General features: G+C 38.2%; 3 protein-coding genes and 1 non-coding gene across 8 annotated transcripts in view; 3 read left to right on the forward strand and 1 right to left on the reverse strand.

The window, feature by feature from the left end:
* The first annotated feature begins 2,408 nt into the window (after positions 1-2,408).
* On the forward strand, positions 2,409-3,851 carry LOC145632926 (uncharacterized). Its single transcript, XM_081685248.1, has one exon. It carries the CDS (start codon positions 2,460-2,462, stop codon positions 3,849-3,851), a length of 1,392 nt encoding a protein of 463 aa, XP_081541374.1. The 5' UTR covers positions 2,409-2,459.
* Positions 3,852-32,498: 28,647 nt separating this feature from the next.
* Positions 32,499-37,454, forward strand: LOC145630768 (uncharacterized). 3 transcript variants are annotated; one of them, XM_081682938.1, is made up of 9 exons: positions 32,522-32,604; positions 32,726-32,821; positions 32,957-33,263; positions 33,347-33,416; positions 35,837-35,892; positions 36,020-36,095; positions 36,205-36,241; positions 36,881-36,995; positions 37,085-37,454. In XM_081682938.1, the coding sequence occupies exons 3-9, from the start codon at positions 32,980-32,982 to the stop codon at positions 37,320-37,322; spliced, it is 876 nt and encodes a 291-aa protein (XP_081539064.1). In that variant the 5' UTR covers positions 32,522-32,604; positions 32,726-32,821; positions 32,957-32,979; the 3' UTR covers positions 37,323-37,454. The 3 variants fall into 3 exon arrangements, with proteins under 3 accessions (XP_081539063.1, XP_081539064.1, XP_081539066.1); XM_081682937.1 differs by lacking the exon at positions 32,726-32,821 and having other exon boundaries at positions 32,499-32,604; XM_081682940.1 differs by lacking the exon at positions 32,726-32,821 and having other exon boundaries at positions 32,535-32,604; positions 32,903-33,263.
* A 34,394-nt stretch (positions 37,455-71,848) lies between these two features.
* Positions 71,849-72,007, reverse strand: LOC145634089 (U12 minor spliceosomal RNA). Its single transcript, XR_014113372.1, has one exon. It is a non-coding gene; the product is annotated as a U12 minor spliceosomal RNA (small nuclear RNA).
* A 25-nt stretch (positions 72,008-72,032) lies between these two features.
* Positions 72,033-72,089, forward strand: part of LOC145630769 (uncharacterized) — a 4,776-nt gene continuing 4,719 nt past the window's right edge. For 2 of the 3 annotated variants that reach the window (XR_014112239.1, XM_081682941.1), the window contains exon 1: positions 72,034-72,089. This exon is cut by the window's right edge and continues 251 nt beyond it. The gene's annotated coding sequence lies outside the window, so the exon portion shown is untranslated. The other variant, XM_081682942.1, reaches the window with a different exon arrangement.

The raw sequence follows: 72,089 nt of genomic DNA on the forward strand, positions 1-72,089 counted from the left end.
CATAATCTCATGAGGCCCATAAATGGGTCTCTTACTTGTTTAACCCAATACCCTTGTTGTGTCAATTAGTATTATGTGCACCATGGTGCACCTAGAAATAGGTGCACCACTCCTATACTTTTGAACATTTAGTGAAAATTTTTTGAACATTTTACAAAAATATGAACATCTAGTAAAAAAAATATGAACACATCACAAAAAATGAACATAAACATGCAATTTTTATGTTCATATTTTATAAAGAAATGTTCATTTTGTATACAGTAAATGTTCAGTTTATATTACAAAACTATTGAATTATTACGAGTTAGACAAACTTCTTTCAAAATTTGTTTGACTTGCAATAATTCAAAATTTGTGATTGTTCATATTTTTTTTACTAAAGGTTCAAAATTTGTTATTGTTCATATTTTTTTACTAAATGTTCAAAAGTATATGTGTGGTGCATTGCGATTGTTCAGATTTTTTTTACTAAATGTTCAAAATTTGCAATGTTCAGATTTTTTTACTAAATGTTCAAAATTCGTGATTGTTCAGATTTTTTTTACTAAATGTTCAAAAGTATAGGTGTGATGCATTGCGATTGTTCAGTAAAAAGGGTATTTTAGCCCACTCTAGATTTTTTTTTTTTAAAAAAATGAACCTTGTCTCCGATGACTCCATCAACGACGGCCTTTCCTTTGTCCCTCGGTATTGGTGGTGGTGTGGGTGGTAAATGGAGGTGGTGGTTCTGGTGGTTTAGAGAGAGAGAATTTTTTAAGAGAGAAAAAAAGGAGTGAGTGTGGCCTGGGTTTAAAATATGATTATGATGGTAATTTTTTTGTTTATATATGAGGGTAAATTCATAAAACATATTTTCTTTTGCCGGCGTTAACTGGAGATTCGAGGGCGGTGTATAATTTTAAAATCTTACATTGAACAAATATATAAAATCTTATATATATATATATATATATATATATATATATATATATATATATATATATATATATATATATATATATATATATATACATATATATATATATATATATATACATATATATATATACATATATATATATATGTATATATATATATAAGATTTATATATACATATATATATATACATATATATATATATATATATATACATATATATATAGGATGGATATTTGAACGGGAAAGGCAATTGGTGGGAGAGTATATATTAGGTTTCTTTTAATACTTGGTGATTGATGATAGATTGTATTGAGTATTTTGTACATACTAGCCATGAGTAATGGAAGGAATAAAAATAATAAATTCATTTTTTATTGTCTATATATTTTCTATTTCTAGTAAGTGTAATAAATTAAATTATCAAATTAATGCTTATGAAAATGACATCAAACACATAAAAATATAAGTCAATCCATCCATCCACCTAGAGTTTTGTCTAAAACCTATACATTATGAAAAATTCAGTTTAACTTGAAATGTGGTGAGTGAGGTAAATTTTTGGTCGAGTAAGCTAGATGATGGGTGGTCATTCGGTGACATTAAGGAAAATGATAGGGAAAGATAGTTTTGGTTTATATATTAACTATAGGTGATAGGCAAAAAAATTCTATTTTATCATATTGATATTCCAAAAAATTAAAAAAGAACTCACATTATATTTTATTTCTTAGTAATATCAATTAATCAAATCGAATTTTAATGTGGATAAAATTAGTTGGCTACTCAACTTATGTAATACAAGTACATCTTTCTATGGGGTCTATGCTCTAGTAATTGAAATTAATGTCACAAATTTATGAATAATATGTTGATGTAAATTAAAGGAATTTTATTGTTACTCATTAAATTAAAATTATTTTTAGATTTTGATGAGCAAGTTATATAAGATTTTAAACCATGCATATCAACGTGGACTGTAATAGTTTAAGTTCCCTATCGTGAGATATAATCTAATATAGCTCTTTCATCCAAATTTATCTATAGAAAAAACATGTCAACCATGAAAGCTCCCAGTAAATTACATCAATTCTTATTTGAAAAAAAAAAAGATGTCACATAAATATTGTACAAACCAAAATTAGATTTGCACATAAATTAATTGAGTGGGAGAGAAACGAGAGAATTGTTAAATAACTAGGCGCATTCCATTTTTCTCTCTTTCTCCCTCTTCCTTTTCTTATTCTCTCTCTAGCAATTTTTTTCTTTTCTTCTTTGTTCTTTCTCTAAATTTTTACTTTTTTCTCTCTCTCATCTCCTTTGGTTTTTGCTTCAATTTTCTCTTAGATTTATGTCACCCTCCCCTCATCGTCCTTTAGGACGATGATGAGTGGGTTGACCTTTATAATAACTTTTACACACGACCATCTTACAAAAAAAACATTCCTTTGAACATAAGCCTTCTTACAAAAAAAGAAGAAAAAAGCACAAAATAATATAATTTATTGACTACACACAATATAAGAATCATACTTTTAGCAATGGCAGGTTTATCACCCTTCCAACTCTTAGAAATAAATCTAATATCAGCTCAAGATATAGCTAAGGTTGCACGGTCTATGCGAACGTATGCTGTGGCATGGGTTCACCCAGATCGAAAGCTTACCACCCGTGTCGACACACAAGGTGTAACCAACCCAACATGGAACGATAAGTTTGTCTTTCGTGTCGACAACCAATTTCTTCGGTCAGATACATCAGCCATTATGATTGAAATTTATGCATTACATTGGTTCCGTGATGTTCACGTGGGCACGGTACGAGTCCTTGTAGGCAATCTCATTCCCCCACAAACAAGGACCTTTAATCACAACCATCTTGGCATGCGGTTCGTTGCTCTTCAAGTTCGTCGCCCATCTGGTCGACCCCAAGGTATTTTAAATGTTGGTGTTACCGTCTTAGATAGCACCATGCGTAGCATGCCATTATACACTCAACTTAGCACATCAGCTGTTGGGTATCAAAAGTTGATGGGTCAAGATGAGAATCATAATAGCCATCCCCAAGATGGTGAGCCTAATAGTCAGAAGGGTTTGAACCAACTTCGACGTGTGAAAAGCGAAAGAAGCTCTATTCTTGAAAATGAATATGACCAAAGTTACATATTCCCCAAGCCTAATAATTCAATAATCAATGGTTCAGAAAATATTAACGAAGAATATAATAAGAAGGGTAAGCACACGTTTGATAAGCCATTATCTATAGTAGATGGAGTTGAAGCTGGATCAAATCTAAGTTTAGCTATTAAATTAAAAGACCAAGAAGGTAAAAAGGCTGAATCAGTTGTGAGTTATGCAGCAGCTTCATCGATTAAAGGGATATCAAACAACTATAATAATGCAAAAGCAACGCAAGATAAAACAATAATATCTAGCAACAAAAAGCACAATTGGTTACCACATTACTCATCTATCACAAAAGACTTTGCAGCAGGGTCGGTATGGTCTGAATCAGAAATAGGGCCATCGCCATCAGAAGTGGCAGCAGCAATTGCAGAGGATAATAAGTTTAAGCACTTTGAGGAAAGAGGGAGCTCAATAATAATGGATTATGAAAGTGAAGGGGTAAGGACAAAGCTAGAAAGATGGAGATCGGAGATGCCAACAGCTTATGGTTATGGTGGTTCTTACATTGATGGTGGTGGTAGTAGTAGTAGCACCATCTTTCCTAGGACGATACATACTCGTCGACATACCGCTGATGGTGGAGCTGGTAAATTCTCATGTTTTGGAAACATTTGTGGGTACGAATGTTCCATAGTATGTGGTAAAAACGATGAAGATGATGATAATAACAAGAATGGTGGTGGTAAAGCTAAGAATAAGTATGATGCTCGAGCACCTTCTTTAGATTCTGTGTCCACATATTTTTGAGTGAGTAGGAGAGTTTTGAAGACATTGGGTAGGGGAAGAAGACTACACAATTTACTTTCTTTTAATCATAGTAAATTATGAATGTTAAGCAAAAGAAGATTGGATATTGTTGGTGGTGTCATGCCTGATTCAACCCCCTTCTCTAAAATGAGTTCATTTGTGCATTAATTTTGGGAAAAATAATTTGTAATATGGTCTTTTTTTTCCCACCCTATATTGCAATTTCTTTTACATACAAGACATTCGTAATGTTCTTATTAGTGGCTTGATATTTAAACCAAAGAATCAATCTAATCTTCTGTCGTTATTCTTTTTAGCTGTCTTTACACATGAGTACTAGTTAATTTTTCATATTTATTTCAAATGCAACACAATGACATTAGATATAAAATTGAATTACATCAATAGCTACTAATATTTTTAAAAAAAAAAAAAAATCAAGAAAGGTTTAAAGGAACACAAAATTTTGATGAAAACAGTCCCCTTTATAGTAAATGATGATAATAAGTTAAATTTATTGAGAACTTAAAATGTATTGATAGTTTGATACATGAAAGCTGGTGAGTAAAACCAATTCTTTGCTATCACTTATTTTTATCGCCAATACAAAAATTCCAAGAATATAAATGTTTACACCTTAGGTGATTTTGATTTTTTGTTCTTTTTTCTTTTTAGGGGGGGGGGGGGGGGGGGGGAGCGAGAGCAACAAGCATATTTTAATGGACACTATACAGCCTATATTATTTTGCTATGCATGTGTACAATGAAAATTCTTTTTTTTATTTTATTTTAAATGTACACAATAAGTTGGCTGGCTTATTGTATGAACTCCATTAGATTGACAACATAACTAGTTGATGTTAATGCTACTACTCCTTCCATGTTTTAATAAGTACTCCCTCTGTTGTTGTTATTATTATTATTATTATTATTATTATTATTATTATCACTTTCTTTTTAAGGGTGTTTTTTAAAATGAATCTTTTTTAACACGGAAAAGGAAATATATTAAAGCCCTTTAAATTAGGGACCAACTTTTTTAAATGCATCACTTCTGTATTTGGTAACTTTATACTATATTTTATCATTTTTCTTTCTTACTTTAAATCCCACTCAAATTATTTTATCATTTCTCTCTCTTCTATGAAAAAATATATCCTCTCTCACATATTTTCTCTTTCATGATCCCCATCTCAATTTAACTATAATAATTTATTCACACACTTACAAAATTATATTACTCTCCTAAAACTCCGTGCATTCCTAAGTGATGCAAAAAAAAAAAAAAAAAACGAAGGGTGTATTACACTTACCAAATACAGCAGTGTTTTAATAAGTGTTACACTTCATTTTTTTTTGGCAAAAAACTACATTTTAATATTATGTCTTTCTCCTTTCATGGTGAAAAGTGACATTTATGTCACTTTTATGACTATTTTAAGGGTCATTTCTTAGTTTAGTTTCTAATAATTTCCTCTCATTTTAGCCTTTATTTCTCTTATTTTCTTATTCTCTTCTTTTATCCTTTGATTTGGTCATTTTTGCATTTTTATTAGTTTTTACTTTTTAGCTTATTTTGTTATTGTAGGGAATAGTTTCAAGCCTTTAAAAATCCCACTAGCTTGAACCCCACTGTGATCATACACTAAAGTACGGTGGCGTCCAAAAGGGAAGAAGATAGAGCAAAAGAGTCGCCAACAAGTTTTTAAGGAACTTGTAAACCATCACGAGGTGAAGGTTACACCCCTTAACGATCCAAGAGATCGTCAACTCCATAAGGTCATGAACCAAATAAGGGTTCGGGGATGAAGGTACAAATCCAACCTAAAAGAGATTGAATCTGCCCTAATAATAGGCCTCTACTTTATTCTGATCGTATTCATGTGCGCTTTCTAATTAACATGCAATCAATAGATTAACCCTAAACCTGTTTAACCTATGTTGGTTGAATTTAATGCACAAATAAACTATTATTGGCGATCACTTGAATTTATAATCACATTAACCCTAACAAGATTATTAATTATCTTATTAAGCGTGATTGCAAATGCCAATTCCCTTTAAACATGCATAAAAGGTGATCAAGCAATAAAATAATAAGCATCAAGCAACATAATAATCAATATCATGAATAATAAATATAATCATAACAATAATAAATATTAGGAAGAGAATAAAAGGCATCATAGCAATCATATTTAATATTAAAAAATGCCCTAGACATGATACTAGGAATCAAAATAACAATCTAAACATGATATCTATGTCATAAAATCAATAAATCAATAAAAGTACTTACTTGGATGCCTCGTACCTCTTTCTAATAACAAAATACACACGTTAGTAACTTCAAGGAAAATAATAATCAAAATAATTAAATTAAGTAATTGAAATAGAGATTTGGGACCAAACCCTCAGAAATTAAACCTTTCACGTCTAGGGCGAAGGCAACTTCGAATATGGCTAGGTGTTTCTAGATCTCGTGAATGCGGAATTTTGTATGAAAAAGCAAGAAAGAATTGAATGCTAAAGAATACTTGAGAATGAGAGAATTGGTGAATGTAGATGATGAATTCGTAGATGTATCAAAACGGAGTTTTCTGATACGATATTTATAGAGAAAATCAGCCAAAAAAGATAATTTAACAAAACAGAATCTGAAGATCGCAAAACAGGACTAGCGCCAACCCTAGCTAGCTGGCGCCAGGCACTAGTGGCTAGCGCCTGGCGCCAAGCCTGGTTCCAGGCGCCAAGGCCTGGGGTTGGACGCCAAACTGGATTTCAACGCGTTTTCGAAAATCTGATAAATTTACCGTACTGGAAGATAAAATAATATAATTTCTTCGAAAAATGCTATTTGATCTTGATTAAAACTCTGAAAAGTCAACAAAGTCAACTTATCAATGCTAATTGAATTAGGAATGAAAAGAACCTTCTAGAAGATTCTAGAAGACTAAAACCATTCCTAATTGCATTAGGAATGATAAATCATATTAGGCCCTCCCCTAGATCATTGGGTCGTACATAAAGCTCAAACCGGGCCCAGTTCAGTAAATTGGCCATAACTTCCTCAATATTCATCGGAATTGGGCTTATAATATATCGTTGGAAAGGTCTTTGCAAGCCCTATCCAACTACACAATTATTGGACCCATATCATGGACCAACCAAACTGGATTGTCTGTTTTCTTAAAATAAAGTTTTCCAAAACAGGGAGAAGAGAAAAGAAATAAAACTTTCCGCAACACTAGACCTTTCCACACTTTCGTTTCATTCGATTATGATTCGACGTGAAAGGTACTCATCACTGGGTTTGGTTTTGGGGATACACAAATGGGTGTCTACAGAAGCCCCCACTTTGACTGAGTTTGGAGAAACGCAAGTTTCGAAAACGAAAGTCAAAGTAACGATAGGGACGGAGAATGATTCAGAACGTTCTGCGATCCTAAATCACTCTTGTAACGCCGATACCTGCAAAACTAGCATTAGTTAAACAGATAGAAGAGTTAAGAAACGTGTATCTTGCACCGTCGAGCACACGTCTCTGAAAGTAACCGATTGTTGCTGCTTCACTGTTTTGATGACCTCCTGCAAGCTAGAGAATGCCATCCCGCTTGAAAACCGCTACGCCTGTAACTGCTTCCAAAAAATTAGAAGATTGCTTCGCCTGAAACTATCCTCCCCGCTATGATAACATTCCACGTCCAAGGGAACATCATCGAAGATTATTTCTCTCGAAACAATCCCCATCCGCATTGATAATATTCCACGTCCAAGGGAACACTATCGAAAATTATTTCTCTTTAAATAATTCTCATCCGCATTGATAATATCCCACGTCCAAGGGAATACTATCGAAAATTATTTCTCTCGAAATAATTCTCATTCGCATTGATAATATTCCACGTCCAAGGGAATACTATCGAAAATTATTTCTCTCGAAACAATCTTAAGTTGCATTGATACGATAATTTTCCAAAGGAAATTACCGAAGATCCACGCCTGTCGATCTTTAAAAGTTCTCCTGAACTTTGCTTCCGCTATGCCTGTACGTCGGCGTTCTTTTGCTTTGAACCTGTATGTCGGTGCCCTTTGCTCTTGAACCTATATGTCGGTGCCCTTTGCTCTTGAACCTATATGTCGGTGCCCTTTGCTCTTGAACCTATATGTCGGTGCCTTTAAGCTAAGTGAGACGATCTTTTATCAGGTCGATCACTTTACGTAATCAAGCCGATTACTTAATCATGTCAAATTGCTTAGAGGGGCTAACTTGCGTACCAAGGAACCCAAAAATATATTGCAGAAGGCTAGCACAACCCCAAAAAGTGGCTGGCTGCTTTGGCGTCGCTGAAAAACCATCAGCGCCAGCCTAATAGCATTAGCGCCAGGCGCTGACGTTGGCGCCAGGCGCCAAGCCCAGATGGTGACGCCAATGCCTAGGGACTGGCGCCAGCACGGGATTCTCTTTAAATTCCCGTTTTCGGTTCATTTGCTGCTCAGTTCGTCGCGAAAGCTGCTCGAAGAAAACGAAAGCTTCAATTGCTCATTGCTCACTCGTTTCTCAACCGAATTCGCTCAAATTTGTTGCAAATCAAAGCTCTTTTCATCTATTTTCCCGATCTATGTAAATTTTCCTCAAACTCACACCGGTTTTTATGAATTCTTGGCATGTTTATTCACGAATTTTATGGAAATTCGAATTCTATGGTGCTCAATCTGCTTTGTTTATCAAGTTTCATGCCATGAAATTGCTTGTTTATGTTTATATATTGCCTTGGGAGTAATTTGAGACTTGTTTGACTCAATTTGGTGAAGAAATGAGCAATCTGCCATTGTTGGACCTCTTAAGGTCGTGAAGAACAATGTGGTTTGTTCTTGACGTTTTTGCTAGCAATTCTTGTTCAATTTGTCACAATAATCACTATAATGTTGCAAGAAATTGTTTGATTGCTTGAAAAAATACTGTCATGCTTAATTTGAATTTGTGCTCTGTTTTAGTACTACGTACTCTATTTTTGCGAACATAGTATCATGCGGCTAGGCGAACCTTAGATACTATAGAACCTTAATTTATGACGATTCTGCACAATGTAGCATGGCTAGACAACGAGGCTCAGGTTCACGGTCCCAAAACACTAGACGGGAGCATGAGCCCGTGGAGGACGACGCCACGCCGTCCACTTCGCTTGGTCGGCTCCCGGAATGGGATGAGCAGACTTTATTCTTTGCCCCTGTCCACCACATTTCTGAGAGGGTGACACGGGGAACTGAGCCTGGGAGGACACGGCATCACGGCTCTGGCTGTGATGGCCTAGGCGATTTGTACAGGATGCACATCGCCAGAGATCGTGAGACGAGACTCCTATGGGAGTCCTGCGGGCTAGTTACTCTGTTCGAGACCTCCGAGGATATGGTCGCCTCCAGCGGGGGTCACCACGTAGTACGCGCTTTGGTGGAGTTCTTCTGGGACACCACCAACACTTTCCATTTTCCCTGGGGCGAGATGATGGTCACCCCTACAGACTTCAGTCTCATCACAGGACTGGAGTTCACTTCTGTGCCGCTGCCGTTCGACGGTGGGATCGACGTCTTTTCTTCAGAGGTCGAGGAGTTGTTGGGGCTAATTGCTATTCGGGCCCGAGCTGAGGTCGAAGCGACTCAGTTCAGTGCTAGAGGGATTCGGCGCTCGACGCTGGCAGCGGCTCTTGATGATGATGCGACCACCCGAGAGCAGCGGGTGCGCATCTTTGTGCTGATGTTGTTGTCAGGGACATTCTCCCCTGACAAGGGTAGTAGGGCATTGCTTTACTACCTCCCTGCTGTCCGTGATCTCCAGCGGATCAGGACTTATGACTGGGCCAGCTTGGCCTACGCTGATTTCGTTCGTGCGCTGAGGGACTCGTGTCGTCATCGGTCTTTTAGGACGAATGTCGCTTTGTCTGCTTTCTGGAAGGTCGTAGAGGTAAACATTATTCCCTATAAAGTTTAGCCCTATATATTAGTTAGCCTTCATTCATGCTTTTAACTTTTTGTAGATCTGGTTCTACGAGTATTTTCCTTCTGTTGCACCGGCGAGACCATCGCCGAGGGGATATCCGGTGAGCGCCTCTTGGGGCGGCCACCATGTGGACATGTCTACTACACGTGTCCGGAGCCGGATCATCTCGGTACGACTTTTAGCATTTATCTTGCTCTTTTGCGGTGCTTTAGACATATTCTTGCCTGATTGGTACTTTTTATAGGGACCTGATGTAGTATACCGACCGTGGGGCGGTTGGACAGTCCCTGGATTAGCCGCACAGTACTCTGCTGAGCGTCGCTATTTTCTGGGGACCTACGGAGCGGTTGTGTATTTAGGAGAGAGAGTTGCTAGACATCACTCTTCTGATGTTTTCGTCGTTCCTGTTCCTCCGCCACGTCACATGTTCGACGAGAGACAGTTGTCGAGCATGGCCGAGGGATCTGGTTCCCTCTGGCGGTCCCATGTGATCCTTGGGCGGTGTTACGCTGAGGAGCTACTACCTTTATTAGCTCCAGCCCCTGTACCGGCTGAGGATGTGAGGGTAAGAGTCTTAGCTTTTTATTTTTCGCTAAGTAGCCCCCAAGTAATACCTTACTGATTTCTTTCTATTTTATCAGGATGGTCCCACTGAGTTTGTGCCGCCCCGTATGTCCATTCACTACCAGGGGGTATACGGGCCGATCGAGGAGTTGATTTCTCCGGCTCCCGAGGGCGAGCGCTTCGTGGAGCGGTCGATTCCTCGCCACCAGACCAGGGTAAGCCTAGTTTTAATTCAGAATTTTGTATTCATTTATCATGTATTTTCACTGACTTATTTTTCTGACAGTTCTCACGCAAGGTGGTTTCGGCTATGGCACGATGCATAGATGCCTTCCGGAGCCAGCTCGTCCGGATGAGGAACGCGACTATCTGTCGTCGGGACGACGTTGTCCGAGAGGTAACCTTTCTTCACTTATTGTTTCTGCATTATGGCTTCAGTTTTACCTTGTTTCTGATTTAATTCTTTTTGCAGAGTCAGCCCATCGCTTCTCCCACCCGTACGAGACCTGAGGGGCGGAGAGATCCGGCGAGGTCTAGCTCGAGACGTCGTCGTACTTCGTCAGGAGGTAGAGGTGGTCGTTCCGAAGCTGCTCGAGCCGACGTTCCTGCTGCACCGGTAGGAGAGGCTACCTCGGCTTTCAAAGGTGGTGGGATGTACGAGGTTGGCTCGTCATCGCAGCAGCCTCCGCGGTCTCAGCCTCAGGTTGATCTTGGCTGGAGCGGTCCTGTCTTGAGTCTTCCTCCTCCTACGGAGACTGGAGCTGGTGCTGAGACTGGAGCTGATGGAGAGGTGACTCCCCGTACGGCGCAGTTTTATGGCATGATGGGCCTACGTCCTCCGGCACCGTAGTTTGTTTCTGTATATGTATTTTATTTTGACTTATAGAACTTTTGCCTTTAACTCATTATTTAGACACTTTTGTATTTTTATGTTATTGTAAATTCATTTGATTGTTTATTATTATGTTAGTGCATGTTAGTGTGTGCAAGGGAAGTGTGATAACAATTTTGCGCAAAAATTCCGTCATTTTTATTATTGATGGAGGATATTATCCGACTCTCTCCCCCAAAAAGAAAAAATAAAAAGGCAAAGAAAACGGAAAAAATGCTGGGTTTTTTTTTTTGAAAATTATAAAATCCAAAAAAAGAAATAAAATTAATTAAAAATAATTGCTATATTTAATTAATTAATAAAAAAGATAGAAAGGATATTTAGAAAAAATTAAACGGGGCCATAAAGTCATTAACCGACTCAAGTTTAATATCAAAAACACAAACTGAGCACGCGCGGCTGCCCTGATGACTTGGCGCCAGCTGGCGCCATAGTATGGCGCATGGCGCCAGGCGCTATACTTAGCGTGTGGCGCCAGGCTCTGGAGGGTGACGCCAATGTCGGGGTTTTGACGCCAATTGACGCTGACTCCGTATTTCATTCAGATTAAAATTCTTCGCAATTTGTACATAAATAGCCCCCTGCTCAGCCGATTCTTCTCATAATTCCAGTGAAAAAATTATTCTCCTCTTTAGAAAAAATAATAATCATGTCTTTAGCCACTAAAACATTCACCCAATATACTCATGAATGGAGTCGATCTCTTAATGCTAGAGAAAGAAAAGAATTAGATTTATTTCACTTGGGGGGAATTTATGACATCAAAGGGGTAGATTTAGACATAGACTTCATACATACCGCTTTAGAATTTTGGAATATCGATACACATTGTTTTAGAATAGGGTATGATGAAATTAGCCCTTTGCCAGAGGAATTTGGTGCTATCTTAGGCTTCCCTGCAATAGACCTGGTAGTAATCCCTAGAGTAGATGCATACTATTATAAGGATTTTGAGCGCTTCTTTAATTTGAAGGAAAGGGATTTATCAAAAATAGTAGATGGCAACATAGTTAATTTGAAAGAATTTGCGCGCTATTATTTTGATAAACCTCTTTCTGAATCCTTTCATATATATAGAAGAAGGGCATTCTTATTTTGCATGCTTAATCAATTTTTTCTTAGTAGTGGTAAAAATAACCAGGGTCAATCAATTATCGCCACTGTACTAGAACAAATTGAATCAGGGAGAAATCCAATGCCATTGATAGTTGGAGAGACTATGATTAGTCTAGATGAATTGAAAAGGGACTCAAAAGCGCCTCTTCGTGGCTCTCCAATTTTATTACAGGTAGAAAAATAATATTTTTAATTACAGAAATCAAAAAATATATTTTTGTATTGTAATAATAATTTATTTGCATTGCAAATTTTTTTACAGATGTGGCTAATGGAGAGGCTAGGATTAATTAGCCCTCCGGACGACATTGAAAAATATACTCCCAATTGCTTCGTGAGAAGGAAGAAGCGCATCCCTAAAATTGGGCGCCATGGGTGGAGAAAAGTCTTTGAATCACGTGATTTTGCTATCAAGTGGGTCATCCCATGGTGGAAAATAGAAAGGATGGTTGGTGTTAACAAGCAACCTTTCTGCCGTCTCCCAAGCTTGTCTCGTGTAACATACTATTATCCCTGCAGGGTAAAAAGACAATACGGCTTGCTTCAAAATATTCCTTCCGGGGATCTTCGTCCTCCCTATGAGTACCCCGTATCTCAAGAAGTAGATAGATTCGACACTTACTGGAGCGCTAGACCTTTATGGGAAGTGATTACCCAAAAGGTTCCCCCTTCTTTACCTAATGATGTAAAGAAGTGGTTGCTGAAGAAATCTTCAATTGATCAGGGTAGAACCGCTGTGAAGAATCGTCTAGGTGACAGGGTGACACCGGCCAAAGAACGCTTAGGTGCAAGAATTGAATTCAAAACACCTACAATGCCTATGAAGAAGAATACTACTAAAGACAAAGGGAAAAGGAAAGCTAACACCACGGACAAAAAGGCTTGGGTGGAAAAGAAGCACGGGGTGCTAGCTGAAGGGGAAACAATCTATTCCAAAATTGAATGTAGGTCCTCTAAAGGATGCCTACTAGCTAAAGTAATGGATGAAGAGGAGGAAACAGAAAAGAATTGGAAAAGGGCTAAAAAGGAAAAGAAAGATTAAAAACATTGCTTAGCTTTAGATTTATTAGATTGTTAATTTTTATTTAAAGTTAATTTATTTCAGCCTTATTTAAATTCCATTAACAATGTAATTTTATTTTATTAATAAAATTTCAGCTTTCAATTAAATTGTTACTTTAAATTTATTTTATTAAAGCAATGGAAATAAAAAAAAAATTAATTTTCCAGAAATTCTTCGAGTACGGAAGTCGAAAATTTGCCGAAAAAACACCGAAATTCGCCCAGATTTTATTGCTGAACTGGCGCCAGTAATTATAGTTTGGCGCCAGCTATTGAGGTCTGGCGTCAGGCGCCAATACCATCGGTTGGCGCTAATGGCTTCTGGCTGGCGCCAGACTCTGTTCTGCGATGCCAATAATTTGTCGACTTTGTGTCGATTCTGGAACGCGGAGATGTCAAAAAATAAAGTGGCCGCACCCGTAAAGGGTTGCCTACGTATCCTTTCCTAAGGAATCAGGCCGAACGTAGCTCTCTTGAGTATCCTACTCAAGCAATTATGGGTAGTATCTTTTAAGTTGGTCAAGATTGGTCATGTTGGAGAATTCATTGCCATCCATATCAGTTAGTTTTGCTGCACCACCTGACAGGATTGTTTTGACAATGTAGGGGCCAGACCAATTAGGTCTGAACTTTCCCCTTGGATCTAAAACATTTTTCCTTAGTGCTTTTAATACCAAATCTCCTACTTTGATATTTCTTGTCTTGACCTTCTTATTAAAATGTCTAGCCATACGAGTTTGATAGCACTGAGTGTGATGTAGAGCTTCTAATCGTTTTTCGTCGAGTAGGATCAATTCTTCATATCGTGCCCTGGTTCATTCAACTTCATCAAGTTTACTCTCTAGCGCAATGCGTAGAGATGGTATTTATAGTTCGACAGGTTGTACGGCATCCATTCCGTATACCAAAGAAAATGGTGTATTTCCCGTTGATGTACGGATTGACGTGTGATAACCCCACAGTGCAAAGTGGAGCTTGTCAGGTCAATCCTTATAATTTTCTGTCATTTTCTCGATGATAGTCTTTAAATTCTTATTAGCTGCCTCAACTGCTCCGTTTGCTTGAGGTCTATAAGGGGACGAATGATGGTGTTGGATACCATATTTATGTAGCAATTCTTCACATTCGGCTTGAAAGTGAGTTCCATTGTCACTTATCATTTCATGTGGGACTCCATATCAACAAATGATATTTCTCTCGATAAAGAGTGCTACATGTTTTGCAGTGAGTTTAGCGTATGATTGCGCTTCGACCCACTTTGTAAAGTAATCAATTGCTACTAGAATAAATTCGTGGCCTCCTGTCCCTGGGGGAGTGATTTTGCCAATTATGTCAATTCCCCATGTAGAGAATGGCCATAGTGATGTGTAGGTGTAGAGCAAAGATGGAGGAACATGTTGTAAATTGGCATAAATTTGACACTTAGGGCATCTTTTCACGTATTGATGGCAGTCTTTATTCATTGTAGTCCAATAATACCCTTCTCGCATTATTTTCTGGACTAACATTTTGCCATTTACATGAGTTCCACAGATTCCTTCGTGAACTATTCTCATTATTCTTTGTGCATCCACCTTTCCTACGCATAGGAGAGCTCGACCTTTAGTTACCCTTTTATGTAGCTCGTTGTCTATGAGTACATATTGAGAAGACAAAAGTCTCAATGCTCGCTTTGCTCTTTTGTCAGCATGAGGAGGGTATTCTCCATTGGTGACATAGTTGAGAATGTCTGTGTACCATGGTTCTTCTTCTTGTTCTTCTTCTTCGTCTTGAACTGAGTCGTCATCTTCTATAGTCTGTATATATGCTGGTTTGTGCCTTTTTTCGATAGTTAGAGGCATTTGCTCGATTTCCGTGGGAATCCTAACCATTGAGGCTAATCTTGCCAAGGCATCAGCAAATTGGTTTTCTTCTCTAGGTAGATATGTGTATTCTACCTTCTCTAACTGATCGGTAAGAGTTTCCAGATAAGTTTGGTAAGGGGCTAGGCTTTCGCTCCTTACTTTCCACCTTTTAGATATCTGATTGATAATCAAAGAAGAATCTCCGAATATTCTTAGCTTCTTTACTCCCAATGCCAGGGCTGTTTCAAGGCCTACCACGCATGCTTCATATTCAGCAGCGTTGTTGGTAACGTCGAAATCAAGCTTTATTGAGATTGGGACGTGTTCTTCTTTAGGTGATACTAGTAGCACTCCGACGCCACATCCCTTTTGGTTTGAGGCTCCGTCGAAATACAAGGTCCAAGTATCATCTTCAGTGACAATCAAATCTTCATCTGGAAATTCATTGTCCTATATTGGTGTCGAGTCTTCTATTGGAAAGTCTGCCAGAAAGTCTGACACCACAGATCCTTTAATAGCTTTTTGTGGCATAAACCGCACATCAAACTGGGCTAAGTTGACTATCCATCTTGAAATACGTCCATTGAGTGTTGATTTCTCGAACAAATATTTGAGTGGATCCAATCGGGATACTACAAAAACAGTATGTACCAACATGTAATGTCTCAACTTAGTTGTGGCCCACACCAAAGCGAGGCACAATTTCTCGAGCGGTGTATAGCGTGTTTCGTATTCGAGCATCTTCTTACTTAGGTAATAGATTGCATTCTCTTTGCTTTCTACCTCTTGTGCTAGCATGGCTCCCATTGTCTCTTTGGTAACTGTCAAATATAACCTAAGAGGTATTCCGGGAAGTGCTGGCGCTAATACGGGAGGATTTGCGAGATAGGCTTTGATCCTGTCAAAGGCTTTTTGACACTCATCATCCCATATTACTGGTACATTCTTTTTGAGCTTTTTGAAGATTGGTTCACATATCGTTGTCAGTTTTGATATGAACCTACTTATGTATTGCAACCGGCCAATAAATCCTCGAATCTGTTTCTCGGTCTTGGGCGGTGGCATCGACATGATTGCTTTAATCTTGGTTGGATCTATCTCTATTCCTCTAGAGCTTATGACGTATCCCAAGAGCTTGCCCGAGGTGACTCCAAAAGCACATGTTGATGGATTCAACCTCATATTATATTTTCTTAGCCTTTCGAAAAATTTCCTTAAGGCTACTTGATGGCCTGGACGATCCTTTGATTTCACAATCATGTCGTCAACATATACTTCAACTTCTTTGTGCATCATGTCATGGAGTAAGGTAGTTGCTGCACGTTGGTAAGTAGCACCTGCGTTTTTCAACCCAAATGGCATTACCGTGTAACAGTAAGTGCCCCACGGTGTGATAAAGGTCGTTTTCTCCATGTCTTCTTCTGCCATGAGAATCTGATTGTACCCTGCATATCCGTCCATGAATGAGAGAAGCGCGTGATTTGTCGTGTTGTCTACCAGAATATCGATGTGTGGCAAAGGGAAGTCGTCCTTTGGACTTGCCTTATTTAGATCTCGATAGTCGACACACATCCTTACCCTTCCGTCTTTCTTTGGAACTGGGACGACATTGGCGACCCATTCGGGGTGTTTGGATACTTTGATGAAACCTGCAGTTATTTGCTTTTGAACTTCTTCTTTTACTTTAAGTGCTACGTCGGGTTTCATTCGACGCAACTTTTGTTTCACAGGTTTTATTCCTGGGATTAATGGTATAGTGTGTTGAGCTATTTCTCTGTTAATGCACGACATATCTTCATATGACCAAGCAAATACATCGATAAATTCTTTAAGTAAGTTAATTAAATCGGTTCTTTCTTGTTTATTCAACGTTAGTCCGATTTTAACTTCTCTTTTATGAGTTGAGTCATTTGAGATGTCGACTGTTTCAGTCTCTTCAATTACTGGTGTTTTCTTTTCAAGTGTTTCCATTGCTTTAATAATTTATTTATCTTTTTCATCGTTAGCTAAGCAATGTTCGTCATCTTGAGTTAGGGAAGAACACGAGAAATAAGGAGAACGAGAAGTATTATTATACTCTGAGATCATTACATCAAAGAGTGATATGTCCTCAGGGACTGGATCACTAACTATCCTAGGAGAAGAAATAGGAAGGAGAGGCATCATTGCTAAAGACTTAGAAGATTCTAAAGGGAAAGACTCTGACTCGGACTCTGACTCCGACGACTCTTCGAACATCGGCCCTTGCCCTGTCGTGATTGATATCTTCCTTCCACTCGGAGTAGTCACCTTGATAGTCTTGCGCCACCCTTGCAATGATCCTTCGGCTGGAGTAATTAGCTTCGAGGGGTCGAAGTTTTCGCTTTGTAGGACCGTTTGAATGAGTGAGGAGTTATCTTCCTCATAAGCTGGCTCATTCTTTTCTCGCCCAAACAGTAATCCCATGACGTTAAAGTCAAAGAATGGGGGTGCTTTCTCCTTACGGACGGGAGTTGGGATTTCGTCAGTGAAGTAGCAATCCAAGAAAATCTCGAATCCCGGTTGTCCTATGCCATTTACAAAAAATGGCTCGGGAAATTCATAGCATGGATAATCCTCTCCTTCTTTTATAAACTGACCATTAAGCGTAAGAGGGTACTGATCCTTTGGAATTGCTTTCTTTTGAATGCGAGCGTCCCTACGTGCTTTCAACTTGTCCTGGGCTCGCTTGAGATCTTTCCGAGTCGGTTCGAAACCAAGTCCGAAAGTCTCTAGTTTAGGGAGGCCAGGTGACTCCACCAATTTTGATATCCCCTTCTTCTTTCCTAAGGTCATCCCAGGGAAGTGTCCTTGTTTCTTCAGCATGGTGTTGATAATCATGTTGGAATGGGGGTCGTGGCAAAGAGATGTCCTTTCATCCTCTTGGATTAAGGAGACATCTTCGTTAAAGCCCCATAGGTCTTCGTCATCTTCGTCGTGCTCCACATTGATGATTGGATTTTCTATTGATTTGATTCTCATCGGCGAAGCGTCAATAGTGATTGGAATTCCTCCAACTATGGCTTTCACTTGTTGGTGGAGAGATGAAGGGACGGCCTTTAGATCATGGAGCCAAGGGCGTCCTAACAACAGATTGAATGAGGCTTTGATGTCTACCACTTGAAAAGTAGTAGCATGTTCTATTGCTCCTGCCGTCACATTTAGGGTTATTTTGCCAAGAGCTTGACGACGAGTGTTATCGTAAGCTCTTATTCCTTGTGTGGACGGAGTTAAATCCTCATCCCTTATGCCGAGCATCCTCGCAGTCCTAAGTGGACAGACATTGATAGCTGATCCATTGTCTACAAGAGTCATGGGAACGTTCATCCTTTTGCAGACTACCGTGAGGTTTAACGCCTTGTAGTGTTTGTCACCTTCTGGGGGTAAATCTTTATCAGAGAAGGTGATTAGATTAATCGGACTAGGGAGGTCACTTGTGAGGAAGTTAGCTAGTCCCTCAGGAGTGGTGTCAGAATCTATCCCGATTTTATCCAAGGCATTCATTACAGCCAACCTATGTTCTCGAGATGTTATCAGGAGCTTCCATACATTCATCTCAACTTTTGTCTTCTTAAACTGTTTAACGATGTCGTTTTCTTCGATGATAGGTATGAGAACTTGTTGTACAGTAGGTATAGGTTGTGTTGAAACGGGAGGTTGCATTCTCCCGGATCTTGTAAGGACGTCTATTGATGAATCTTCTTCAGCCTAAATGTCGTCTGTGGTGTGTGATACAGAAGGTGAAGGTCCTACTATGTCCTTTAGGTAGACATCTTCTTCATCACTGTCCCATACTCCATTAACAGTTATGTTCTCTTCTTGTTGAACTTGGATTAACTCCTTTTCATCAATCATTTTATGCACCAAATCCTTGAATTTGAAGCAGTTTTCTATGGTGTGCCCCCCTGACTGATGGTACTGACAGTAATATCTATCCGTCCTTTTTAATGATTCAAATGGTCTCGGTTCGAGAGGTTTGACCTTGCCACTCTCGGAGAGCATTTCGAACATTTGTGCATATGGGATCCTAATTGGAGTGTAAACTCTATTGCTCTTCTTGGGTTTTTCGGTGACTTGTAAGGGAAAATACTTTGCCTCATAAGTCGTTTTCACTGGTGTGAATTCTCTTTTAGGTTCTTCCTTTGGACAAGGAAGTTCATCATATTTCTTGTGAAGTTCGTTTACAACTTTGAGAGTTTCACGTAATAGTTGCGATGTCTCCCTCATAAACAGTGTGAGCAATTGTATTTCTTCCTTGTTTGCTGGTTCTGGAAGGTTATCTCTGACATCGAAAAAGATCTCTTCTTCTCCTTCTTCGACATTGGTTGCTTTGACAGGCTTAATGAGAGATGAGGGGTCAACTTCACTTTCTTCATCAGAGATAGCCAAAGTATGAGCTAGAGGTGCATTGTCAATACTTGGCTTCTTACTGGCAGGGGGCAACGGCAGTTTGTTACTGTCAATTAGGTCTTGGATAGCTTCCTTAAGCTTCCAACAGCTTTCAGTAGAATGGCCCCTACCTTGGTGATATTTGCAATGTGCGTTGGGGTTCCAGTTAGCCGACCTCTTCTCGACTGGTGGATCCCCGAATGGTCCAATGGGAGTTATAAGACCTTTTGCATTTAATCTATCAAATGCGGTGTCATAACTCATGCCAATAGGAGTGAAGTTCCTCCTAAATGGTTTCTTTTGTCCTTGATTGTTCATGGAGAGGACTTCTCCTAGATTAAAGGTGCTAACATTATTTGAGTGGGCGGTTTTGGAAGAAGAAGGATTGTCGTTCTTCTTTCCTTTCCATCCACTGTTGGAGCTATTGTTGGCAGCTTTAGATTTAACCAAGTCATCTTCAATATTGATCCCAATATCATAAACAGCCTTAAAGGTATGAAGGTTATTTTGATATTTAAGATGTTTGGAATATTTTTCTTGAAGATTTTTAATGAATAGTCTCACGGACTCTTTTTCACTTGGTACCTCGATCATTTTAGCTGAGGTTTCTCTCCATTTGTTAAAGAAAGCAGTGAAGCCTTCATTCTCTTTCTATTTGAGGATTTCAAGTTCTCTATGGTCAGTTTCGACTTGAATGTTGCATTTGTACCTATCAACGAAAGCGTTTGCTATGGATTCCCAGGTAGAGGTCTTTTCTTTTTCGAGAGAAAAGAACCATTGTTGGCAAACGGTCTCGAGAGATAGTGAGAACAGAGAAGGGAAGACTTTCTTATCGATACCCTTGATACTCATTATTGTTTCAAATGCTCTTAAATGGAAGTAAGGGTTGTCAATTGCCCTAAATTTTGGGATGTCGTTGGCGCTGAACTTCTGCGGAAGAAGATCTTTATCCACCGAGACCCCTTGGGATGTGAGTTCTTGAAACTTGTAGTCACTGGACAACTTGCTTAGGCTCTCTTGCATGAGGTCCATTTGTTGTTGTTTCACGGGATCATCGATCTTAAGTGCGAGAAGCTTCAGTGTCTCAGTTACAGTAGCCAGTTGGTTCTTGAGATCATTGACTTCTTCTTGAGTTGCCATTATAACTCTTGCTTTCCTCTTGCGGGCTATAGATTTGTCGAAAAGTTGGACTTGTACGAAGAGGTTATCTTTGATTAATCGTCCTTCCTTTCTTGACCACGCGCTGTAAATTAAGCCAATTTGCGTTTTAATTATTTGACTCGAATCAACTTGACTTTATGGGTTTTTTTTTTAAAGCGTACATATATTTAGGGAACTAAGTATTATTATTTATTGGAGGATTAATATCCGACTTACCCCCTAAAAAAAATGACGAAAAAACGCGCGCACACAAGACTCTCTTAATCATGGTCAAAACATGTGTATTGGTGTGTGCATTGAGTGTAAGTGACATGTTTGGACTCTTGTGTAAGACCATGGGACTTAGTGCCTAAACTCGAACATTGATTCAATTAAACATTATTGTCAGCAAAATTAACCGAATTAAACAGAAAACTGATTAATTAGACATTAGGTGATGACTCGACAAATAATCCGAACTGTCGGCCAAGCGACAGGACTGGCGTCGCATTATGGTGATTAGCGCTAGACGATTTAGTAAATGTCTGGCGCTACACACTATAACGTGGCGCTACAGCTCAGACTTTGGCGCCAATATTGGAGCTTCGGTCTGGGACTGTTTTCGGTATTATTAGTCAACTGGGGTATGCCTAAAGTCGTACTAGGTCAATTCCGATTAAAAAAAAGACTTTATTGACTCAAATTAATTAATTAATTGATTAATTAGGCAAAGTTCTTTAATTCATTAATTTTAGTCTCAACACAAATCAACAAACGGTTAAGAGAAACATAGAACATATATGCACAACAAATAATGCACAATTAGTCAAGTAGGCACAATATGATGCAATGAGTTTGCAACCTAACCATGGCTCTAGTTCTCTAAAGTTCGGGATATGGTTTAGTCAATAGAGGGTCCATGGTTAATTGTCCGGATGCACCGCGCGGAAGCCTAACCGTGAAGGGTTGGCGCGAGTGGATGGGACACCGCGAGTTTTAGAAAAAAAACTCACTTCCATGGTTTGGTGAATTCAACATCTCGGATGTACCCTTTGTTGCCAAGAGCGTTCAATCGGGTAGATGGAGCATGAATTACCAGAGGGTTATGTCCATATGTAGAACACATATGGGTTTCAGAAAAGTGAGAAAAAATTCAATCAGGAAGTAGGATCGAGCAAACAATACGAAAAACCGGTCGAAATTAGAACGCATATTTCTGGCTCGGTATTGGGGGAAATTGGCGCCAGCAAACAGAGACTGGCGCCAACTTTTAACTGTAGCGCCTGGCGCCAATACTGGCGTCTGGCGCTACGGCTAAAAGTGTGGCGCCAAGCTCTGGCCCCTGACGCTACTTCCCACATGCCTCAGCAGCTTTCTGTGCTCAATAAAATCTTCCAGTTTTGCGCGGTGTTATTTCAGTCCTAGTTGTGAAAGACATTCCTCAAATTTCCTACGTGTAAAATCCTATATTTTTTACTCATTACGGATGGTCTTTCCAATGAGAACCTTTTTATGCATATGACAATAATGTTAATCAAAATTACGCACATGAAATACTTAGAACTTTTCGAGTCTCATCCACTCATTCTAAATCATTGCCGAAACAAATTCAGGAATTAAAATAGAAATCCTCCCCAGTGGAGCCGCCAAAAACTGTAGGGAATAGTTTCAAGCCTTTAAAAATCCCACTAGTTTGAACCCCACTGTGATCATACACTAAAGTACGGTGGCGTCCAAAAGGGAAGAAGATAGAGCAAAAGAGTCGCCAACAAGTTTTTAAGGAACTTGTAAACCATCACGAGGTGAAGGTTACACCCCTTAACGATCCAAGAGATCGTCAACTCCATAAGGTCATGAACCAAATAAGGGTTCGGGGATGAAGGTACAAATCCAACCTAAAAGAGATTGAATCTGCCCTAATAATAGGCCTCTACTTTATTCTGATCGTATTCATGTGCGCTTTCTGATTAACATGCAATCAATAGATTAACCCTAAACCTGTTTAATCTATGTTGGTTGAATTTAATGCACAAATAAACTATTATTGGCGATCACTTGAATTTATAATCACATTAACCCTAACAAGATTATTAATTATCTTATTAAGCGTGATTGCAAATACCAATTCCCTTTAAACATGCATAAAAGGTGATCAAGCAATAAAATAATAAGCATCAAGCAACATAATAATCAATATCATGAATAATAATTATAATCATAACAATAATAATCATAATCATCATAAATTATAACAATTAAAATCACAATCATGTTCATGTTAATATTAAAGCATAATAAAAATAGCAAGATCCTAAGCATGATACTAACAAGATTAATAACAAACCCTAGCATGTCACTAAGCAATAAAAATCAAATCTTTAGCCCTAACATGATACTAACATGAATAAATATTAGGAAGAGAATAAAAGGCATCATAGCAATCATATTTAATATTAAAAAATTCCCTAGACATGATACTAGGAATCAAAATAACAATCTAAACATGATATCTATGTCATAAAATCAATAAATCAATAAATCAATAAAAGTACTTACTTGGATGCCTCGTACCTCTTTCTAATAACAAAATACACACGTTAGTAACTTCAAGGAAAATAATAATCAAAACAATTAAATTAAGTAATTGAAATAGAGATTTGGGACCAAACCCTCAGAAATTAAACCTTTCACGTCTAGGGCGAAGGCAACTTCGAATATGGCTAGGTGTTTCTAGATCTCGTGAATGCGGAATTTTGTATGAAAAAGCAAGAAAGAATTGAATGCTAAAGAATACTTGAGAATGAGAGAATTGGTGAATGTAGATGATGAATTCGTAGATGTATCAAAACGGAGTTTTCTAATACAATATTTATAGAGAAAATCAGCCAAAAAAGATAATTTAACAAAACAGAGTCTGAAGATCGCAAAACGGGACTGGCGCCAACCCTGGCTAGCTGGCGCCAGGCACCAGTGGCTAGCGCCAGGCGCCAATGGCTAGCGCCTGGCGCCAAGCCTGGTTCCAGGCGCCAAGGCCTGGGGTTGGACGCCAAACTGGATTTCAACGCGTTTTCGAAAATCTGATAAATTTACCGTACTGGAAGATAAAATAATATAATTTCTTCGAAAAATGCTATTTGATCTTGATTAAAACTCTGAAAAGTCAACAAAGTCAACTTATCAATGCTAATTGAATTAGGAATGAAAAGAACCTTCTAGAAGATTCTAGAAGACTAAAACCATTCCTAATTGCATTAGGAATGATAAATCATATTAGGCCCTCCCCTAGATCATTGGGCCGTACATAAAGCTCAAACCGAGCCCAGTTCAGTAAATTGGCCATAACTTCCTCAATATTCATCGGAATTGGGCTTATAATATATCGTTGGAAAGGTCTTTGCAAGCCCTATCCAACTACACCATTATTGGACCCATATCATGGACCAACCAAACTGGATTGGCTTTTTTCTTAAAATAAAGTTTTCCAAAACAGGGAGAAGAGAAAAGAAATAAAACTTTCCGCAACACTAGACCTTTCCACACTTTCGTTTCATTCGATTATGATTCGACGTGAAAGGTACTCATCACTGGGTTTGGTTTTGGGGAGACACAAATGGGTGTCTACAATTATTTATTTATATTTCTTAGTTTAAGAATAATTTTCTCACCTTTCTCTTTCCTTTTATTTTCAATTCTAATTTAACATTTCATTTCATTTATTATTTTATTTTACTTTGTATGGTTTGTGTAGGTGTGAATTCGACATTTTTTATTAGAAGCAAGTGTTTCAATTTGAGGTCATGTTCGAGGCACACAATTTGAGCCAAGCAAACATTGCTATGCTGCCACTCTTCTTCCCTCTTAACCTACACTACCTCAAATCATTATCCATCACCATACACACTCCCCTACTCCCTCACCTCACAAAGACAACTCCCCTTTTCCACCAAGTCAACTCACAGCCACCCCGCACAGCTTCATCACCTTACCTTCCAAACCAGTCATACAACCACCGCAACACAGGCCGCATCCCTAATTAACCACTTAAAATTTCCAATCTGTCACCAATTTTCAATCTCAATAGCCATCCCCCGCAAACACAACCACTGTCACCCACCATATCCAACCTAGCAAATATCGGAGCAATCCACCACCGGCAACAAGTTCGACCAATAGCACCGCCGATTAGCAATAAGAACAGTGCAACCGCTTCAATCGTCCACCGAATCAGCCCCAAATCAATGACCCTTTAAAGCGGGCACTCTTTAATATGGCGCGGACGCTCCTCAAGTGGCTATGCTACATTTTTTTATCCCCTTAGTTTTTGTTTTGTTTATTTGGTGTCCGGGGCTCTGCCTCTTGTAGCGCCAAAAAAAAAAGTAGCAGGTAAAAACTAATCTTGTGCTTGGCATCTAACTTTTAATAAGGGGTCAAACCATTTTTTTTTTCATTCTTTTTTTGTTCTTTCTCTTTCTCCTTCACTTACTTTCTTTCATCAAATTCCTCCACCGTCATAGTTAACAATATTTTCTCCTCTATGTCATGCTTCACCTCTCTTCCTCATTTTTTTTAATCTTTCTTTCTCTTTTCCATCTCCCTGCATTTGGAAGCAAAATTTTGTAATTGTAATTGCTTTAAGAATTTTTTTTAAATTATCACCCAAAAATGTACCAATTTTCAAAATAACCACCCGTTATTTTTTTTTTAATTTTTTATTTTACCACCCCTTAAATTCAAAAACTACTTAGATTACCATCCATTTCAAAATTCCGGTGGATTTATCTTATGTGAGCCTCAACCAACGACTCTTAGTGGTGACAAGAAGAAGATGATCAGTAGTAGTGGCAATTCAGACAACAAACTCTTGTTTTTTATTTGTTTTCTTTTGGTTTTAGGTTGTCTTGTACTCAATAAACTGGTTTAAGGGGGAGGTGGAGTGAAGACATGGTTGATTGTAATGCTTAGACATAGCCGTTACTAGCCGTTGGGTGGGTCCACATAATAGAAATCCTACGGAGTTTTAAAATGGGTGGTAATCTGATTAGTTTTTTTAATTTAAAGGGTGGTAAAATATATAAAAATAAAATAAAAAATAAACGAGTAGTTATTTTGAAAATAGATACATTTTTGGGTAGTAATTTAAAATTTTTCCTTAATTTAACACTTAATCTTAGAATAATTATCATAACATTCTTTATTACGGAGTATAATTTTGTAACATTCCATTTTATAATTTTATTTGATATAATCATCGATTTAACATTCTAATATCTGAATCAATAATCAATAATCAATCAATAATAAATAATCAATAATCAATAATATATACTAAAAGACACACTAGCAATGACACGTGTCATCTCCTGGTGTATCTTTTAGATTTGATTTTTTATTTTTTTTTGGTTAAAATTTATTTAATGTAAATTTTTAATAAGGTAAATATAAATTGGCTAAAACGTAAATTGTCTTAATTGTACAAAAACTATATAACAAGAGTTTATTTTATAATAATATGACATATATTGGAACTTTAACAACCGTGCATTATTGCACGGGACCTAACCTAGTTTGAGCTAAAGTTTTGTACATATTAGCAAATACTTCCTCCGTTTCTATTTAGTTGATGCGTTTGATTTAGATACATATATTAAGGAGAGGAGAGAGTGTGAGAGAGAATGAAATCCATATAAACTAAAAAAAAAAATTCTTAAAAAGAAATATGTGACTAAAAAGAAAGGAGGTGGTATTAAATTAGAAAAAAAAAATCGTCGATTACTCTCTCTATTAAGGTGAATAATTCTTTCCTTTTACCAAAAAAAAAAAACAAACTAGTTAATAATTCTTCTTTGATTGAAAAAATCTTGCCTGTTAAATATGGAATAGAAAATAAAGAGAGATGAGGGAAGATTGTTACGTTGTATTTCATATTCCATCTAGTACGGGATATATATAATGTACATTTCCTAGGGTTCCATCAATGGATAAGACCAAATACCCAACTCTAGAATATTCTAGATTGTACATAGGATAATAGTCATCCATATTTAGATATTATCATAACACTCCCCCATGGATGACTATATATTGAATAAAACAATAACTAACATTTACTACAAAACCTGTACAAAATAATACACTATAATGCGCATAAGATGCTGCCTCGTTAAAAACCTTACCAGGAAAACCCAGTGGGAAAAAACCATGGTTAAGGAAAAAAGAGTGCAGCGCGCATTAACTCCCCCTCATGACTACATCACTTGAGATCTTTAAGACGACGCAATCCAATGTCGTAAGCTAACTTTTTGAATGTTGCTGTCGGAAGAGCCTTAGTAAATAAGTCTGCTAAATTCTCACTTGAACGAATTTGCAATACATTTATATCTCCATTCTTCTGAAGATCATGAGTGAAGAAAAATTTGGGTAAGATGTGATTTGTTCTGTCGCCTTTGATGTATCCTTCCTTAAGTTGAGCAATACAAGCAGCGTTATCCTCATATAAAGTTGTTGGTGCCTCTTTCCCAGATGATAAACCACAAACTTCTTTTATATGTTGAACTACCGACCTTAACCATACACATTCACGACTAGCCTCGTGAATTGCTAAAATCTCATAATGATTGGAAGAAGTAGCTGCAATGGTTTTTTTCATGGAACGCCAAGAAATGGCAGTACCACCATATGTGAACACATATCCAGTTTGTGACCGACCATTATGAGGATCAGATAAATAACCTGCATCTGCAAAACTAATCAAATTTTCTTTGGACAACTTTGGGAAAAATAAACCATATCCTTCGTACCTTGAAGGTAACGAAGTAAATGTTTAATCCCATTCCAATGCCTTCGGGTTGGACATGAACTAAACCTTGCTAATAAATTAACTGAAAATGATATATCAGGTCGTGTATGACTTGCAAGGTACATTAGTGCTCCAATTACACTAAGATACGGTACTTCAGGACCAAGAATTTCTTCATCATTTTCCCGAGGTCGGAATGGATCTTTCTCTACTTCAAGTGATCTTACAACCATAGGGTTGCTCAATGGATGTGTTGTATCCAAAGAAAATCTTTTAAGAACCTTTTCTATATATGTTGATTGATGCACAAGGATTCCATTCTCTAGGTGCTCTATTTGTAACCCCAAGCAGAATTTTGTCTTTACTAGATCTTTCATTTCGAACTCTTTCTTTAAATAATTGACAGTCACTGAAATCTCTTCAGGAGTTCCAATGATATTCAAATCATCAACATACACTGCAATTATAACAAATCCTAATCCAAATTTCTTTATAAAAATACATGGACTGATAGGATCATTCTTATAACCTTATTTCAACAAATACTCACTTAGACGGTTATACCACATACGCCCAGATTGTTTCAATCCATAAAGAGATTTGTTCAATTTAATACAGAAATGTTCTCGAGAACTAGATTTTGCTGCTTCCGGCAGCTTGAATCCTTCTGGGAGCTTCATGTAAATGTCATTATCCAGTGGGTCATATAAATAAGCTGTGACTACATCCATCAAACGTAAGTCAAGTCCTTCTCTTATTGCCAGACTAATCAAAAATCTAAAAGTAGTTGCATCCACCACAGGAGAATATGTCTCCTCATAATCAATACCAGGTCTTTGTGAGAATCCTTGTGCAACTAAGCGTGCCTTATATTTTACAACTTCACCCTTTTCATTTCTCTTTCGCACAAAGACCCATTTATATCCCACTGGCTTTACACCTTCAGGTGTACGGACTACTGGTCCGAATACTTCTCTTTTTCCAAGAGATTTTAATTTTGCTTCAATTGCTTCTTTCCATTTTGGCCAATCATTTCTTTGTCTACATTCTTCAATAGATTTTGGTTCATGATCCTCATTATTATCCATAACATCTAATGCTACATTGCATGCAAAAACATCATCAACGTCGATTTGATTTCGGTTCCATGTAATTCCAGACATGATATAATTTATTGAAATTTCTTCATTATCAGGTACCTGAATTTCTTCTTGTATCATGTCTAAAGTCTCTTCTGGAGATCCTTCGGAAATTGTTTCTTCAATTTGACCATCATCAATCAATGCTCCTTTTCTTTTCCGAGGATTCTTATCTTTGGAACCTATTGGTCTTCCACGTTTTTGGCGTGGTTTAGACTCATTAGCAATTTTATTTTGTCCTTCCGGGACATCTATTTTAAATGGAGCATTAACAGCTGGAATATGTGACTTGGTCACTCTTTTTGGGTCAGCAAACGAGTCTGGCAATTGATTCGCTAAACTTTGTAAATGAATTATCTTTTGAACTTCCAGTTCACATTGTTTAGTTCGAGGATCAAGATAGGATAATGATAATTCATTCCATTTAATTTGATTTTCCAGCTCTCTCTTTTCTCCCCCTAATGTTGGGAAAAGTGACTCGTTAAAATGACAATATGCAAAACGAGCCGTAAATAAATCCCCTGTTGTAGGCTCAAGATATTTAATTATTGACGGGGATTCAAACCCAACATATATCCCCATCCTCCTTTGAGGACCCATCTTAGTGCGTTGTGGTGGAGCTATTGGAACATAAACCGCACATCCAAAAATTCTTAGATGGGAAATATTTGGTTCCTGACCATAAACCAATTGTAATGGGGAGAACTTGTGATAACTTGTTGGCCTAATGCGAATTAGTGTTGTTGCATGTAATATAGCATGTCCCCAAGCAGAAATTGGGAGATTGGATTTCATAAGCAATGGTCTAGCAATTAACTGAATACGTTTTATTAATGACTCTGCTAGACCGTTTTGTGTATGAACATGTGCTACAGGATGTTCAACATTTATCCCAATGGACATGCAATAATCATTAAAAACTTGAGATGTAAATTCACCAGCATTGTCAAGCCGAATAGTCTTAATGGGAGTATCTGGAAAATGTGCCCGTAACTTAATCAATTGGGCAAGTAATCTCGCAAACGCCAGGTTACGAGTTGATAACAAAGACACATGTGACCATCTAGTTGATGCATCAATTAAAACCATAAAATATCTAAATGGTCCACATGGGGGATGTATGGGCCCACAAATATCTCCTTGTATACGTTCCAGAAAACTAATTGATTCAAAATTAATTTTAGCTGGTGATGGGCGAATAATCAACTTGCCTTCCGAGCAAGCAGCACATGAAAAATTATTATGAAGAATCTGCTGGCTCTTCAAAGAATGTCCACATGAACTCGTAATTATTTTTCGCATCATTATTGAACCGGGATGGCCTAACCGGTCATGCCAAACAACAAAATCATCAGTAAACTTCTGGTTTACTATAGCATGAGCTTCAATAACATTGATTTTTGTGTAGTACAAACCACTAGAGAATGTAGGTAGTTTCTCCAAAACATGTTTTGAGCCTTGAGTTATATTTGTGATTTGAAGGAATTCGTTATTTTCTTCATTGATTGTCTCAATATGATAACCATTGTTGCGAATATCCTTAAAACTTAATAAATTTCTTTGAGACAGTGGGGAGTATAAAGCGTCAATTATTTTAATTTTAGTTCCCCAAGGCAACTTTATAGTGGCTCTTCCGGAGCCCTCAATGATATTTGTATTACCCGATATGGTACTTACATTAATCCTTTTCATCATCAAATGAGAGAAATATTTTTTATTTTTAAGTATTGTATGTGTAGTTGCACTGTCAGCAAGACATAATTCTTCACCATTCATAGCAAATTGAACTTGAGTAATATCCATGTTCTTCATGAAATAAAATACATATCAAAATATTAAGCATAAAAATAAAGATGATAAAACAAATAAATCAATAAAAACACTCAAATAGTTCATAAATTTATAAAGCAAAAATTCTTATTACAACGAAAGAAATAAACTTAAATAAATTACTAGAATAAGCAAACATAAGTCTAATACTTAAAACTGACATAAAACAATATAATTTTAATTATTCCTTTCTGGGGCAGTGAAGAAATCGGCAACTTCTAAATGAGTTGTACTGTCAAAATCAAAATTATTCCCTTCCAGGGAAGTAAGGAAATCACCAACATCAAATTGATTGGCATTGCCAAAATCAAAATCACCTTCACCATCTTCAAGAACAAGGTTTGCCTCAACTTTCTTTCCTTTCTTCAATGATTCTTGGTAAAGTTCAATAAGATGCTTTGGAGTTCTACAAACCCGAGACCAGTTCAATAAGATGCTTTGGAGTTCTACAAACCCGAGACCAATGACCTTTTCCTCCACAACGGTAACATATATTGTTATCACTTTTCTCTTTTTCATCCCTACGTTCCCACTTCTGGTGGGAATGTGAGTTTGTGAAATGACCTCCACGACCTCTACCATATCCACGTCCACGACCCCGACCGCGCCATTGGCCACGACCACGACCTCTACCTCGACCACTACTGCTGGAATGGTCCCTGTTTTTAGTTTCTTTCCCGTTATGGGTTGTCACATTCGCTTCAGGGAATGGAGTAGAGCCAGTAGGACGTGATTCGTGATTTTTCATTAACAGTTCGTTATTTTGCTCAGCCACAAGAAGACAGGAAATTAATTCAGAATATTTTTTAAAACCTTTTTCTCTATATTGTGTCTGCAGGACAATATTATTAGCATGAAAAGTGGAGTATGTCTTTTCAAGCATTTCCGCATCAGTAATATTTTCTCCACATAATTTCAATTGAGAAGTTATTTTAAACATAACTGAGTTATATTCACTAACAGATTTAAAATCTTGCAATCTCAAATTTAACCATTCATAACGAGCTCTAGGGAGTATCACTGTTTTTTGGTGGTCATACCTTTCCTTTAGATTACTCCAAAGGATTTGTGGGTCTTTCACAGTTAAATATTCATTTTTGAGCCCTTCATGGAGGTGATGGCGAAGAAAAATCATGGCTTTAGCCTTATCTTGAGGTGTTGCCTTATTAGCCTCTTTTATTGTTTCACCAACACCCATGATAAATAATTCTTTCCGGTAATATCAAGGGCCACAAATTCGAGCTTGGCAAGGTTCGACATTTTTCACTATACAAAATAATATTAAAAGATAAGTATATATAAATAGTATTCAAAAATATGTATTAAACGTTATAATCATGCATAAATAAACCTGATACAAATCATGCATAAATAAGAACGAAATAGAAGATGAGAACGTTAGCATGGAGAAAAATAAGAATGGAACCTTAAATTATATATCATGCTCTGTATTCGTTATATATGTTGATATTCCAATAAATAAGCATGCAAAAGTAGATAAATGTTAAATTATAATTGTTATGGGCTGCGATCATAATTACATGATAATAATAATATGGGATTCTAGATAAAAGTTTGGTAATCCTACTCAGTTGACTAGCAATGGTGCTGATAACGTGTTAAATATGGAATAGAAAATAAAGAGAGATGAGGGGAGATTGTTACGTTGTATTTCATATTCCATCTAGTACGGGATATATATAATGTACATTTTCTAGGGTTCCATCAATGGATAAGACCAAATACCCAACTCTAAAATATTCTAGATTGTACATAGGATAATAGTCATCCATATTTACATATTATCATAACATTGCCCTCTTTTTACCCATTTCCTTTAATCCCTTCCCGTTCAATTCCCTTCCCTTTATTATTGTTTTTTTTTTTTTTTTTTTTTTTTTTCTTTAATTGCCCTCAGTCTCCATTGAAGCGCAGTCCACGTTCTCCATTGAAGCAGCTTCTGAGGTAAGTTGTTGTTTCTTTTTGTAATCATCGAATATCAAATTTTACAATCTAGGGTTTATCATTGATCTAATTTATTTATTTTTAATAGTATCATTGATCTAATTTAGTTTAACTGTTTTAGGGTTCGAAATTTTGGACTATTGATTCAAATTACATTACGACCGATTATGTTGCTAGAGAAGAAAACTATTTTCCTAATTTGAAAATTGAATCAAATGTGCGTTTTCTCCCTAAAATTATGCGATTTTTCATGCCTAATTTGATAATTCAATCAAATTTAGTTGCTAATGTGTTGCAGAACCTTTAAATGTTGGGATCAAACTATGAAATTTGGGTGTTTGTTGCTTTGAAGGTTATTACTTCTGACAATACATAATGGATGAGATTGCTAAGGCTGTGGAGGAAGTTAAGAAACAGTGGTCTGAAACAAGTTTTCAGACTCAAGGACATATAAAGGCGATAGAAGATTATGATAGTTCTAGAGACATTAGTGGAGAGAAGAATTCGCTTCCTCGATTAAACGGTTTGGCGCAGGATGGGCTTGCTATGCTTAGCTCATTGCATCTTAAGCTTGATACATTGGCTCCTCAACTTCCAACCTACGACGAGGTTCAGTCTGCCCAAGCTCTTCTCGAGAACTGGAAGGAACAATCTCAAAGGTAAAGGAAAAGGAATATAATACAATTTTTATTTTATTTTAAATGTTGGGGTTTACAATTTGAGCATTGTTTCTATTATGTAGCTTGCGAATTGCTTTGAGGAATGCTAATTTGCAAGCGAAGGTGAACAGCAGGAAAACTGCTCAGAAAGAGGTAATTAAGTCCATCTTAGTTAATTTGTTTATGGTTTTAAAAAAAAGTCCATCTTAGTTAATTTGTTTATGGTTTCTTTATTCATGACCTTCATAATGATACACTTTGGCTTTGCCACGCTGCTTAGTGAATTCTTTAAGTAGAGTGTATGAGAAAAGGTCATCCATTACCTTCATAGCTTATTATAGAGTTGTTGGCTTTGTACTGAATGATAATCTTTTGCTTTTAAACATCTGTTTCTGCTGTTACTCAAAAACCACTATATGTATACCTTCTGCTGTTATCTCCGTCCAAGACAGCTACTGGAATGTGTTCTGTATGTCATAAACTGTATTGTTGACTAGAAATATCCGTTGATCATAGCTTGTTTGTTTGCTCTTTTCGTTAACTTATGTATTGGGCCATACCCTTGGGATTTATTAAATGTTAATTTAATATTTGCAATTCCTTTTGTTTTAAAAAGAGATCTTGGGTTTATTGACTATAAAGGACACCATTGCCCCATATGAACATATGATATGAGCTATCCTAAGGGATTTTTGAATCTTGCTTTGTTGCTTAACTTGTTTTTCAGATAAATGCCTATTATGGAGTTCTATCATATTATCAATATTTCGAGCACTCACTTGTTAAGTTGAAGGCTTAAACACATGATTTAGGGTTAGAAATATTCAGTGTTTCCTAATATTTAGCATAAGTATTGATCTCTTATACTTAGAGAAGGAATTGCATATTGAGAAAAGAATGTAGGAAACAGATAGGACCTTAAACCTGATGAAGTGAGGCTGATGACAAGCATAACTGTGTTGAAATGGGAGATGAATTTATTGAACCAACAACAAAACCCAATATTCTGTTCCTATGGTTTTCATGGCTGGTACTGTGAAGTGGGTAAGATTCTACATAGGTACTATAAAATTTTGAACGTGATTTTTTGAAGTGAAAAGGATGAGTTGATGAATAAGAGGAAATGATTAAACTACCTCTTATGTATTATGAATGGAAAGCTTGTGTAGGTTCATTTTCCATTGATCTTTCAAGTTTCATCCATGGATTTCGTTTCCCCCAGCCCTAGGTCTCCATTATATTCTTCTATTTTTACACCCTACAAGTTGGCAATAATTTTTATTTGTTTCCATAACTACATAGCTGTCGTGCTAATGAACTGATTATTATTATCTTTGAAATTCATACTTGAGTGAATCATAAAACAATAAAAGGGAAGAATTTTGTAACTGTATTACTAGGATTTAGGAACTTCATGATTACTGGAATGAGATTCTTCTTTAAGGAATGTAGAATATCATTTCTTGTCATTATTTTGTAATTATTAATGATATGTTTAGGGGTATATATAGAGGATAAATAAGAATATTAACTCTTTACAATCAGGAATAAACAATTTTGGGCTTTATTAGGATGATATCGTTTTGGTGGATGAGACTAAGGATGGGGTTAATGTCAAGTTGGAGCAATGGAGGCAAAGGTTGGAATCTAGAGGGTTTAAGATAAGTCGGAGTAAGACTGAATATTTGGTATGTCGTTTTGGCACTCAGAGGGGGACACGCAATGAAGTGGTGAGTTTGGATGGAAAGGATTTGACCATGAGTGAATGTTTTAAGTACCTAGGGTCGATCATCCAGAAGAATGGTGACATTGATCAAGACGTGACCCACAGGATTAAGTCAGGGTGGCTTAAATGGAGAGCGGCCACGGGAGTGTTATGCGACCGCAGCATTCCCTTAAAGTTGAAGGGAAAATTCTACAGGACTGCCATACGACCAGTGTTGCTCTATGGTACAGAATGTTGGGCTTCTAAGAAAGAGCATATTAAAAAGATGGAGGTTACGGAAATGCGCATGTTAAGGTGGATGTGTGGAAACACTTTAAGAGATAGAATCAGAAATGAGGTTATTCGCAAGAAAGTAGGTGTGGCGGGCATTGTAGATAAACTAAGGGAAAATCGTCTGCGTTGGTTTGGACATGTAAGACGGAGACCCGAGGGTGCACCGGTGCGAAGAGTGGAAGAGTGGGACCATGGAGGGATTAAACGAGGAAGAGGGAGACCAAAGATGACTTGGTTGGAAGGAGTGAGGAAGGATATGAAGTGCATGGATTTACGTGAGGATGAAGTTTTGGATCGTAAGGGATGGAGGAGAAAGATTTATGTTGATGACTACACGGAATAATCAAATTTGGTTCATGTTAGCCGACCCCACTTTTGGGATTAAGGCTTTGATTGATTGATTGATTGATTGATTGGGCTTTATTAGGATCCTAGGTTTTTTCATGCTCTCTACTGTTCAGACTTTAAAATACCCCAGATATCCATTGTTAGTTTTAAAGAATCTTCCATCACTGCTTTTGAAAATTTTTATGTATAAGATTTTGTCTCACTGTAGCCAATCTGTTGATTTCAGAGGGAACTTCTTCTAGGCGGTGGTAGCGAGTCTACTGCGCGTAGACGCAATTTACAGTATGTGCTATGCTTCGTTAGTTTGTTACTGTGAATAGGACAGTGAGATATTGCTGTACATTCTTTTTTAATCATACCATAGTATGGAAATTTAGCTAAGTAATGATTGCATTCTATTGTATATAAGGACAAAGGCCGGGATGACGTCTACAGCTGAAAGCATTACTGAGAGCCTTCGTCGTAGTCGCCAGATTATGGCTCAGGTCTGTACTAGTATTTGGATAATGTTTGGTTATTATACATTTTATGTCAAGGTAATATTAATTGAAGAACTCACATTGTTCCTTTACTCTTGTCTTTCTCTAAGCATAGGAGTTGGACAGAAGTACAAGTACATTAATGACTTTTGGTATGTTGATTCATCCCTATTTTTCTCCCCTTTACTTTCCCCTGGACTACAGTTTTCTGCTTTTGTTGTTTCTTGTTTGCAACGTCTCTTATACTTCCTTCTAACTTTGCCAATTTCTAGATGCCCAGCATATCTTGGTCACCTGTGCCCTGTAAAGGAGGTGTAAAAAGTCTTGAGATGTTTTATGTTATTGATTTGGATTTTCTGGATGTCATTGACTTATTTCCCTATAATACTCTTCTGTTTGGTTAGCTGTTTTAAACGATCTGATTTTAATGAACAAAACCCAAAGGTTATTATTAGATCACTTGTGCCCTTGTTAAGGAAAAGAGCAAGCAGTCCTAAAATTAAGTTCCACTTTGGTTTATTGGAAATTGTTTCCCATGGAATGATAACTTGCTGATCTACTACCAAATGGGTTTGCAGTATTTCGATTTCCTGCTGAGTTTTCAACGGAGCCCATGAGTTTTGCTAGCAGATTGCAATATGATATTGGTCTATGAGATTAAACATGACTGTGAAATTGCTGGACTAGGATAATGATATGTAGCTTGTTTGAGGTTAATTAGATGTTCTTTTTATAGACTAGGATATGGGTAAGCTGCTAATTTGAGGCTAATTAGATGTCTTAACCTGTAGAGGAATCGACTGGAACATTGAAGAAAGCTGAAACTGAATACAAAGGACATCGATCATTGTTGATGCGAACACGTAACCTACTTTCCACGATGCAGCGCCAAGACCTTATAGACCGGTATACAAGTTTTTTCTGCCCTTTACTTTCTTTGCCATTTATATTGAACTATCTGGAATTTGAAAAGAACACTCTTTTTCTCTTTGCAGAATCCTAATTTTTGCAGGGTTCCTCGTCTTCTCTCTAGTTGTTCTTTATGTTGTTTCAAAGCGTATTGGAATATTGAAACTGCAGAGAGTAGTTGTTGCATCCTTAAAAGCAGGTATGTATCGAGGAGCTGGTGCTGGACAACCAGCGGCAGATGGACTCAATGTTGTACAGCATGATAATGTACCTCCAACAATTGGAGCAAACCCCGCTCAAAATGTCTTGCGTGATGAACTTTGAATATGTTGTTATTTTGTTCTTTTAAATATTCCTAGTTGTGGCTCTGCGCGCGCGGTCCCCAAAGGCGATGATAATTGTCCGTAAATTATGTATACTGTGACATAGTTGCATGTTAATTATGTTTGCGAAGTATTCAAATTTTGTATGCATGTAAAAATACATATTAAGGAAAAATATGAAAAGTAGAAATATTAGAAATTAATATTTAATATATTAATTGGGTAATAATAGCATATGTGGAAAAATGATCTTGTTATATAATAAGTGGATACAATCATACAAACTTGTTTAAAATAAATAAATAAATAAATTGGTATGGGCCTAATATTTTTTATTTTTTAAACTTGATACTGTGTATGTTGTAAAATTATTAGCCAATCCAAAATTACTACGTAAAGGTACATATTGTTTAGTGATTTTTCTCAAGTAGTCTTTTTTCTCTCCGAAGCTAATTTCTCTAATTTTCTTCCAACTGGTCTCTCTCTATCTCAAGTGGTCTCTCTTGCTCTCTCTCTCTCCCTCTCTCCCTCCCTCCTAAGCTAATTGCCATGTTTTTTCTTTTTCTCGCATTTTAGCAAGCCTTGTTCCCAAGCTAATTTTCATGATTTTCTTTAGTGATTTTTCGTAAGTGGGGTCTATCTGTCTTTCCTAAGCTAATTGCATTGATTTTCTTCTTAAGAGATATTTCTTAATTGGTATAACTCTTCTAAGCTATTTGCCCTGATATTCTTAAGTGATCTCTGTTAAGTGGACCCTTTTTCTATTTCTCTATCTCCCTAAGCTAACTACTCTGTTTCTTTTAAGTGATCTTTTAAAAATGGTTTTTGAATTAATTTCGTAAATAATCTTTCTTAATTGGTTTCTTGATTTTCTTAAGTGATATTTCTTAATTGGTTTCTTGATTTTCTTAAGCTATTTGTTGTGATTTTCATAAGTGATCTTTCGTTTTCTAATTAATTGATCTTTTTTAAATTCTCTCTCTCTCTAGTGATCTTTCTTCAAAAATTAGCTCCTAAGGTTCTCTCTCTTTCTCTCTCTCTCTCAATAATAATATAACCACAATAATAATAGTAAAGAACGTAAAAAATAACCACAAGATTATAGATATATAAGTTTGTCATAGAACACTTCCTTTTTATTTACAATGTAATTTTACATGATACTTAAAAATAACTTTTTTATCACTATACACGGATAACGTTGTCAAGCTCATCAAAGAGCCAGACACAAAGAAACGATTTACGAGCCATGTCAAAAAATCTTCTAACATTTGTCTCACTTTCTCCAAACTTTTGAGCATGATTTCTTCCTTTTTGAGCTTAACTTGAAATGCAACATCAAAAACCAAAAATGAGCTACAATTTCAATAGTATCAAGGTAATTTTTAAACCTTGTAGTAAAAATTTCTTATCTATTTTTAACTTTCTAATACAAATTAAATCATCTCAACCAAGTCAAAAAAAAAAAAAAAAAAAAAAATTACAATCACACATAACATTTCAATCCCTGAATTTAAACTCCCAAGTCAGTATTCACCTCAACTTCATTACACTGTTGTATTCGTTTCTCTAGTTGCTTTTCCTAGGATTCCTTGTTCTCTTTCAAGAGCTTTTCCTGAAATGACTGCTCACTTCCTATAGCAGCAGCAAGCTCCAACTTGGCATACTGATTTTGATCTCGATATATGTTCCCTTCCTCTTCTAAAATAATATGAACATAGAAAAGCAAAAAAAAAAATGATATTCTCTCTGATGACAAGAATGCCGTAAAATGGAAGAAAGGTTAAGGAAATCAATTACTTAATTTTCCGCTAGCCACGGGATTCTAGAATTATAAAGGTAAAAACCAAGTAAACAAAGGCAACACTACTTATTTCAGCATGGCGGATAGAAAGCACCTAAAAAGGAAGAAAGGTTGAAGGAAAAATTGTACTCTGTAATTCTGTATAACCTTTACTTCTTTATTGACTAAGATCATATAGCATTGTCATTCTCTCATTCAAGTCAGATGATATATCACCATGTAGCTATGCTGCATGCTCAAGCTCAAACTACCATCCTACTTCTGTTGATCTACTATAAACCTAAAGCCAACAGCTTATCCACACCAGAAACCACAAACACTGCCATCAGTGCCCCTTGATGACTATAACCTATGGCAGAGTTTAAAACGACAGTGCTATCTAAAGTTCAAACAAATTTTAAAGTACTAGTGAGCCAATGATGAAATCTACAAGTTTATATGCTATTGAGAACTCAAAGGACCTGCTTGAACAAATTGTATAGAGAAGTAGCCTAAAAAACAGCAACCATTGCTTCAGCTCTTGTAATCGCATAGCTCACTTATTGTTGAACAATTGGACATCGAACCAAATTATTAATCCTTGTCTAATTCATACTCGTAAGACTAATGCTCAATTGCTCAAGAGAATAATGGGATTCCCTAATTTCACTGATTGTTCTAATTAAACTTACTAATCCTATCAATTTCAACAAGCAATTTCTAAGGTTTAGCTTATTCATACCTTAACATACCAATCCTATCATTATAGATGCACCCATTATACAAATACAAAACAATACAAACTAACTACCACCATTCACCGAGAATCATCAACTTGACTAATAATAAACAAAAACAGAGTCAGTTAATATGGTTTTGTATTAGTAATTTAGTATAATTGCTGCAAATAAAAAGCATTAATATCATAAGCAAGCAGCATTTTGTCAAAAGGTGTGATGAAACGAACAAATTTATCTACAAATCCGCTTGTTTAATCTTCCATAATTTGGTAAATATGACTAATATTTCAATACTTTTCCAAAGAAGAGTCCTAAATTGGATACAAAAATAAAATAAAATGTGTGATAATGTGAAATTAAACCCTAGATTGTGAAACAGATATTTAAATTAGCAACCACATTTGACTCAATTATTAAAATTATCAAATTAGACTCCAAAAATCACAAGTTCTTCTTGCTTGAAAGTTGAAAATATCAACATAAATAGCACATGGAAAATTCAAGCAACAAATCCGCTTGTTAAATCTCTCATAAGTCATAACTTCAGTCAATATGACAAATATTTCAATAATAATATGTCATTAAGCTCTTATATATCAATCAATAATTTTGAACCAAAAAACCAAATAAAAAGCAAATTGGAGATGTCTTATATTTTGGATATTGTTTCATGATTGTTGAATCCTTGTCTCCAATGTTTAGGTGAGTCCCCTCTGGTACAAATTTATGACATTAACATGTGAAATCAAACTTAGATATGTACCCAAACATAGCCGTTGCTAGAGCTGTCAATTCGGGTAAACGGGTTGGGTTTGACTCGGGTTAGTGTGAGTTGGGTCATCTCGGGTCGGGTCAATACGGGTTAATGTCATAACATATGCGGGTCGGATTCGGGTTGGATCATGCTTGAGACGGGTCATACATCTTATCGGGTTTGAGTCGGGTTAGTAAAAGGTCGGGTAACATTCGGGTCGAGTGAAAAATAGGTCGGGTTAAATTCGGGTCTTTACGGGTTTAAACGAGTTAGGGTCGTTCTCGGGTTCGAATTGGGTTCGGTTCAAGTCAATTATTTACGGGTTGTAATCATGTAGGGCCATTCTCGGGTTTAAGTCGGGTTCAGTTCAAGTCAATAATTTGCGGGTTATAATCAAGTCGGGTCATTTGGTTAAAACGGGTTTGGGTCAATTTCGATTCCAGTCGGGTTCGGTTCAGGTTAATAATTTATGGGTTACATTGGGGTCGGGTTGAATTCGGGTTTTGATGGGTTAAAACGGGTTTGGGTCAATTTCGATTCAAGTCGAGTTCGGTTGATTTGAATTTGATGAAGTGAAGACACTTCAGGTTAATAATTTACGAGTTACATTCGGGTCGGGTTGTCTCTAGGTCGGTTAATGTTCGGGTTCGGGTCTCAAATACTCGGGCCAACTCGGGTCTAGGGTTGTTTTCAGGTTGGGTTCGGGTCACCATTTTTTCCGGGTTTAGACGGGTCGGTTAATAGGTCGGGTTATAGTCGGTATTTCAGGTCGGGTCAGCTTTTGACAGCTCTAGTTGTTGCATGTAGGTTATAAAAGTAGAATAGGCATGCAGAACATGATATTAGAGATTGGTGTTCAGAGTCTCAAATTTCATAAAAAGGTCGAGGCAGCAAAAGAACAGTGAAGAGCCACAAGGGTCAATAATGATGCATTTCTACTATTAGGCATAGGACAAATAGGCAAAAACATCAAATGTGCAACACGCATAATCTGCGTTACCACGTATGCTGACCGGACGAAAGCAAGAGCGAGCTCATATTAGAAATCACTACTAACTTAATAACAAGAGCATACTTAGATAATGTGAAAAAATAAACTTGGAAGGACATCATCTACTAACTTATTAACAAGAGCATACCTTAAAAATAATTGTTTCACATAATTAAGCAATCAAATTGGAAGGACACATTGTAGACACCCATTTGTGTCTCCCCAAAACCAAACCCAGTGATGAGTACCTTTCACGTTGAATCATAATCGAATGAAACGAAAGTGTGGAAAGGTCTAGTGTTGCGGAAAGTTTTATTTCTTTTCTTTTCTCTTCTCCCTGTTTTTGAAAACTTTATTTTTAAGAAAACAGCCAATCCAGTTTGGTTGGTCCATAATATGGGTCCAATAGTGGTGTAGTTGGATGGGGCTTGCAAAGAACTTTCCAACGATATATTATAAGCCCAATTCCGATGAATATTGAGGAATTTATGGCCAATTTACTAAACTGGGCCCGGTTTGAGTTTTAAGTACGGCCTAATGATCTAGGGGAGGGCCTAATATGATTTATCATTCCTAATGTAATTAGGAATGGTTTTGGTCTTCTAGAACATTCTAGAAGGTCTTATCATTCTTAATTCAATTAGGATTCTTTAGAGTTTTAATTAGATCAAATAGCATTTTCGACTGAAGTTATATTATTTTATCTTCCAGTACGGTAAAATTATCATAGTTTCGAAAACGTGTTAAAAGCCGGTTTGGCGTCCAACCCCAGGCCTTGGCGCCTGGAACCAGGATTGGCGCCAGACGCCAGCCATTGGCGCCTGGCGCTAGCCACTGGTCCTGGCGCCAATGAGCCAGGGCTGGCGCCAAGTTGTTTCTGTGATCTTCAGACTCTGTTTTGATAAATATCGTATCAAAAACTCCGTTTTCATTCACGAATTCTTCTTATTCTTAAGTCTTCATCAACTATCTTCATCATCTACATCTATCATTCACCAATTCTCTCTATTCTTAAGTCTTAACCAACTCTCATCAAGATTTTCTTGATTATTCTCTCTCTCTCTCTCTCTTTTTCTAAAACTAGCCTTTTCTCAAATACAAAATTCCGCATTCATTAGATCTAGAAACACCTAGCCATATTCGAAGTTGCCTTCGCCCTAGACGCGAAAGGTTTTAATTTCTGAGGGTTTGGTCCCAAATATCTCTTTCAATTATTTAATTTAATTGTTTGATTATTATTTTCCTTGAAGTTACTAACGTGTGTATTTTGTAATTAGAAAGAGGTACGAGGCATCCAAGTAAGTACTTTAATTGATTTTATTGATATTATGATGTAGAAATCATGTTTATATCGTTATTATGATATTCCTAGTATCATGTCTAGGGTAACTTTAATATTAAATATGATTCATGCGATGCTTCCTATTCTCTTCCTAATATTAATTCATGTTAGTATCATGTTAGGGATAAAGCTTTGATATTTATTGCTTGGTGACATGCTAGGGTTTGTTATTAATCTTGTTAGTATCATGCCTAGGATCTTGCTATTTTTATTATGCTTTAATATTAACATGAATATGATTATGATTATAATTGTTATAATGATTATGAATATTATTATTTTGATGATTATTTTATTTATGATAATTATTTCAATTATTATTAATATGATGATTATTTTCTTTTATGATTATTATCATGATTATTTCAATTATAATTTATTTTTATGATGATGATATTCATTATTATGTTGCTTGATGTTTATTGTTATTGCTTGATCACCTTTATTGTATGTTAAAGGGAATTGGTATTTGCAATCACGCTTAATAAGATAATTAATAATCTTGTTAGGTTAATTGTGATTATAATTCAAGTGATCGCCAATAATAGTTTATTTGTGCATTAAATTCAACCAACATAGATTAAACAGGTTTAGGGTTAATCCTATTGATTGTATGTTAGTCAGAAAGCGCACATGAATACGAGCAGAATAAAGTAGAGGCCTATTATTAGGGCAGATTCAATCTCTTTTAGGTTGGATTTGTACCATCATCCCCGAACCCTTATTTGGTTCATGACCTTATGGAGTTGACGATCTCTTGGATCGTTAAGGGGTGTAACCTTCACCTCGTGAACGGTTTACAAGTTCCTTAAAAACTTGTTGGCGACTCTTTTGCTCTATCTTCTTCCCTTTTGGACGCCACCGTACTTTAGTGTATGATTACAGTGGGGTTCAAGCTAGTGGGATTTTAAAGGCTTGAAACTATTCCCTACACACATAAACAACTTTTAACAAAAATGTACAAATAAATCATCTTTAACTTCTAGTTAATCAAAAACTCTAATATTCTAAAACGATAATAACGACCTTTACCAAAGGCCTAAATCAATAACCATAAACTCTTTTGCAAAAAAAAAAAAAATAAAAAAAAAATAAAAAAAAAAATAAAAAAAATAAATAAATAAATAAATAAATAAATAAATACAAAAACAGCATGCATAGACTACAATGCAACACTTTATTACATTTATAAATCATAGAGATAATCCAAAAAAGATACACAAAATACACTCACATACTATATTATAATGGAATTGTATGGGGAGATATTTACATTAGACCGATATTGCTTGTATGGTAGGCCGATATATTACTCGAATCCGGTTCATCAGCAATTCTGGCTCATATCGGCATTTATGGAGAAAGTATACATATCGGCTTGTCGGCAGCTGACACGTGTCGTCCTCACATTTGACACGTGGCAAAAACTAATTTGCATATTACGCGGCCACTTGTCACTTAATCAAGCTATAAATAATCCGGTTTTACCTCATAAGAAAGGTAGCATTTATTACAATCTCTCTTTCTCTTCTTTCTCTCTCTAAATTCTCTCTCTTCTTTTTCTAAACACTTACTGACTTAGTCATTGGAGTGGTTATCCCCGGATTCACCCGGGGCTAGCTAATCTCTTTTCTGTGTGTAGGTTCTTGTCTGGCCAATAGGAGCATAGCGGGTTATATACTTGAGCTTTGAATCTTGGAGTTGGATCATCGGATCCCTACAGAAACAATTGGCGCTAGAAGGAGGGGAAGCTACATAATAGCTTTTATTGCCTAAAGAGCCTTACATCTTCCGATCCTAAAAAAAAATAAAAAAAAAAAAATAAATAAATAAAAAAGAGCCTGAAAATCAGAATACACCGATAGCTGAAAAAGTAGTAAACCCAAGAATAAGAATAGGGGATGGAATGCCTAATCCAGAAGTTCAGATTGAAGACGAAAAACTCATACTCTGGAGGGTAATTAGTTTCATACGTCGCTAACCCCAGAAGGGCAGGCAGGGGCAGATACATATCCTATGGCTGGGTTTACATTAGAAGAACTAGAGACGGCGGCGAGAGTAATGACCGCCATGAGTAGAAAAAGGAAGGAAGTAGGGGCAACCCAAGATGCAGAAGGGGTGTCGATTATAACTCATAATAATCAGTTTAACTAGGCTGGAGGATCACAAAGACGTCGGCATGAAAGGTCACCGATAAGATCACATCAGACTCCCAGAGAATCAGAAGTTCAATCTTCAAGTCCAGATGAAACTACAAGGACTTACCAGCAAGGAACGATGCGCACAATAGTCCAGTTGAGGGCATCGCCGTTTTCACAGAGCATCCTTGATCAACCGATGGAAAAAATCAAAATGCCGACATGTCGGTATGATGGAAGGGGAGATCCTGGTAGATATATAACCTCATATGAAGGGCACGCGATTTTGTATACCAATTCTGATGTCGTTTGGTGTAAAGTATTCCCAACCACTCTGGTTGGGGCAGCGGCAGATTGGTTCAATAATCTTGAAAATGGAGCGATTAATAGCTTCCAACAGTTAGCTGAAGTGTTTGTTGGACAATATGTCAGTAATAGTGTTCGACAGAGAACTTCAGGGGAGTTGATGGTTGTTAGTCAAAAAGCAGATGAGTCTCTAAGGGACTACATAAGAAGATTTAATAATGAAGCCAATACAATCCCAAGATTACAGCAGGAGATAGCAGTCATGGCGCTAATGAACGGCTTGAATGATTCGGAATTTAAAAGGTACTTAACCAGAAATAATCAGCCAACATTAGCTGCAGCGTTCAACAAAGCTCATGACTATATAAAGAGCGAAGAATTGATGAAAACAAGCAGTCGGGTTAGTTCTACCGATAGGGTTCACCAAATGTCGGAAGGAGGATCTTCAGGAGGTGGAAGACCGAGGAATCCAGCCCCAGCAAGGGGAGGAAGCCGTCAAGAGGTTAGAGGAACCAAAGCACAATGCCGTATAATTCATATACACCACTGAATGCACCGAGAGCTGCAATATATTCTGTAAACCAGAATCGAGAAGGATGGGTAAGACCCATGGCGATGAAAGCAAAAGGAAGGGATACCAAGAAGTATTGTATGTTTCACCGAGATGTAGGGCATTATACTAAAGATTGTGTGCAGCTGAAAGATAATATTGAAGAATTAATAAGAAGGGGGCATCTCGCTCAATATGGGCTGCATTCAGGGGGAAGCCAACAACAACCGTATCGACAGCCAGAGCGTCAACAGATAGAGGCAAGATCAGAAAGGCAAGGGAAAATAAGTCGGAAAGGGGATAGCGGGCAACCACCATCGTCCACTGGAAAAAAAGTTGATGTAATAACTGGTGGACCGGTTCACGGAGGAACGATAAGTGGAGCACGGAAACACCTATCGGAACATCAGCACATTGTTAATGCATTAGATGTTAGTGATCTCCCGCAACCATCTGAGATTCCAGATGTAATGTTTACAAAAGAAGATGCAAAGGGAATAGTTTTTCCCCATGATGATCCCCTAGTGTTGATAGCAAAAATCAACGGGGCCGATGTGAAGAGAATTTTAGTTGATGGGGGAAGTTCAGCAAATGTTTTGTTCATACAGGCGTTTAATGAGTTGATGATAGGCCGACAATTCCTAACGCTGGTGTCTTACCAAGTGATCGGGTTTAATGGCTCGACAGTAAGGCCAGAAGGGAGTATAATTCTCCCCGTTAGGTTCGGAGATGGAGTAATGGCAAGAGATACAATGGCTGAATTTCTGGTGGTGGATGTGTCGTCGACATATAATGGAATTGTTGGAAGACCGATAATTCACGACATACAGGCAGTGGTATCAACTTACCATTTAACTATTGCTTATGTGTCGAATAAGGGGGTTGTAGAAAAGGTACATGGTGGGAAAGTGATGGCAAAATCGTGCTATGTCACGGCATTAAAAACCAGGGCAAAAAGGACCAGTGCCAAGCAATCTAAAGCGAGAAAGAGAGCTAACGGTACAAGACTTATCTATGGAGAATTTTGATTCTAGGCCAGATTTTGTGCTGAGGCCGTCACTGGGAGGTGAGACAGTGCAGGTAGAACTCCAACCAGGAAATCCAAACCGAACGGTAAGAGTTGGAGCTGATATGGATGTCGAAATGAGATGCAACTTGATTGACTTGCTAAGGGAGAATGTGGATGTATTCGCGTTCTCAACAAATGATATGCCTGGCATACATCTGGATGTAATGGAGCATAAGCTTAATGTAGACCGAAGGTTTAGACCGGTAAGGCAGAAGAAGCGCAACTTCTCAACAGAAAAAATCGAAGCCATTCAAGCATAAGTCAACAAGCTTTTAACGGCAGGATTTATAGAACCATGTACTTACCCAGAATGGTTAGCAAATGTCGTAATGGTCAAGAAGCCGACTGAAAAATGGCGGATGTGTGTAGATTTTACAGATTTGAATAAAGCTTGTCCAAAAGATTTCTATCCATTGCCTCGGATAGACAGGTTGGTGGATTCAACTTCTGGCCATGAAATGTTGATGCGTTCTCAGGATATCATCAAGTTAGCCTTCATGAATCAGATAGGCCTAAAACAACGTTCATAACAGATGTTGGGGTATACTGCTACAGAGCAATGTTGTTTGGGTTAAAAAATGCCGGAGCAACATATCAAAAATTGGTTGACAAGGTTTTTGCAAACCAAAAAGGCCGCAATGTGGAAGTATATGTAGATGATACGATAGTGAAGAGCAAGGCGAAGAGAGATCATATAGATGATTTAAAAGAAACTTTTGCTACTTTGCGGCAATATCAAATGAAACTCAATTCGGAAAAGTGTGTTTTTGGAATTCGCTCTGGAAAGTTCTTGGGTTTTATGGTCAGTGATCGGGGCATTGAAGCAAATCCCGATAAAGTCAACGCCCTCCTTGAAATGAAGCAACCCAAAACAATTCGAGATTGTAACCTGAAATTATATTATCAACCAAAAAAAAAACAAAAAATTATAATACCATAGCTAAATGTAAATTTATCATCTTACCTGAAAAGCACAAGAAGCTACCGCGATTGTAACCTCGAATACCCACTAACTAAGGTATCCAAAGCTTAAGTAAAACCTGTAAACATAATCAAATGGTGCAGCCATCAAGCTCTAAAATAATAATTTAACTAGAGTGTACCCGTGTAAAATGCACGGGATATATAACAAAAAATGTATTTAAAATGTGGAAAGTTGATTTTGATGTTGTAATTTAGACTTGAGTTGTAATAGTCGGTTTTGGACGTCGGTTCTGTTGAACCCTAATTAGCTCTGTTGTACTGAGTATTAATAATAATCGTATTAATAATGTGCTGACACCTGATGTGCTATGCTGAAATATGATATTCTAAGCAAAGCTTAGAAGCTCAAAAAACAGGGTCTTACTCTTTTATGTCGGTGGCCACACAATACTATTATGGGATTTACTTTTTCAACGTTATAGAGGTTACCCGTTCAGTGTTATAGGGGTTACTTGTGTTACTCAGTTCGTGTCATATGGGTTAGCGTCTTGCTGTAGGAGGTACATAATTTCTATTGTACTGAGTATTAATAATAATCGTATTAATAATGTGCTGACACCTGATATGCTATGCTGAAATATGATATTCTAAGCAAAGCTTAGAAGCTCAAAAAACAGGGTCTTACTGTAGGGAATAATTTCAAGCCTTTAAAATCCCACTAGCTTGAACCCCACTGTGATCATACACTAAAGTACGGTGGCGTCCAAAAGGGAAAAAGATAGAGCAAAAGAGTCGCCAACAAGTTTTTAAGGAACTTGTAAACCGTTCACGAGGTGAAGGTTACACCCCTTAACGATCCAAGAGATCGTCAACTCCATAAGGTCATGAACCAAATAAGGGTTCGGGGATGATGGTACAAATCCAACCTAAAAGAGATTGAACCTGCCCTAATAATAGGCCTCTACTTTATTCTGCTCGTATTCATGTGCGCTTTCTGACTAACATACAATCAATAGGATTAACCCTAAACCTGTTTAATCTATGTTGGTTGAACATTAATGCACAAATAAACTATTATTGGCGATCACTTGAATTATAATCACAATTAACCTAACAAGATTATTAATTATCTTATTAAGCGTGATTGCAAATACCAATTCCCTTTAAACATACATAAAAGGTGATCAAGCAATAACAATATATAATATATATCAAGCAACATAATAAATAATCAATATCATTAATAATAATATTACTAATCATAATCATAATCATCATAATCATGTTAAAGCACAGCAAGATCCTAGGCATGATACTAACAAGATTAATAACAAATCCTAGCATGTCACTAAGCAATAAAAATCAAATCTTTAGCCCTAACATGATACTAACATGAATTAATATTAGGAAGAACATAGGAAGCATCGTAACAATCATATTTGATATTAAAATTAACCTAAACATGATACTAGGAATATCATAATAACAATATAAACATGATCATAATATCAATTAATCAATTAAAGTACTTACTTGGATGCCTCGTACCTCTTTCTAATTACAAAATACACACGTTAGTAACTTCAAGGAAAATAATAAACAAAGCAATTAAATTAAATAATTGAAAGAGAGATTTGGGACCAAACCCTCAGAAATTAAAACCTTTCACGTCTAGGGCGAAGGCAACTTCGAATATGGCTAAGTATTTCAAGATCTTGTGAATGCGGAATTTTGTATGAAAAAGCAAGAAAGAAAGAATGCCAAAAGATTAAGAATTGAGAATTGATGAAAGAAAGATGATGAATAAAGAGAATTGGAGAATGTTGATGATTATTGATTGTAGATTGTAGAAAATTGATAATCGGTGATTGGAGATAATTGGTGATTGTTGATTGTAGATTAATCAAAACGGAGTTTTTGATACGATATTTATAAAGAAAATTGGCCAAAAAAGATAATTTATCAAAACAGAGTCTGAAGATCACAGAAACAACTTGGCGCCAGCCCTGGCTCATTGGCGCCAGGACCAGTGGCTAGCGCCAGGCGCCAATGGCTGGCGTCTGGCGCCAATCCTAGTTCCAGGTGCCAAGGCCTGGGGTTGGACGCCAAACCGGCTTTTAACACGTTTTCGAAACTATGATAATTTTACCGTACTGGAAGATAAAATAATATAATTTCAGTCGAAAATGCTATTTGATCTAATTAAAACTCTAAAGAATCTTAATTGAATTAAGAATGATAAGATCTTCTAGAATGTTCTAGAAGACCAAAACCACTCCTAATTACATTAGGAATGATAAATCATATTAGGCCCTCCCCTAGATCATTGGGCCGTACTTAAAACTCAAACCGGGCCCAGTTTAGTAAATTGGCCATAAATTCCTCAATATTCATCGGAATTGGGCTTATAATATATCGTTGGAAAGGTCTTTGCAAGCCCTATCCAACTACACCACTATTGGAACTTTATCATGGACCAACCAAACTGGATTGGCTGTTTTCTTAAAATAAAGTTTTCAAAAACAGAGAGAAGAGAAAGGAAAAGAAATAAAACTTTCCGCAACACTAGACCTTTCCACACTTTCGTTTCATTCGATCATGATTCGACGTGAAAGGTACTCATCACTGGGTTTGGTTTTGGGGAGACACAAATGGGTGTCTACAGAAGCCCCCACTTTGACTGAGTTTGGAGAAACGCAAGTTTCGAAAACGAAAGTCAAAGTATCGATAGGGACGGAGAATGATTCAGAACGTTCTGCGATCCTAAATCAATCTTATAACGCCAATACCTGCAAAACAATGTTAGTTAAACAGATAAAAGAATTAAGAAACACGTATCTTGCACCGTCGAGCACACGTCTCTGAAAGTAACCGATTGTTTTGATGACCTCCTACAAGCTAGAGAATGCCATCCCGCTTGAAAACCGCTACGCCTTGTAACTGCTTCCAAATTAGAAGATTGCTTCGCCCGAAACGATCCTCTCCGCTTTGATAATATTCCACGTCCAAGGGAATATCATCGAAAATTATTTCTCTTGAAATAATTCTCATCCGCATTATGATCACGTTCCATGCCTTAGGAACTATGATCGAAAACAATTTCGCCCGAAATTACCTTCAGTTGTTTGTGACAACTTTCCGCAAGCTAGGGAATGATGCCGAAGACATCTTCTCTTGAAGTCGTCCTCATTTGATGCGATAATCTCCCAAAGGAAAATACCGAAGACCCACGCCCGTCGATCTTTAAAAGTTCGCCTTAACTTTGCTTTTTCTATGCCTGTACGTCGGCGCTCTTTGCTCTTGAACCTATATGTCGGTGCCCTTTTGTTAATGAACCTGTATGTCGGTGCCTTTTGCTAATGAACCTGTATGTCGGTGCTTTTTGCTAATGAGCCAATGCTTAGGCGCTTTAAGCTTAGTGAGACGATCTTTTCATCAGGTCGATCACTTCATGTAATCAAGCCGATTACTTAATCATGTCAAATTGCTCAAAGGGCTAACTGGCGTACCAAGGAACCCAAAACATATTGCAAAAGGCTAGCACAACCCTAGAAGGTGGCTGGCTGCTTTGGCGTCGCTGAAAAATCGATCAGCGTCAGCTTTTCGCATTAGCGCCATGCGCTGATATTGGCGTCTGGCGCCAAGCACATAATGTGACGCCAATGCCTAGGGACTGGCGCCAGCGCGGGAATCACTTTAAATTCCCGTTTCAGTTCGTTTCGTGCTCTGGTTTGTTGCGAACGCTGCTCGAAAGAAGCCTAAACTTCAATTGATCGTTGCTCATTCATTTCTCAACCGAATTCGCTCAAATTTGTTGCAAATCAAAGCTCTTTTCATCCATATTCCCGATCTATGTAAGTTTCCTTCCAACTCACACCGGTTTTTATGAATTATTGGTATGTTCATTCACGAATTTCATGAAAATTCAAAACTTATAATGCTCAATTTGCTCTATTTATCAAACTTTATGCCATGAAATTGCTTGTTTATGTTTGTATATTGCTTTGGGAGTAATTTGAGACTTGTTTGATTCAATTTGGCGAAGAAATGAACAATCCGCCATTGTTGGACCTCCTAAGGTCGTGAAGAACAATGTGGCTCGTTCTTGATGTTTTTTTGCTAGCAATTCTTGTTCAATAATCACTATAGTGTTGCAAGAAATTGTTTGATTACTTGAAAAGTGCTTGTCATGCTCAATTCGAATTTGTGCTCTGTTTTAGTACTACGTACTCTGTTTTTGCGAACATAGTATCATGCGGCTAGGCAAACCTTTAGATACTATAGAACCTTGATTTATGATGATTCTGCACAATGTAGCATGGCTAGACAACGAGGCTCCGGTTCACGGTCTCGAAACACTAGACGGGAGCATGAGCCCGTGGAGGATGACACTACACCATCCACTTCGCTTGGTCAGTTCCCAGAGTGGGATGAGCAGACATTGTTTTTTGCCCCTGTCCACCACATTTCTGAGAGGGTGAGACGGGGAACCGAGCCAGGAAGGACACGACATCACGGCTCTAGCTGTGATGGTCTCGGTGATTTGTAAGGATGCATATCGCCAGAGATCGAGAGACGAGACTCCTATGGGAGTCTTGCGGGTTGGTTGCCCTGTTTGAGACCTCCGAGGCTATGGTCGCCTCCAGCGGGGGTCACCACGTAGTACGCGCTTTGGTGGAGTTCTTTTGGGACACCACCAACACATTTCATTTTCCATGGGGTAAGATGATGGTTACTCCTACAGACTTCAGTCTCATCACAGGACTGGAGTTCTCTTCTGTGCCGCTGCCATTCGACGGCAGTATCGACGTCTTTGCTCCAGAGGTCGAGGAACTACTGGGACCGATTGATGTTCGGGCCCGAGCTGAGGTCGAGACGACTCAGTTTAGTGCTAGAGGGATTCGCCGCTCGACGCTGGCAGCGGCTCTTGATGACGATGCGACCACCCGAGAGCAGCGGGTGCGTATCTTCGTGCTGATGTTATTGTCAGGGACATTCTCCCCTGATAGGGGTAGTAGGGCATTGCTTTACTATCTTCCTGCTGTTCGCGATCTCCGGCGGATCGGGACTTATGACTGGGCCAGCTTGGCCTATACTGACTTCGTTCGCGCACTGAGGGACTCGTGTCGCCACCGGTCTCTTAGGACGAATGTCGCTTTGTCCGCTTTCTGGAAAGCTGTAGAGGTAAACGTTATTCCCTATAACATTTAGCCCTATATGTCTAATTAGCATTTACTCATGCTTTAGCCTTTTGTAGATCTGGTTCTATGAATACTTTCCTTCCATTGCGCCGGCGAGACCATCGCCGAGGGGGTATCCGGTGAGTGCCTCTTGGGGCGGCCACCATGTGGACCTGTCTACTGCAGGTGTCCGGAGTCGGATCATCTCGGTATGATTCTTGGTGCTTATCTTGCTCTTCTGCGATGTTTCACACATGTTCTTACCCGATTGGTATTTTTATAGGGACCTGAGGTAGCATACCGGCCATGGGGTGGTTGGACAGTCCCTGGATTAGCCGCACAGTACTCTGCTGAGCGCCGTTATTTTCTAGGGACCTACGGAGCAGTTGCGTATTTAGGAGAGAGAGTTGTTAGACAGCACTCTTCTGATGTCTTTGTCGTTCCTGCTCCTCCACCACGCCACATGTTCGACGAGAGAGAGTTGTCGAGCATGGCTAAGGAGCCTGGTTCTCTTTGGCGATCCCATCTGATCCTTGGGCGGAGCTATGCTGAGGAGCTACTTCCTTTGTTAGCTCCAGCCCCCGTGCCGGCCGAGGATGTGAGGGTAAGATTCTTAGCTTTTGTTTGGCACTGAGTAGCCCCCAAGTAATACCTTACTGATTTCTTTTTTCTGTTATATCAGGATGGTCCCACTGAGTTTGTGCCACCCCGTATGTCCATCCATTACCAGGGGATGTACGGGCCGATCGAGGAGATGATTCCTCCGGCTCCTGAGGGCGAGCGCTTCGTGGAGCGGTCGATTCCTCGTCATCAGACCAGAGTAAGTCTAGCTCTAATCCAGAATCTTGTATTCAGTTATCATGCATTTTTACTGACTTAACTTTCCTTGACAGTTCTCACGCGAGGTGGTTTCGGCTATGGCACGATGCATTGATGCCTTCCGGAGCCAACTCGTCCGGATGAGGAACGCAGCTACCTGTCGTCGAGACGACGCCGTCCGAGAGGTAACTTTTCTTTACTTATTGTTTCTGCACTTATGCTTCAGTTTTCACCTTGTTTCTGTTTTATTTCTTTTTGCAGGGTCAGCCAATTGCTTCTCACACCCGTACGAGGCCTGAGGGGCGAAGAGAGCCGGCGAGGTCTAGATCGAGACGTCGTCGCACTTCGTCAGGAGGTAGAGGTGGTCGTTCTGAGGCTGCTCGAGCCGACGTTGCTGAGGGCTCAGGGTCTTCTTCTGAGGAGGTTCCGGCTGCGCCGTTAGGAGAGGCTACCTCAGCTTTCAGAGGTGGTGGGATGTACGAGGTTGGCTCGTCATCGCAGCAGCTTCCGCGATCTCAGCCTCAGGTTGGCCTTGACTGGAGCGGTCCTGTTTTGAGTTTCCCTCCTCCTACGGAGACTGGAACTGGTGCTGGGGCTGGAGCTGGTGGAGAGGTGACTCCTCGAACAGCGCAGTTTTATGGCATGATGGGCCTACGTCCTCCGGCGCCGTAGTTTATTTCTGTATATGCATTTCATTTTGACTTTTTATAGAACTTTGCCTTTGACTTGTTATTTAGACACTTTGTTCTGTAAATCTACTATTATGTATTATTATTATGTTAGTGTATGTTAGTGTGTGCAAATGTGATAACAATTTTGCGAAAAAATTCCGTCATTTTTATTATTGATGGAGGGTATTATCCGACACTCTCCCCCAAAAAGAAAAAAAAATAAAAAGGAAAAATAAAACGGAGAGAAAGGTCGATTTTTTGAATTTTAATAAAAGATCCAAAAAAAAGAATAAACAATTAACTAAACATAATTGCTATATTTAATTAATTAAAAGAAGGATAGAAAGATATTTAGAAGAAAATAAAACGGGGCCATAAAGTCATTAACCGACTCCAATTTAATATCAAAACGCAAAATGAGCACACGCGGCTGTCCTGCTGACTTGGCGCCAGCTGGCGTCAGCCTGTGGCGCGTGGCGCCAGGCGCTATTGTTAGCGTGTGGAGCCAAGAGCAGATGGGTGACGCCAATTTCAGATGTATGACGCCAATTGGCGCTGACTACGTATTCCAGTCAGGTTGAAATTCCTCGCAATTTGTGTATAAATAGCCCCCTGCTCAGTCGATTATTCACATAATTCCAGCGAAAAAAAAAAATATTCTTCTCTTTAGAAGAAATAGTAATCATGTCTTTAGCCACTAAAACCTTCACCCAATATTCTCATGAGTGGTGTCGATCTCTCAATGCTAGAGAAAGAAAAGAATTGGGTTTATTCCACTTGGGGGGAATATATGGCATTAAAGGGGTAGATCTAGACATAGACTTCATTCATACCGCTTTAGAATATTGGAACATTGACACACATTGTTTTAGAATAGGGTATGATGAAATTAGCCCTTTGCTAGAGGAATTTGGTGCTATTTTAGGCTTCCCTGCAATAGACCTGGTGGTGATCCCTAGAGTAGATGCATATTACTATAAGGATGTTGAGCGCTTCTTTAATTTGAAGGAAAGGGATTTATCAAGGATAGTGAATGGCAACGTGGTGAACTTAAAGGAATTCGCACGCTATTACTTTGATAAACCGCTTTCTGAATCTCTTCACATATATAGAAGAAGGGCGTTCTTATTCTGCATGCTTAATCAATATTGTCTTAGTAGTGGTAAAATTAACGAGGGTCGATCAATTATAACCACTGTGCTAGAACAAATTGAATCAGGGAGAAATTCGATGCCTTTAATAGTTGGAGAGACTATGATTGGTCTAGATGAATTGAAAAGGGACCCAAAAGCACCTCTTCGCGGTTCTCCAATTTTATTACAGGTAGAAAAATAATATTTTAATTACAGAAATTAAAAACATATTTTTGTATTGTAATATTAACTTATTTGCATTCCTAACTCTCTTTTTTTTTTTTTTTTTTTTTTTTTCTTTTTTCAGATGTGGCTAATGGAAAGATTAGGATTAATTAGCCCTCCGGACGACATTGAAAGTTACACGCCCACTTGCTTTGTAAGAAGAAAGAAACGCATCCCTAAAATTGGGCGCCATGGGTGGAAGAAAGTCTTTGAATCACGTGACTTTGCTATCAAGTGGGTCATCCCATGGTGGAAAATAAAAAGGATGGTTGGTGTTAACAAGCAACCTTTCTGCCGTCTTCCAAGCTTGTCTCTCATGACATATTATTATCCCTGCAGAGTAAAGAGACAATATGGCTTGCTTCAAAATATTCCTTCCGGGGATCTTCGTCCTCCCTATGAGTATCCCATATCTCAAGAAGTAGATAAATTTGACACGTACTGGAGCGCTAGACCTTTTATGGGAAGTGATTACCCAAAAGGTTCCCCCTTCTTTGCCTAATGATGTAAAGAAGTGGTTGCTGAAGAAGTCTTCAATTGATCAGGGTAGGACTGATGTGAAAAATCGTCTAGGTGACAGGGTGACACCGGCCAAGGAACTCTTAGGTGCAAGAATTGAGTTCAAGACACCTATAATGCCTAAGAAGAAGAATTCTACTAAAGACAAGGGGAAGAGGAAAGCTACCACTGCAGACAAAAAGGTTTGGGTGGAAAAGAAGCATGGGGTGCTAGCGGAAGGGGAAACAATCCATTCTAAGATTGAATGTAGGTCTTCTAAAGGATGCCTACTAGCCAAAGTAATGGATGAAGAGGAGGAGACAGAAAAGAATTGGAAAAGAGCAAAGAAGGAGAAGAAAGATTAGAATATTGCTTAGCTTTCGATTTATTAGATTCTTAGTTTTTATTTAAAGTTAATTTATTTCAGCTTTATTTAAATTCCATTAACAATGCAGTTTTATTTTATTAATGAAATTTCAGCTTTCAATTAAATTGTTACTTTAAATTTGTTTTATTAAAGCAATGAAAAACCGAAAAAAATTGATTTTCTAGAAATTCTTCGAGTACGAAAGCCGAAAATTTTCCGAAAAACACCGAAATTCGCCCAGATTTTATTACTGAATTGGCGTCAATAATTTCGAATTGGCGCCGGATATTGAGGTCTGGCGCCAGGCGCCAATACTGTCGTCTGGCGCTAATGGCCTTTCGCTGGCGCCAGGCTCTGTTCTGCGACGCCAGTTGCTTCTCCGACTTTTGTTGATTTTTTGTAGGTTCTGGAATGCGGAGATGTCGAAAAAGAAAGTGGCCACACCCGTAATGGGTTGCCTACGTATCCTTTCCTAAGGAATCAGGCCGAACGTAGCTCTCTTGGGTGTCCTACTCAAGTAATTATGGGTAGTATTTTTTAAGTTGGTCAAGATTGGTCATGTTTGAGAATTCATTGCCATCCATGTCAGTTAATTTTGCTGCACCACCTGACAGGATTGTTTTGACAATGTAGGGGCCAGACCAATTAGGTCTAAACTTTCCCCTTGGATCTAAAACATTTTTCCTTAGTGCTTTTAATACCAAATCTCCTATTTTGATGTTTCTTGTCTTGACCTTCTTATTAAAATGTCTAGCCATACGAGTCTGATAACACTGAGTGTGATGTAGAGCTTCTAGTCGTTTCTCGTCGAGTAGGATCAATTCTTCGTATCGTGCCCTAGTCCATTCGACTTCATCGAGTTTACTTTCTAGCGCAATACGTAGAGATGGCATTTCTAGTTCGACAGGTTGTACGGCATCCATTCCATAAACCAAAGAAAATGGTGTATTTCCTGTTGACGTACGGATTGACGTGCGATAACCCCACAATGCAAAGTGAAGCTTGTCAGGCCAATCCTTGTAATTTTCTGTCATTTTCTCGATGATAGTCTTTAAATTTTTATTAGCTGCCTCGACTGCTCCGTTTGCTTGAGGTCTATAAGGGGACGAATGATGATGTTGGATACCATATTTATGTAGCAATTCTTCACATTCGGCTTGAAAGTGAGTTCCATTGTCACTTATCATTTCATGTGGGACTCCATATCGACAAATGATATTTCTCTCGAAAAAAAGTGCTACATGTTTTGCGGTGAGTTTAGCATATGATTGTGCTTCAACCCACTTCGTAAAGTAATCAATCACTACTAGAATAAATTCATGGCCTCCCGTCCCTGGAGGAACGATCTTTCCAATTATGTCAATTCCCCATGTAGAGAATGGCCATGGTGATGTATAGGTGTAAAGCAAAGATGGAGGAACGTGCTGTAAATTGGCATAAATTTGACACTTAGGGCATCTTTTTACATATTGATGGCAATCCCTATTCATGGTAGTCCAATAATACCCCTCTCGCATTATTTTCTGGACTAACATTTTGCCATTTATATGGGTTCCACAGATTCCTTCGTGGATCATTCTCAATATTCTTTGTGCATCCACCTTCCCTACGCATAGGAGAGCTCGACCTTTAGGTACCCTTTTATGTAGCTCGTTGTCTATGAGTACATATTGAGAAGCCAAAAGTCTCAAGGCTCGTTTTGCTCTTTTGTCAGTATGAGGAGGGTATTCTCCATTGGTGACATAGTTGAGGATGTCTGTGTACCATGGTTCTTCTTCTCGTTCTTCATCTTCGTCTTGGACTGGGTCGTCGTCTTCTATAGCCTGTATATATGCTGGTTTGTGCCTTTTTTCGATAGTTAGAGGCATTTGCTCGATATCCGTGGGAATACTAACCATTGAGGCTAGTCTTGCCAAGGCATCAGCAAATTGATTTTCATCTCTTGGTAGGTATGTGTATTCTACCTTCTCTAACTGATCGGTAAGAGTTTCCAGATAAATTTGGTAAGGATCTAGGCTTTCGCTCCTAACTTTCCACCTTTTAGATATTTGATTGATGATTAGAGAGGAATCTCCGAATATCCTTAACTTCTTTACTCCCAATGCCAGGGCTGTTTCAAGGCCTACCACACATGCTTCATATTCAGCATCATTGTTGGTAACGTCGAAATCAAGCTTTATTGAGATTGGGACGTGTTCTTCTTTAGGTGATACTAGTAGCACTCCGACACCACATCCCTTTTGGTTTGAGGCTCCGTCAAAGTACAAGGTCCAAGTATCATCTTCAGTGACCATCAAATCTTCATCTGGAAATTCACTGTCCTGTATTGGTGTCGAGTCTTCTATTGGAAAGTCTGCCAGAAAGTCTGACACCACGGATCCTTTAATAGCTTTTTGTGGCATAAACCGTACATTGAACTGGGCTAAGTTGACTATCCATCTTGAAATACGTCCATTGAGTGTTGATTTCTCGAACAATTATTTGAGTGGATCCAATCGAGATACCACGAAAACGGTATGCACCAACATGTAATGTCTCAACTTAGTTGTGGCCCACACCAAAGCGAGGCACAATTTCTCGAGTGGTGTATAGCGTGTTTCGTATTCGAGCATCTTCTTACTTAAGTAATAGATTGCATTCTCTTTGTTTTCTACCTCTTGTGCTAGCATGGCTCCCATTGTCTCTTTGGTAACCGTCAAATATAACCTAAGAGGTATTCCGGGAAGTGCTGGCGCTAATACGGGAGGGTTTGCGAGATAAGCTTTGATCCGGTCAAAGGCTTTTTGACACTCTTCATCCCATATTACTGGTACATTCTTCTTGAGCTTTTTGAAGATTGGTTCACATATCGTTGTTAATTTTGATATGAACCTACTTATGTATTGTAACCGGCCAATGAATCCTCGAATCTGTTTCTCGGTCTTCGGCGGTGGCATTGACATGATTGCTTTAATCTTCGTTGGATCTATCTCTATTCCTCTAGAGCTTATGACGTATCCCAACAGCTTGCCCGAGGTTACTCCAAAAGCGCATTTTGAGGGATTTAACCTCATATTATATTTTCTTAACCTTTCGAAAAATTTCCTTAAAGCTACTTGATGGCCTGGACGGTCTTTTGATTTTACAATCATGTCGTCTACATATACCTCAACTTCTTTGTGCATCATGTCATGGAGCAAGGCAGTTTCTGCACGTTGGTAAGTAGCACCTGCGTTTTTCAACCCAAATGGCATTACCATGTAACAGTAAGTGCCCCATGGTGTGATAAAAGTTGTTTTCTCCATGTCTTCTTCCGCCATGAGAATCTGATTGTACCCTGCGTATCCATCCATGAATGAGAGGAGCGCGTGATTTGCTGTGTTGTCTACCAGAATATCGATGTGTGGCAAAGGGAAGTCGTCCTTTGGACTTGCCTTATTTAGATCTCGATAGTCGACACACATCCTTACCCTTCCATCTTTCTTTGGTACTGGAACGACGTTAGCGACCCATTCGGGGTATTTGGATACCTTGATGAAACCTGCAGTTATTTGTTTTTGAACTTCTTCTTTTATTTTTAGTGCTACGTCGAGTTTCATTCGACGTAGTTTTTGTTTTACAGGTTTCATTCCTGGAATTAATGGTATAGTGTGTTGGGCTATTTCTCTGTTAATGCCTGGCATATCTTCATATGACCAAGCAAATACATCGATAAATTCTTTAAGCAAATTAATTAAATCGGTTCTTTCTTGTTTATTCAATGTTAGTCCGATTTTAACTTCTCTTTTATGAGTTGAATCATTTGAGATGTCAACTGTTTCAGTCTCTTCAATTACTGGTGTTTTCTTTTCAAGTGTTTCCATTGCTTTAATAAATTCTTTATCTTTTTCATCGTTAGCTAAGCAATATTCGTCATCTTGAGTTAGGGAAGAACACGAGAAGTAAGGAGAATGAGCGATATTATTATACTCTGAGATCATTACATAAAAGAGTGATATGTCCTCAGGGACTGGATCACTAACTATCCTAGGAGAAGAAACAGGAAGGGAAGGCGTTATAACTAAAGACTTAGAAGATTCTAAAGGGAAAGACTCTGACTCTGACCCTGACGATTCTTCAAACATTGGCCCTTGTCCTGTCGTGATTGATATCTTCCTCCCACTCGGAGTAATCACCTTGATAGTCTTGCGCCACCCTTGCAGTAATCCTTCAGCTGGAGTAATTAGCTTCGAGGGATCGAAGTTTTCACTTTGTAGGACCGTTTGAATGAGTGAGGAGTTGTCTTCCTCATAAACTGATTCATTCTTTTCTTGCCCAAACATTAATCCCATGACGTTAAAGTCAAAACATGGAGGTGCTTTCTCCTTATGGACGGGAATTGGGATTTCATCAGTGAAATAGCAATCCAAGAAAATCTCGAATCCTGGTTGTCGTATGCCATTTACAACAAATGGTTCGGGAAATTCATAGCATGGATAGTCCTCTCCTTCCTTTATAAACTGACCATTAAGCGTAAGAGGGTACTGATCCATGGGAATTGCTTTCTTTTGAATGCGAGCGTCCCTACGTGCTTTTAATTTGTCCTGGGCTCGCTTGAGATCTTTCCGAGTCGGTTCGAAACCAAGTCCGAAAGTATCTAGTTTAGGGAGGCCAGGTGACTCTATTGATTTTTCTATTCCTTTCTTCTTTCCTAAGGTCATCCCAGGGAAGTGTCCTTGTTTTTTCAGCATAGTGTTGATAATCATGTTGGAATGGGGGTCGTGGCAAAGAGATGTCTTCTCATCCTCTTGGATTAAGGAGACTTCTTCGTTAAAGCCCCATAGGTCTTCATCATCTTCGTCGTGCTCCACGTTGATGATTGGATTCTCTATTGACTTGATCCTCATTGGTGAAGCATCAATAGTGATGGGGATTCCTCCAACTATAGCTTTCACTTGTTGGTGGAGAGATGAAGGGACGGCCTTTAGATCATGGAGCCAAGGGCGTCCTAACAACAGATTGAATGAGGCTTTGATGTCTACCACTTGAAAAGTAGTAGCATGTTCTATTGCTCCTGCCGTCACATTTAGGGTTATTTTGCCAAGAGCTTGACGTCGAGTATTATCGTAAGCTCTTATTCCTTGTGTAGACGGAGTTAAATCCTCATTCTTTATGCCAAGCATCCTCGCAGTCCTAAGTGGACAGACGTTAATAGCCGATCCATTGTCTACCAGTGTCATGGGAACATTCATTCTTTTACAGACTACTGTGAGGTTTAACGCTTTGTAGTGCTTGTCACCTTCCGGGGGTAAATCTTTATCAGAGAAGGTGATTAGATTAATTGGACTAGGGAGATCACTCGTGAGGAAGTTAACTAGTCCCTCAGGAGTGGTGTCAGAATCGATCCCAATTTTATCCAAGGCATTCATCACAGCCAACCTATGTTCTCGAGATGTTGCTAGAAGCTTCCATACATTCATCTCGACTTTTGTCTTCTTGAATTGTTTAACAATGTCATTGTCCTCGATGACAGGTATGGGAACTTGTTGTGCGGTAGGCATGGGTTGCGTTGAAATAGGAGGTTGTATTCTCCCGGATCTTGTGAGGACGTCTATTGATGTATCTTCTTCAGCCCAAATATCGTCTGTGGTGTATGATATGGAAGGTGAAGGTTCTAATATGTCTTTTAGATAGACATCTTCTTCATCACTATCCCATACTCCATTAACATTTATATCCTCTTCTTGTTGAACTTGGACTAATTCCTTTCTATCAATCATTTTCTGCACCAAATCCTTGAATTTGAAGCAGTTTTCTATGGTGTGTCCTCCTGACTGATGGTATTGACAGTAATATCTATCTGTTCTTTTTAATGATTCAAATGGTCTTGGTTCGAGAGGTTTGACCTTGCCACTCTCGGAGAGCATTTTAAACATTTGTGCATACGGGATCCCAATTGGAGTATAAATTTTATTGCTCTTCTTGGGTCTTTTGGTGACTTGTAAGGGAAAGTATTTTGCCTCATAAGTCATTTTTACTGGTGTGGATTCTCTCTTAGGTTCTTGATCATATTCCTTGCGAAGTTCATTCAGAATTTTGAGAGTTTCATGTAACAGTTGTGATGTCTCCCTCAGATATAGTGTGAGTATTCGTATCTCTGCCTCATTTGCTAGTTCTGGAGGATTATCCTCGACATCGAAAAAGATCTCTTCTTCTTCTTCTTCGGTCACTCTGACAGGCTTAATGAGAGATGAGGGGTCGACTTCGCTTTCTTCATCGGAAATAGCCAATGTGTGAGCTAGAGGTGCATTATCAATACTCGGTTTCTTACTGGCAGGAGGCAACGGCAGTTTATTACTGTCAATCAAGTCTTGGATAGCTTCCTTAAGTTTCCAACAGCTTTCGGTAGAATGGCCCCTACCTTGATGATACTTGCAATGTGCATTGGGGTTCCAATTAGGCGACCTTTTCTCGACTGGTGGATCTCCAAATGGTCCAATGGGAGTTATAAGACCTTTTGCATTTAGCCGATCAAATGCGGTGTCATAACTCATGCCAATAGGAGTGAAGTTTCTCCTAAACAGTTTCTTTTGTCCTTGGTTGTTCATGGCAAGGACTTCTCCTAGATTAAAGGTGCTAACATTATTTGAGTGGGCGGTTTTGGAAGAAGAAGGATTGTCGTTCTTCTTTCCTTTCCAGCCACTGTTGGAGTTATTGTTGGCAGCTTTTGATTTAGCTAAGTCATCTTCAATATTAATCCCAATATCATAAACAGCCTTAAAGGTATGAAGGTTATTTTGATATTTAAGATGTTTTGAATATTTTTCTTGGAGATTTTTAATGAACAATCTCACGGACTCTTTTTCACTTGGTACCTCAATCATTTTAGCTGAGGTTTCTCTCCACTTGTTAAAGAAAGATGTGAAGCCTTCATTCTTCATTCTCTCTATGGTCAGTTTCGACTTGAACGTTGCACTTGTACCTATCAACGAAAGCGTTTGCTATGGATTCCAAGGTAGAGGTCTTTTCTTTTTCAAGAGAAAAGAACCATTGTTGGCAAACGGTCTCGAGAGATAGCGAGAACAGAGAAGGGAAAATTTTCTTATCGATACCCTTGATACTCATTATTGTTTCAAATGCCCTTAGATGGAAGTAGGGATTGTCGATTGCCCTAAACTTTGGGATGTCGTTGGCACTGAACTTCTGCGGAAGAAGATCCTTATCCAGCGAGACCCCTTGGGATGTGAGTTCTTGAAACTTGTAGTCACTGGACAACTTGCTTAGGCTTTCTTGCATGAGGTCCATCTGTTGTTGCTTCGCGGGATCCTCGATCTTAAGTGCGAGAAGCTTTAGTGTCTCAGTTACAGTAGCCAATTGGTTCTTGAGATCGTTAACTTCTTCCTGAGTTGCCATTATAACTCTTGCTTTCCTCTTGCGGGCTATAGGTTTGTCGAAAAGTTGGACTTGTATGAAGAGGTTATCTTTGATTAATCGTCCTTCTTTTCTTGACCACGCGCTGTAGATTAAGCCAATTTGCGTTTTAATTACTTGACTCGAATCAGTTTGACTTTATGGCTTTTATTTAAATAGAAGAAAAAAAAAGGTATGTATATTTTTAGGGAGCAATAATGTACATGTGTTTAGGGAACTTAAGTACTATTATTTATTGGAGGATTAATATCCGACTTACCCCCCTAAAAAAATGACGAAAAACAACGCGTGCACATAAGACTCCCTTAATCATGGTCAAGACATGTGTAATAGTGTGTGTATTGAGTGTAAGTGACATGTTTGGACTCTTGTGTAAAACCATGGGACTTAGTGCCTAAACTCGGATATTGACTCAATTAAGCAGAATTAACCGAATTAAACAGGAAACTGAATAATTAGACATTAGGTGATGACTCGACAAATAATCTGAACCGTCGACCAAGCGACAGGACTGGCGTCACAATATGGTGGTTGGCGCCAGACTTTTTAGTAAATGTCTGGCGCTACGCACCATACAGTGGCGCTACAGCCCAAATTTTGGCACCAACATTGGAGCCTCGGTCTAGGACTGTTTTCGATATTATTAGTCAACTTGGGTATGCCTAAAGTCGTACTAGGTCGATTCCGATTAAAAGAAGAAAAAACTTTATTGACTCAAATCAATTAATTAATTAATTAGGCAAAGTTCTTTAAGTCATTAATTATAATCTCGACACAAATCAACAAACGGTTAGGAGGAGCATAGAAAATATATGCACAACAAATAATGCACAATTAGTCAAGTAGGCACAATATGATGCAATGAGTTCGCAACCTAACCATGGCTCTAGTTCTCTAAAGTTCGGGATATAGTTTAGTCAAACAGGATCCATGGTTAATTGTTCAGATGCACCTAGTAGAAGCCTAACCGTGAAGGGTTAACGCGTGTGGATAGAACACCGCAAGTTTTTAGAAAAAACTCGCTTCCATGGTTTGGTGAATTCAACATCTCAGATGTACCCTTTGTTGCCAGGAGCGTTCAATCGGGTAGATAGAGCATGAATTCCCAGAGGGTTATGTCCATATGTAGAACACATATGGGTTTCAGAAAAATGAGAAAAAATTCAATCAGGAAGTAGGATCGAGCAAACAATACGAAAAACCGGTCGAAATTAGAACGCATATTTCTGGCTCGGTATTGGGGGAAATTGGCGCCAGCAAACAGAGACTGGCGCCAACTTTTAACTGTAGCACCTGGCGCCAATACTGGCGTCTGGCGCTACGGCAAAAAGTATGGCGCCAAGCTCTGGCCCCTGACGCTACTTCCCACATGCCTCAGCAGCTTTCTGTGCTCAATAAAATCATCCAGTTTCGCGCGGTGTTATTTCAGTCCTAGTTGTGAAAGACATTTCTCAAATTTCCTACGTGTAAAATCCTATGTTTTTGACTCATTACGGATGGTCTTTCCAATGAGAACCTTTTTATGCATATGACAATAATGTTAATCAAAATTACGCACATGAAATACTTAGAACTTTTCGAGTCTCATCCACTCATTCTAAATCATTGCCGAAACAAATTCAGGAATTAAAATAGAAATCCTCCCCAGCGGAGTCGCCAAAAACTGTAGGGAATAATTTCAAGCCTTTAAAATCCCACTAGCTTGAACCCCACTGTGATCATACACTAAAGTACGGTGGCGTCCAAAAGGGAAGAAGATAGAGCAAAAGAGTCGCCAACAAGTTTTTAAGGAACTTGTAAACCGTTCACGAGGTGAAGGTTACACCCCTTAACGATCCAAGAGATCGTCAACTCCATAAGGTCATGAACCAAATAAGGGTTCGGGGATGATGGTACAAATCCAACCTAAAAGAGATTGAACCTGCCCTAATAATAGGCCTCTACTTTATTCTGCTCGTATTCATGTGCGCTTTCTAACTAACATACAATCAATAGGATTAACCCTAAACCTGTTTAATCTATGTTGGTTGAACATTAATGCACAAATAAACTATTATTGGCGATCACTTGAATTATAATCACAATTAACCTAACAAGATTATTAATTATCTTATTAAGCGTGATTGCAAATACCAATTCCCTTTAAACATACATAAAAGGTGATCAAGCAATAACAATATATAATACATATCAAGCAACATAATAAATAATCAATATCATTAATAATAATATTACTAATCATAATCATAATCATCATAATCATGTTAAAGCACAGCAAGATCCTAGGCATGATACTAACAAGATTAATAACAAACCCTAGCATGTCACTAAGCAATAAAAATCAAATCTTTAGCCCTAACATGATACTAACATGAATTAATATTAGGAAGAACATAGGAAGCATCGTAACAATCATATTTGATATTAAAATTAACCTAAACATGATACTAGGAATATCATAATAACAATATAAACATGATCATAATATCAATTAATCAATTAAAGTACTTACTTGGATGCCTCGTACCTCTTTCTAATTACAAAATACACACGTTAGTAACTTCAAGGAAAATAATAAACAAAGCAATTAAATTAAATAATTGAAAGAGAGATTTGGGACCAAACCCTCAGAAATTAAAACCTTTCACGTCTAGGGCGAAGGCAACTTCGAATATGGCTAAGTATTTCAAGATCTTGTGAATGCGGAATTTTGTATGAAAAAGCAAGAAAGAAAGAATGCCAAAAGATTAAGAATTGAGAATTGATGAAAGAAAGATGATGAATAAAGAGAATTGGAGAATGTTGATGATTATTGATTGTAGATTGTAGAAAATTGATAATCGGTGATTGGAGATAATTGGTGATTGTTGATTGTAGATTAATCAAAACGGAGTTTTTGATACGATATTTATAAAGAAAATCGGCCAAAAAAGATAATTTATCAAAACAGAGTCTGAAGATCACAGAAACAACTTGGCGCCAGCCCTGGCTCATTGGCGCCAGGACCAGTGGCTAGCGCCAGGCGCCAATGGCTGGCGTCTGGCGCCAATCCTAGTTCCAGGCGCCAAGGCCTGGGGTTGGACGCCAAACCGGCTTTTAACACGTTTTCGAAACTATGATAATTTTACCGTACTGGAAGATAAAATAATATAATTTCAGTCGAAAATGCTATTTGATCTAATTAAAACTCTAAAGAATCCTAATTGAATTAAGAATGATAAGATCTTCTAGAATGTTCTAGAAGACCAAAACCACTCCTAATTACATTAGGAATGATAAATCATATTAGGCCCTCCCCTAGATCATTGGGTCGTACTTAAAACTCAAACCGGGCCCAGTTTAGTAAATTGGCCATAAATTCCTCAATATTCATCGGAATTGGGCTTATAATATATCGTTGGAAAGGTCTTTGCAAGCCCTATCCAACTACACCACTATTGGACCCTTATCATGGACCAAACAAACTGGATTGGCTGTTTTCTTAAAATAAAGTTTTCAAAAACAGAGAGAAGAGAAAGGAAAAGAAATAAAACTTTCCGCAACACTAGACCTTTCCACACTTTCGTTTCATTCGATCATGATTCGACGTGAAAGGTACTCATCACTGGGTTTGGTTTTGGGGAGACACAAATGGGTGTCTACAGGTTGATTATTTGCATTATTTTCTGCTTTTTAAAGTCCCCTTAAAGCACACTTACTTGGTAGTATTTGATGCTTAAAGGTTGATTTATTTTCACATAATTACAAACTAATTGCTTTTTAGTGTGAAAATTTTTGTTTTGAGGCTTCCTAAGTGTTAAAGATTCAATCTTTTTTTGTGATAAGTGATTGAAACTTTAAAAACCACTAAATTCCATGTTATTTTGTGTTAAACTTTGTTGTTTTAATTATTTAGAGTTGATTGGAAACATAAAGTTTCAATTTTTGTGAGATAGAAATTTGGTTATCTTCATGTTGGAAGATATAATTTTCAAGGATTCACAAAATTTAGATGTTGGAATTTTCATTTGAACATTAAAGTTCATATTTTTCCAACTTCCCCTTACTTTGTCAAATTCTCAAGTTTAATTTAAATTGATTAAATTAAAAGTGAGAAATTGCCTCAACTTTGTTATTGCACCAAGCTAAACCAATTTAATTAAGAATGGTTCTTGGAATTATTTTGGTTATTTGCACTTTGAAATTTTATTAAGTTAGACTTGTTTAAAATTTTTATTTTTTGCTCATTAAGTTAGTTCTAAAATTAATTTAGAATTAATTAATTATGTCTCGCGAAATGGGATCAAATCCCGAGGCCATGGCATGCAAAACGAGGCAAAGAACCACCCTTGGCTAGCCGGGCTACATAGCAGTGGCGTGCTGCTATGCCGTGCCTCCAACGGTATCCACCCACAAAGGACGAACACGACTTTTTAGGTCCGCTACCTTGGAGTTAGCAAGGTCCGACCAAAACCCAAGTGTTAATGGAGTTTAAGAGTTTTTCCCAAAATATGAAATGCTCTTTCTAACTCCCACTCAAGCACTTTACTCCAAATCCCAAGGTTGGTATTTATAGAGGAAATTATGAGTGAGAATATCTATCCCATCAATGTGGGATCATGAAATTCCACAAATTAATTTAAAGCTAAATTAAATTAAAATTGCAAACTAATAATAAATCTACAAGTGGCATTACCATGTGAAATGGGTTGGTGAGGACCACATGGAGAGTAGGGGACCATCCTTGCTCCCCACTCAATACTCTCCTTGTGCCACATGTCCTTACCCACTTGCTCCCATATTCCTCAAACTTCCCCATAGTGACCGGCCCTATGGCCCAGCCACGAGCCCAGCCCAGCCCTGCACCAAGATGCGGGCTGCTGCTGTGCGTGCGCTGCTAGCATGCCTAGCTTGCGGCAGCTAGCTGCTGCACGCACCACGTGCACGCGACTACTAGCTGATGCTATGCGTGGCTGCTAGCACGGCGCTAGCACGCACCTAGCCAGCCATGCTAGGCTCGGCTTGGTGCGCTTGCTAGCCACCTATGCTTGGACATTTTTGCCCCTAGCATTCGGATGCTCGGGGCATTCTGATGCTCGGGGTATTTTGGGAATATGGCCGATTTATTATTATTTTGCGCGTCTCGTCTTTTTATTATTTTTGACTCGACTTCCGACGATCGGTTTCGACGCTCCAAGCTCGAATTACCGACGTCTAAATATTTAACACTCGGGCGACGAATTAATTTCTTCCGAATTAATTCGTCGAGTCGGTTTGTATATTTTGCTTGGGTGTGACCCGAAGGGTTCAGTCAAGATTAAGCTGTAATATTAATTATATTTATATTACTGATCGGAAGCGGCCTCCACCCAGGCATTCCGATCACTTGACCTTACTGAATATATTAGCTTTCTAATAATTCTGAACCCGCTATCAGAATAATACAGTTGTTCGAAGGACACCATTCCTTTCAGTACATAAATCACTAATCAGGCCACCACCACCACCTACCACCGAAGCCAGCAAACCCAACATCGACAACCCCGTACCCAGCAACCCAAGCACCGACGAACCCAGCAAGGCAGCAACCCAAGCGCTCGACAAACCGACTAACCTACTAACACAGCCAACACTGACGAACCTCGAACCCACGACCCCAGACGACCCCCTGAACCCACCGATCTAAGCCACAACCGACGACCCTCGAACCCGCGACCCATCGATCTAACCCACTACCCACCGATCAAGCCCACGACCACCAAACCCACGACCCTCGAACCCACCAGCTCTAACATCGACGATCGGCAACACCAATGTACCCACCTTGATTGTGGTGTTGGACGAGGAGAGAGAAAAAAATTGGGGATGAGAATAGTTTTATTTAGGTGGGTGTTTAATTTAATATAAGCAGATTTGTAGTGTAACAAGGTTGATTAAAAAAAAGTAAGGGTAAAATGGTAAATTTAACCCTAAAAACTTATTATAAAAGGAAAGAAAAACAAAAGTTGCAAGTAATGTGAACCAGCCAAAAATGACAAAAGTTGCGAGTAATAAGAACCGGAGGTAGTACTATATTAGTTTGTTGATTCTATTTATAGCATTGAATTTACATGTTGACTTGTGAGACATGAATTTTAAAACGTTATTATTACTCTATCTTGATTCTATAGTATTTAACAAGAACAAAAGCATGTTGTGGAATTGGATTTTTATTTTTTTTTAAAAAGTTTCCGTGCCATAAAGGGCCTACATGACCCCAAAAAACCTTGATCGAAAATTTTTCATCACAAAATAAATAACATCACTCAAACCGAGACATTTTTGACACGCATATGAGACATTATTTGCGTTTTTTTTTTTTTTTTTGCTAATTTTAAGGTTAATTTGGATCCTTAAGAACATGACTCACAAAACTTTAATCGAACAATTTTTGACACGCACATCGAGACATTAAATGTTTAAAAGGGGTATTATAGTATTTTCTTTAATTATTTCAACTTAATGAAATAGTTTTTTTAACGGTCTTAGTCACGGTTGGGAAAAAAACCAAACCACGGGTGTACCGATGAGAAGACAAAAAATTAAGAGTGTATCAATGGAAAAAGTCAAAACCAGTGTATTACCAATGAGAATTTCCCATAAATTTATTTTTGTTAGAATTTTGGGTTATTTAAAAGGACCCATTAATTAAGGAAAAATACACTATAATAATCCCAACTATTGACGGTTTACTTTTAATAATGCCAACTAAGGTTATCATCTACTAATCCCAACTATTGGATATGTTTCCCTAAATTAGTTCCAACCGGTCAACACCAAGTCAATGACTTGTTTTAGCAGATAACCAGTCCACGTGTCAGCACGTGATTGGTCTAAAATAAAATAAAAAAAAATTAAAAAAGGGGAAAAACAAAAAAAAAACCTCCCAGCCACCACACATCCCTTTCCGCCACCGTGAAGCCCAGACCTAGTCCAACCCCAGCCCGCCGACCGTCTCCTCTTACCCCTGAAAACGACTGGCACCAAACCCCCCCATCCCGACCTTTCTTCCTCTCGTCTCCTCCGTCGTTTGACGCGCCGGAAAACCCTCTATTAACCACCCCGAAATTCCAGCCTCGACCTCGAGAAACCCCTACCCACGCCGGAAAACTACCAATCTACACCAAAAACCCAACCCTGACCCCAAAATAGCCATCTCCCTTCTCACGCTCAACCTAAATAGCCTTGACTAGGTATGACGCGCGACTGGAAATTCAGGTATAGAAAAGGTCGGACGCCGGAGTTTCGGGAGTGGGAAGGAACAACGGGTGTTAGGGAGGTGGGTGGTGGTTGGCCGACTGATTTTCAATTAGCTGCCAACAGTTGGGATTATTAAAGTGTATTTTCCATTAGGCAAAAGCTAACGAACGCTCCGGATGCGTTGGATAAGCTAACTAAAAGGAAAAATATTATATTAAAATTAATATTAATTACACCGATCGACGCGTGATTTTATCATATTTTCCCAAATTAATCACTTTAACTAATATTTTAAATGCTTATTCAACGCCCCAAGAGCGTTCATTAACAAAATCCTATCTATTAATTAACAAAATTTCAATTAATTACTCTTGATTGGAATAAATCACAAATTTAAGCAAAATGTAAGAAACTAGAATTAGGTGGGCTTGGGAGGCCTGCACAAGTGAGTTCTGCAAAAGTAAGCAGCGTCTCAACTTGGCTAGCCTTTAACCCCTCCAAAAATTATTGCGCACCAATTCTTATTGATAGACGCTGCGGCCGGTTCTCACCGCCCGCTTTGTTTTCCTTACTCATTAGTTTAAGGCAATTTGTTAAGCCTTTCAAAACTTCTAATTATATAACTCCAAACCACCTTACTCTTCACCTTCTTCCGATGTGGGACAAACAAA

Source organism: Chenopodium album, chromosome 5 (assembly GCF_948465745.1).
Source record: "Chenopodium album chromosome 5, dcCheAlbu1.1, whole genome shotgun sequence".
NCBI classification, from domain to species: domain Eukaryota; kingdom Viridiplantae; phylum Streptophyta; class Magnoliopsida; order Caryophyllales; family Amaranthaceae; genus Chenopodium; species Chenopodium album.

Bases quoted from the DNA above. Each gene is read 5' to 3' on its own strand.
- LOC145632926 (XM_081685248.1), top strand. From the start codon at position 2,460: ATGGCAGGTTTATCACCCTTCCAACTCTTAGAAATAAATCTAATATCA.
- LOC145630768 (XM_081682937.1), top strand. From the start codon at position 32,980: ATGGATGAGATTGCTAAGGCTGTGGAGGAAGTTAAGAAACAGTGGTCT. The intron at 36,096-36,204 runs GTCTGTACTAGT...CTCTAAGCATAG, and splicing joins GTCGCCAGATTATGGCTCAG to GAGTTGGACAGAAGTACAAG. The intron at 36,242-36,880 runs GTATGTTGATTC...CTTAACCTGTAG, and splicing joins AAGTACATTAATGACTTTTG to AGGAATCGACTGGAACATTG.